The sequence below is a fragment of the Heterodontus francisci genome, chromosome 8 (genome assembly GCF_036365525.1).
Source record: "Heterodontus francisci isolate sHetFra1 chromosome 8, sHetFra1.hap1, whole genome shotgun sequence".
Classification (NCBI taxonomy): domain Eukaryota; kingdom Metazoa; phylum Chordata; class Chondrichthyes; order Heterodontiformes; family Heterodontidae; genus Heterodontus; species Heterodontus francisci.
In genome coordinates, this window is record NC_090378.1 from 118318818 (window position 1) to 118390906 (window position 72089).

Sequence of the window (72089 nt, forward strand, 5' to 3'; positions counted from 1 at the left end):
TGGGTAACCCACACACACTCCGAAACACACACCTACAGGATGTAAATGTGTTGGAATCAGTTCAGAGAAGGTTTATTAGACTAATACTTGGAATGTGCAGGTTTTCCTCTGAGGAAAGGTTGGACAGGTGAGGTTTATATCCACTGGAGTTTAGAAGAGTAAGAGGTGACTTGATGGAGACATATAAGATTCCTGAGGGGTTTTGACAGGGTGGATGTGGAAAGGTTGTTTCTTCTTGTTGAAGAAACTAGAACTTGGGGTCACTATTTAAAAATAAGGTGTCACCCATTTAATACAGAGTTGAGAATTCTTTTATTTCCAAGGGTCGTGACTCTTTGGAACTCTCTTTCTCAAAAGGCGATGGAAGCAGAGTCTATAAATATTTTTAAGGCAGAGGTGGATAGATTCTTGATAAGCAAGGGGGTGAAAGGTTATCATGGGTAGGAGGGAATGTGGTGTTGAGATTACAATCAGATCAGCCATGATCTTATTGAATGGTGGAGCAGGTTCGAGGGGCCGAGTGGCCTACTCCTGCTCCTAATTCATATGTTTGTATTTATGTTTGTAATCAAATCTTATGCTAATGTGCTATTGATTGAGAGTTCAACCAGCCAATCATTAGAATCACTTGCTGAAATACAGCCAATCAACTGACAGGAATGTGGGACATTTCCAAAGTACTCCCGAGACATTTACTGAATATTCTTAATGTTTATTACCTTTTACAGATTTACATTTACAGTAAAAAGACTTGAATAAACAGCTCAGTGAGAGGAAGCTGGAGAAATTCACAGGGAGAATGAAGGTTTATTAAAACAGTTGTGGAGATTTTCTCAATAACATGAGAATCCTGTCGCTTTAAACAGAGACTAAACTTTAAATTGTAACTGCAGGGTGAGCAGGAAGGAGGTCTGGTTTACTGAGCGGTGACTTCTGAGGTTCATATTATTTTAGCTCAGCTGACAGTCTTCAGCATCTTAGAGAGGTTTTACTTGGCATCACGAGTCTACATTGTCCAATCAAACACTCCCAGGGCAGGTACAGTACGGGTTAGATACAGAGTAAAGCCCCCTCTACATTGTCCAATCAAACGCTCCCAGGGCAGGTACAGTACGGGTTAGATACAGAGAAAAGCCCCCTCTACACTGTCCCAATTTAGTGCCTTGACCCCTGATCCTCAGAGGTGTCTCAGACCCAGTCACGAGAAGGAAGAGAGTTGAAATTCCGTGCTGACAATGACCTTTATCCTCCCAGCTCACCCCTGTTATATTTAAAGTTGTATCTCCTCTGCGGACTGTCTCTAACATTCTACACACATTCTGATCTGCTCACACTCTTACTGAGGGGAGAGGACAGGGTCTCGTGGGTGAGGGCACAGGAGAAGCGGGCGTTGGACTCCCAGTCAGAGCCAGAGAGGGTCAGCAGGCTGCTGACACTGTAGGTGCTGTCCGAAGCTCGCAGGTAATTGCTGGTCTGAACTCCGGCCGAAATGGCTGCACCGTCCTTCTTCCACTCCACCCCCACTTCATCGGGATAGAAGTGATCGGCAAGGCACACCAGGGTGGCAGTGCCCTTGGCCTTGACCTCCTCCGGCGAGGGGGGCATCAGGGTCAGTGTGGGTTGAGACTTCTCTCGGCCTGAAAGAGAAGAGAAAAACTGTTAATCACTGCATGTTTGTGTATTTCTGTGTTCTATTTGTATATTTTTTGCTCTCTGTATATATTTGTGTGTTTTATGTATATATTTGTGACGCGAATGTTACTTGTTACTTATCAGCCCAAGCGTGGACAGTGTCCAGGTTTTGCTGCATTTCTAGATAGTCTGTTTCCATTTCTGTGGATTCGCGAATGGTGCTGAAGGTTGTGCAATCATCAGCGAACATCCCCTCTTCTGACCTTATGGTGGAGGGAAGGTCATTGATGAAGCAGCTGAAGATGGTTGGGCCTAGGACACTATGCTGAGGAACTCCTGCAGTGACGTCCTGGAGCTGAGATAATTGACCTCCAACAACCACAGCTATCTTCCTTTGCGCTAGGTATGACTCCAAACAGTCGAGAGATTTCCCCCTGATTCACACTGACTCTAGTTTTGCTCGGGCTTCTTGATTCCAGACTCAAATGCTGCCTTGATGACAGTTATTACTGGAATGAGTCTGAAAGAAGGGCAGGAATGGCAGCTCAATATTCCTGATACTGAGTTTCCCAATGGGATAGAGAGGGAGAGAAAAAAGGAGAAGGGTTTCACAATATTAGTCAAAAGAAAAAATCGCAGCTGTGAGGAGGGATGATATTCAAGCAGGATCATCGAATGAGGACATTTGAATGAACGTAGGAACAAAAAAGGGGCAATCACATTGCTGCACTATATATAGACCAGGGGTCGGTAACCTTTATTACCTGAAGAGACTGTTTTCAAAAATATTACCTAAAATAAAAACTACTGGCAGTGTCAAGACCAAAATTCAGCATTTCTAAACCAAATACCTTCTAAATTGCCAAGTGTCTCTGGTAGAATGCACACTTTGTATATATAATAAATAAAATACATGTATTGAATTTATGTATCAATAGAAAAAAAGTCAAAATCAGAATAGGTTTCACTCTGAATTATTGCATTTTTTTGACTTGTTTTTGTATAATTTTGTCAGTAAAGTCAAAATTTAAAAAAAAAATTTAAATTCAGACGTGCAGAATTAAGACAATTTTTTCAGCTATTGATTCTCGTAATAAAAAAGAAGTTTCTAATAGCAGAATAATTTATCATCTCAGTGATATTAGAAACAATAATGGTCACAAACATAAAAACTGTTCCTCCAATGGAAGCTGTACCACTCAAACAAGTTCATTTAGACAATGATGATGCTTTTCATTCAAATAATCATTTGAAACTATAAAGTACAACATAATGATTAGTCTTTTATCCCCACAATAAAAACACAGTTTACTTTCCTTGACTGAATTTTTTCGGCCTTTTTCATGTTAATGTGATCCAACTGGAAAAGGTTGGCAGCTGTAAATGAGCTGTTAAAGAGTCACATGTGGCTCCGGAGTCGCAGGTTCCAGACTCCTGCTATAGACCCTCAAACAGTCAGAGGGAGAGAGAAGAGCAAATGTGTCGGCAAATTACTGAAAAGTGCAGAAACAACAGGCCAGTAATAGGAGGGGATTTCAACTTTCCAAATATTAACTGGGATAAATTCAGTATAAAAGGTACAGAGGGCGCAGAATTCCTAAAATACATTCGGGAGAACTTTTCTCATCAGTAGAAAGACCAACAAGAGAAGATACAGTTCTGGACTTAGTTTTCAGGAATGAATCTGGGCAGGTGGAAGGGGATCAATGTGAGAGTGTTTTAGTGGCAGTGATTATAATTCAGTTAGATTTAGAGCAGTTATAGAAAAGGATAAAGATGGACCAAGAGTAAATGTTTTAAACTGGGGAAAGGCCAATTTTACTAAGCTGAGATGTGATTTGTCAGAATTAGACTGGAAACAGCTACTTGAAGGTAAATCAGTGTCAGAGCAGTGGGAGGCATTCAAGGAGGAGATAGTGAGGGCTCAGAACAAACATGTTCCCACAAAGAAAAAGGGTGAGACTCCCAAATCTCCATTTACCACAGATGGCAAAGAGCATACACAGTAGGATAAGGTACAAAAGGGAAACTTATATCGGATTCTGAGATCTTGATACTGCAGAAAACCTGGAGAAGTGTAGAGAGTTCAGGGGTGAAATTGAAAAGGAAATTAGGGAAACAAAGAGAGGACATGAAAAAATATTAGCTAGTAAAATCAAGGAAAACCCAAAGATGTTTAATAAATACATATAGAGCCGGAGAATCACGAAGAAAAGAGCGGGGTAAATTGGAGTCCAAAAACCTAACCTGTGTGTGGAGGCGGAGGATGTGGACATGTTTCTGAATGAATACTTTGTGCCTTTTTTCACAGAGAGTGACAAAGCAGACATTGTAGTGAAGGAGGAGGAGTGTGAAATCTTGGATGGGATAAACTTAGTGAGGGAGGAAATATTAAGGTGTTTCACATCCTTGAAAATGGATAAATCACCAGGCCCAGGTGAAATGTATCCCAGGCTGCAAAGGAAGCAATGGGAGAAATAGCGGAGGCTCTGATCCTCATTTTCCAATTCTCTCTGGTTAAAGGCATGGTGCCTGAGGACTGGAGGACTGCTAATGTTGTACTGTTGTTTAAAAAGGAAAGAATGGATGGACCAAGTAATTACAGATCAGTCAGCATAACCTCGGCAGTGGGAAAATTATTGGAAAAAGTTCTGAGAGACAGTAAAAACCATCATTTAGAGAAACACGGGATTAATTCAGGACAGTCAGCATGGATTTGTTAAGGGAAGTTTGTGTCTGACTAACGATTACATTTCATGAGGAGGTTACAAGGAGTGTCAAAGTGGGCGTCATGTTTGAAAGAGTCTACATGGATTTTAGCAAGGCCTTTGATAAGATCCCACATGGCAGACTGGTCAGAAAATTAAAAGCCCATGGGATCCAAGGAAAAGTGGGAAATTGGATCAAAAATTGAGTCAGTGACAGGAAGCAAAGTTTTATTGTCGGTGGGTGTTTTTGTGAGTGGAAAGCTGTTTTCAGTGGGGTTCTGCAGGGCTCAGTACTGGGTCCACTGCTGATTATAGTGTCTTTCAATGATTTAGATTTAAATGGAAGGGGTATTAAGAAGTTTGTAGATGATACAAAAATAGGCCTTGCGGTTGATAATGAGGAACAAGGCTGCAGACTGCAGGAAGATATCAATGGACTGGTCAGGTGGGCAGAAAAATAGCAAATGGAATTCAGTCCAGAGAAATGTGAGGTAATGCATTTGGGGAGGACAAACGAGGCAAAGGAATATCCAATAAATGGGATGATACTGAGAAGTGTAGAGGAACTGAGGGACCTTGGAGTTCATGTCCACAGATCCCTGAAGGTAGCAGGACAGCTAGATAAGGTGGTTAAGAAGGCTTACGGGATGCTTGCCCTTATTCGCTGAGGCCTGGAGTATAAGGTTAAGGAGGTTATGCCAGAACTGTAGAAAACACTAGTTAGACCACAGCTAGAAAACTGTGTACAGTTCTGGTTACCACATTACAGGAAGGATGTGATCAAACAAGAGGGGGTACAGAGGAGATTTACGAGGATGTTACCAGGAATGGAGAATTTTACCTATGAGGAAAGATAGGATCGGCTGGGATTGTTATCTCTGGAACAGAGGAGACTGAGGGGAGATTTAATTGAGGTGTATAAAATTATGAGGGGCCTAGATAGAGTGGATAGGAAGGACCTACTTCCCGCAGCAGAGAGGTCAATAACCCAGCGGCATAGATTTAAATTAATTGGTGGAAGGATGAGAGGTGAATTGAGGAGTAATTTTTTCACCCAGAGGGTGTTGGGGGTCTGGAATTCACTGCCTGAAAGGGTGGGAGAGGCAGAAACTCTCATCACATTGAAAAAACACTTGGATATGCACTTGAGGTGCCGAAACCTACAGGGATATGGGAATAAGAGCTGGAAAGTGGAATTAGGTTTGTTAACTCATTTTCAGCTGGCATGGAAACCATGGGCCGAATGGCCTCATCTGCATTGTAAATCTTTCTATGTTTCTCTGTTTAAACGTCTCGAATGAAGGTTTGTCACCAATTCAGCACTGAAATGGTTAATAGTAAGAGTGTTTAAAGACTCAGTGTCCCTTTAAGACACTGTTAACCTGACAGGAAGCTTGAACTGTAGATCAGTCTATCTGGAGGAAACAGGCTCAGTGTTAACAAATCTCAGATCACACACACATCCGGAGAACTTTCTCCGAGAACACTGGAGCAGACTTGTATCAACACATGTCAGAAAGGATTCATGTTGGGTGTCGGTGTGGAAGGTTTTCGATTTCATTTAAAACCTTCTTGTCCAACACTGGGGTGAGGTCAAGGGTGAGGTTATAATCAGTCTCAGTGTACTGGGGTCAGGCAGGGTCACTGCTCCAAATGATCCCATGACCCCTGGAAGGTGAGAGTGTGCGCGAGGGTCAGGATCAGGAGCCTCCAAACTCAAAGAAAGACTTGCATTTCTATAGTGCCTGTCACCACCTCAGGATGTCCCAAAGTGTTTTATGGCCAATTGTGCACAGCAAGATCCCAGACAGCTGAGTGATAATGAGCAGATAATCTGATTTTCAGTGCTGTTGGTTGAGTGATAAACATTGTCCAGAACACCGAGGAGAACTCCCCTGCTCTTCTAATAGCGCAGTGGGATCCTTTACATTCACCTGAGAGGGCAGACGTCAGTTTGTCTCATCTGAAAGACAGCACCTCTGACAATGCAGCACTCCCTCAATACTGCACTGCAGTGTCAGCCTGGATTATGTGCTCCAGTCTCTGGAGTGGGACCTGAAGCCACGACATTCTGACTCAGAGGTGAGAGTGTTACCCACTGAGGCAACACTAACACCTCACAGTCGAATAGCCTGCCATTCTCAACCTCCCGGCTCACACTTGGAGGAATGAGGCCACTTGGGGAGGGTGGAGCTGTGCCCCAGCCAGAGATAGTGCCTTCAGGAGAGAGATGGAGAGCAGATTGTGGGAGACCTGTAGTCTAGAGGGGTGACATTTAACCAGTCGATGGCAGGTGCTGAGCCCTTTCCCCGTAAGTATTATGTAAGTTGATGGGGAAAGTGGGAGGGGCACTAGAGTAACACCTTTGTTGCTGCTGAAACTCTTGCTATCTGCTCGGACATGTATAATAAACACACAGACAAATCAGACAAACATTCGTCAGTTTTCTGTGGATTTTCTGCTGGGTTCAGCTTTAATCAACAGGGGTATTGTGGGAGCTCCCGGTTAATAAAAAGAGAAGAAAGACTTGTATTTATATCGAGTATTTCACACCTCAGGACCTCCCAAAGTCATTTACAGACAATGAAGGACTTGTTTAAAGAGCAGTCACTGTTGGAATGTAGGAAATGTGGCAGACAATTTGTGCACAGCAAGATCCCACAAACAGCAATGAGGTAAATGAACATTTTCAGTGACGTCGGTTCAGAGATAAATATCAGTGTCATGCAGGCCCCCACCTGCCAAGAATGAGGCACATTAATTTCGCCATATGAACACTGCTTTTTAATCTGTTGCTGGAGTAAAGAAAGAACTTGTTTTTAAAAAACAGCACCACGCCCTTGACTGGAAAGACATTGGCATAATAACAGACAGTACTTGGAAGGGACAAAAGCTCATTTCCTGACAAATTTAATCCACAATGGACTTTTGATTACCAGACATTGAGGGTGAGGAGCTCCCATTCCGGCTTGACTACTAAGATGGCCGACAACACCATCGGACATGGCCAGACCAGTTTAGTCACATGACTAACTGGCTGTTGTAGTTTTTTGAATTTGAACTTGCCACAGAGAAATTGAACTCAGAAAGCTGTTTGCTCCTGGACTGAAAAGACTTTTCATGGCTGGCTTGCCACTGTCTCTCTCCCATCGGCTTTCATCTCTCTCACCAGCTTCAGAAATCATTGAAGACATATGAACCGCAAGAGGGAAAAGTCTCCCACAGTGAACAAGGTTTAAGAAGAATACTGGGCCCCAATGAAAAGCAAGATCTACCGACAAGCAAGGACTCCAGTGAGCTCGAAGCACAGTAACAAAAACTCTCTTCAGAGATTACCTCAAACCTCTGTACTTTATTTTTCTTCTGCTCTTTTCTGTCTCTATTTGCATGTGTGTATCGCATATGCATGCTAGCATGGGGCGGGGCGTGTATCCGTACGCGTTAACTGAATTAGAGTTTTAGTTTAAGTTTTAATAAATTTCACCTTTCTTCTTTAAACCTAAGAAAACCTGTTTGTGCTCATTTCTTTGCCTCACAATTGGAAAGCGGTGAACAAGGATTCACCGAGAAGGAGCTCAAAACACAGTGTGTTTCAAATTAAATCTTGTTACAGTAAGACCAGGTGAAGGCTGTGAAAGACCCCGAGAGACTTTCATCACCTGGTCAGAACAATCGACCTGAACTCGACCCAAAGACAAAGCAACTGAGAGTTTCCCCAAAACCCTGGAACACTGAAGCCACTGGATTGCGAGCCCTGCTGTCACTGTTTGTCATCAGAACTTTGACAAGAGATAAGCAGGGAGTGGACAGAGCAGAGTTAAAGCTGGGGGAGGTGGGACCTCGGTGTCTCACTGTGCTGGTGCTGAGATCAGTTATATCAGAGACTGTGACAGAGACCCAGAGCTCACACTGAGACTGGCAGGAGTCTAGTGAGGGATTTCACTCCATGGAGCAGGAATGTGACCACAGTCTGCAAACGTCCAGATCTCCTCTACACACTCGGTAAAAGTTGGTTACTTATATCTTGCTGGTTAAAGGGGGAATGTAACTAAAGAAATACAGCTGGGCACCCTGTTATACACAGTGCTCTTCAATGAAACATTTCATTGACTGCAGTTCCTTACTAACACCTTCCACTATTCAGCATTTGTGTTTTAGAAAGTTTCAGTATTTAAAGGATTAGTAACGGAGGATTGAGGTTTACTTACTCAGTCTGAGCTTGGTTCCTTTACCAAACGTATACCACACTGACAGCTTCCAGTGCAGGGGCTGTACAATATCCTCTGCTCTGTGTTTCACTCACTCACTCTCACCCTCTCTCTGTCTTTCACTGTCACTGTGTCTCTCTCTCTGTCACTCTTTGCCTGTGTGTATGTGTGTCTCTGTCTCTCACACTCTCTCTATATATATCTATTTGTCTCTGTCTCTATGTGTGCTTCTGTCTGTCTCTGTCTGTGTTTGTCGCTTTCAGTGTGTCACACTCTGTTTCTGCTACTTTGGGTTTCTCTCCCATTCTGTCCCTCTCTCATTGTTTTCTCTCACTCTGTCTCTTTCACCCTCTCATTATGTCCCTCTCTCCCAATCGCTGTTACTCTGTCCCTGTCACACGCTGTCTCTCTCTCACTTTGTCTCCCTCTCTCACTCTGCCTCTCTTTTTCTCTCTCTCTCTCATTCACTCTCTCTCTCTCTCTCTCTCTCATTCACTCTCTTTCACTCTCTCTCTCATTCTCTCACTCCCTCTCTCACGCTCTCACTCTGTCTCTCACAGGCTGGGATGAATACTCCCGGTGCCATGGAGACAGTATTCTGGGTTGGAGGCAGGAAGGACTGGGAAAATAGTGGGGAGCTGCATCAACACGGCTCCCTGACACATTCCCACCTCCGGGGTACTTTCCCAGGGGCGGACTGGGAATTGGGTCAGCTGGCAGCTCCATGGAGATGGGCAGACAATTAGAGCAATGAAGGCCCCACTTGGGGGCCATTTTGAGCCGGTGATTGTATTTTACCAACGTCGGAGCGGCCTCCCCACCCCCGTGTGTGGAAGCCCCCAGCTCAATGGAGGTGGCTTCCTGGCAGCAGGCCAGGGGACCATCGGAGACGGAGACTCCATGTCCCAATGACGGAGCCAGAGGGATGAAAGGCTGCAGCCCTGTCCATGAATAATCCTGTGGAGGGGTGTCACCTCCAACCTGATGGACCTACTGGCTTCAGCCCTTTTTATTTTACTATTCCTCTGCAGGCAGCCGAGGGCGTCTCCATGTTGAGGGGTCCTCACTCTCACCTGCCTGTTTCAGCAGGGCCCACCTCTCCCGGTGGAGCTGCCAGCCTGACATCACTGCGGGCCCTCTGATTGGGCCTACAGCCTCGGGAGTCTGACCGCCATCATTAATAGGACAGTGAGTGTGGAGGTGACCAATTAGGAGGCTGCCTCCCAGAAGGTTGGTCCGGCGGGCGTGATGACATGGGCAGGCTCGGGACCCTCATATAGGCCAAACGTCAGGGTCCCAATGTCCACTGGGACATCCAGACATCTCTCTCTCTATCACTCCATCCCTCTAGCACTCTATCTTTCTCTCTGTTTCTCTCTCTATCTCTCACTCTGACTCTCTTTTTCTCACTCATTCTGTCTCTGTCTCAATCTGTCCCTCTCTTTGTCTTTTGGTGCTTCTCACTCTTTCTCTCTCTCTCTCTCTCTCTCTCTCTCCATCTCACACTCTCACCCGATATCTCTCTTTCTCTCTCTCTCTCTCTCCCACTGTCTCTGTTTCTCTCTCTCTTTCACTGTCTCTCTCCCACTGTCTCTCTTGCTCTCTCTCTCTCCCTCTGTCTTTCTTTCTCACTCTCTCACTGTCTCTCTTTCTCTTTCCCACTGTTTCTGTTTCTCTCTCTCTATCTCTCTCTCTCACTTTCTCTCTCCCACTGTCTCTGTCTCTCTCTCTCCCACTGTCAGTATTTTTCTCTCTCTCGCTCACACTGTCTCTCTTTCTCTCTCCCACTGTCTCTGTTTCTCTCTCTCTCCCACTGTCTCTGTTTCTCTCTCTCTCTCTCTCTCTCCCACTATCTCTGTTTCTCCCTCTCTCTCCCACTCTCTCTCTCTCTCTCTCTATCTCCCACTGTCTCTGTTTCTCTCTCTCTCTCTCTCCCACTATCTCTGTTTCTCTCTCTCTCTCCCACTCTCTCTCTCTCTCTCTCTCTCTCCCACTGTCTCTCATTCTCTCTCTCTCTCTCTCTCTGTCTGAATTCCATGCTGCCGTGCTTGGGAAAGTTGGGAATTCTACTTGTCGATGATAAATCTTCCAGCTGCTCTTCCCACCACATCAGATGGAAAAGCCTGGAGCCACTCAATTCCTGGAAAATGAAAATCTCCCAGCAAACCGAGCTCACCTGCCTGTGCCCTGGAAAAAAGGGGAGGAGTGTTTCTGTAAATGTGATGTTTCTGTTGCTGACTCTGGTCTTCCTCATGGACCATTTGAAAACAGTGAGTTTCAGAGTCAGTGGATCATGTCTACATGGAGTGGGAGAGGTTGTGGCCCCTGTTCCATTATTTGAAGGGGCTGCTCCTCATCCTCTGGTTCTAAATCAGGCCCACGCTCCTGATCTTTGGCCACCCAGTGCAGAGGGGAGTGGGCAGGTTGGAGGCCCCTCCTCGTGGGTCTGCTCCTGGGCCAGGCTAAGGTGTCCATCCACAGGCCTGAGATGGATGGACTCCACCAGAACCCAGAGAGAATCGGATGAAGCAAAATGTCAAATCTCCAGAGCTGTGAGATTCTCACTGATGAAGACAGCAGCTCCTCGTCCTCTCTAAACTCCTCCATCCTTTCCCAATTCCTCACACCGTTCAGGGGAATGTTTCTGTCAACACTCTCATCGACACATGTGGCAGCAATGCACAAAACAGGAAATATTTCCCAGATAGATAAGACAGGAGATTGAAGCAACTGTTTTAATAGAACGTCTGTTTATTACATAATAAATATAACTGTGGATGTGTCAGCAGAGAAATTGGGAAAGTGTGTCCATTATTATATATTATATATAACTGTGGGATGTGTCAGTGCAGGAGGTGGGACTGTGTGTCCATTATTATATATTATATATAACTGTGGATGTGTCAGTACAGGAGGTGGGACTGTGTGTCCATTATTATATATTATATATAACTGTGGGATGTGTCAGGGCAGGAGGTGGGACTGTGTGTCCATTATTATATATTATATATAACTGTGGATGTGTCAGTGCAGGAGGTGGGACTGTGTGTCCATTATTATATATTATATATAACTGTGGGATGTGTCAGTGCAGGAGGTGGGACTGTGTGTCCATTATTATATATTATATATAACTGTGGATGTGTCAGTACAGGAGGTGGGACTGTGTGTCCATTATTATATATTATATATAACTGTGGATGTGTCAGTACAGGAGGTGGGACTGTGTGTCCATTATTATATATTATATATAACTGTGGGATGTGTCAGTGCAGGAGGTGGGACTGTGTGTCCATTATTATATATTATATATAACTGTGGGATGTGTCAGTGCAGGAGGTGGGACTGTGTGTCCATTATTATATATTATATATAACTGTGGATGTGTCAGTACAGGAGGTGGGACTGTGTGTCCATTATTATATATTATATATAACTGTGGGATGTGTCAGTGCAGGAGGTGGGACTGTGTGTCCATTATTATATATTATATATAACTGTGGATGTGTCAGTACAGGAGGTGGGACTGTGTGTCCATTATTATATATTATATATAACTGTGGGACGTGTCAGTACAGGAGGTGGGACTGTGTGTCCATTATTATATATTATATATAACTGTGGGACGTGTCAGTACAGGAGGTGGGACTGCGTGTTCATTATTATTAATTATATATAACTGTGGAATGTGTCAGTACAGGAGGTGGGACTGTGTGTCCATTATTATATATTATATATAACTGTGGGACGTGTCAGTGCAGGAGGTGGGACTGTGCGTCCATTATTATATATTATATATAACTGTGGGATGTGTCAGTACAGGAGGTGGGACTGTGTGTCCATTATTATGTGTTACATATAACTGTGGGATGTCTCAGTGCGGGAGGTGGGACTGTGTGTCCATTATTATATATTATATAAACTTGTGGGATGTGCAACAGCGGGAGGTGGGACTGTGTGTCCATTATTATATATAATATATAACTGTGGGATGTGTCAGTGCAGGAGGTGGGACTGTGTGTCCATTATTATGTATTGTATATAACTGTGGGATGCGTCAGTATGGGAGGTGGGACTGTGTCTCCTTTATTATATATTAGATAAACCTGTGGGATGTGTCAGTACAGGAGGTGGGACTGTGTGTCCATTATTATATATTATATATAACTGAGGAATGTGTCAGTACCGGAGGTGGGACTGTGTGTTCATTATTATTTATTATATATAACTGTGGGATGTGTCAGTACAGGAGGTGGGACTCTGTGTCCATTATTATATATTATATATAACTGTGGGATGTGTCAGTACAGGAGGTGGGACTGTGTGTCCATTATTATATATTATATATAACTGTGGGATGTGTCAGTGCAGGAGGTGGGACTGTGAGTCCATTATTATATATCATATATAACTGTGGAATGTGTCAGCACAGGAGGTGGGACTTTGTGTTCATTATTATTTATTATATATAACTGTGGGATGTGTCAGTACAGGAGGTGGGACTGTGTGTCCATTATTATATATTATATATAACTGTGGGACGTGTCAGTGCAGGAGGTGGGACTGTGTGTCCATTATTATATATTATATATAACTGTGGGATGTGTCAGTACAGGAGGTGGGACTGTGTGTCCATTATTATGTGTTACATATAACTGTGGGATGTCTCAGTGCGGGAGGTGGGACTGTGTGTCCATTATTATATATTATATAAACTTGTGGGATGTGCAACGGCGGGAGGTGGGACTGTGTGTCCATTATTATATATAATATATAACTGTGGGATGTGTCAGTGCAGGAGGTGGGACTGTGTGTCCATTATTATGTATTGTATATAACTGTGGGATGCGTCAGTATGGGAGGTGGGACTGTGTGTCCATTATTATATATTATATATAACTGAGGAATGTGTCAGTACCGGAGGTGGGACTGTGTGTTCATTATTATTTATTATATATAACTGTGGGATGTGTCAGTACAGGAGGTGGGACTCTGTGTCCATTATTATATATTATATATAACTGTGGAATGTGTCAGGACCGGAGGTGGGACTGTGTGTTCATTATTATATATTATATATAACTGTGGAATGTGTCAGGACCGGAGGTGGGACTCTGTGTCCATTATTATATATTATATATAACTGTGGGATGTGTCAGTACAGGAGGTGGGAATGTGTGTCCATTATTATATATTATATATAACTGTGGGATGTGTCAGTACAGGAGGTGGGACTGTGTGTCCATTAATATATATTATATATAACTCTGGAATGTGTCAGTACAGGAGGTGGGACTGTGTGTCCATTATTATTTATTATATATAACTGTGGGATGTGTCAAGACAGGAGGTGGGACTTTGTGTTCATTATTATTTATTATATATAACTGTGGGATGTGTCAGTACAGGAGGTGGGACTGTGTGTCCATTATAATATATTATATATAACTGTGGGACGTGTCAGTGCAGGAGGTGGGACTGTGTGTCCATTATTATATATTATATATAACTGTGGGACGTGTTAGTACAGGAGGTGGGACTGTGTGTCCATTATTATATATTATATATAGCTGTGGGACGTGTCAATGCAGGAGGTGGGACTGTGTGTCCATTATTATATATTAAATAAACTTGTGGGACGTGTCAGTGCAGGAGGTGGAACTGTGTGTCCATTATTATATATTATATATAACTGTGGAATGTGTCAGTACAGGAGGTGGGACTTTGTGTTCATTATTATTTATTATATATAACTGTGGGATGTGTCAGTACAGGAGGTGGGACTGTGTGTCCATTATTATATATTATATATAACTGTGGGATGTGTCAGTACAGGAGGTGGGACTGTGTGTCCATTATTATATATTATATATAACTGTGGGATGTGTCAGTACAGGAGGTGGGACTGTGTGTCCATTATTATATATTATATATAACTGTGGGACGTGTCAATGCAGGAGGTGGGACTGTGTGTCCATTATTATATATTAAATAAACTTGTGGGACGTGTCAGTGCAGGAGGTGGGACTGTGTGTCCATTATTATATATTATATATAACTGTGGAATGTGTCAGTACAGGAGGTGGGACTTTGTGTTCATTATTATTTATTATATATAACTGTGGGATGTGTCAGTACAGGAGGTGGGACTGTGTGTCCATTATTATATATTATATATAACTGTGGAATGTGTCAGTACAGGAGGTGGGACTTTGTGTTCATTATTATTTATTATATATAACTGTGGGATGTGTCAGTACAGGAGGTGGGACTGTGTGTCCATTATTATATATTATATATAACTGTGGGATGTGTCAGTACAGGAGGTGGGACTGTGTGTCCATTATTATATATTATATATAACTGTGGGATGTGTCAGTGCAGGAGGTGGGACTGTGTGTCCATTATTATATATTATATATAACTGTGGGCTGTGTCAGTACAGGAGGTGGGACTGTGTGTTCATTATTATTTATTATATATAGCTGTGGGACGTGTCAGTGCAGGAGGTGGGACTGTGTGTCCATTATTATATATTATATATAACTGTGGGATGTGTCAGTACTGGAGGTGGGACTGTGTGTCCATTATTATATATTATATATAACTGTGGGATGTGTCAGTACAGGAGGTGGGACTGTGTGTCCATTATTATATATTATATATAACTGTGGGATGTGTCAGTACAGGAGGTGGGACTGTGTGTCCATTATTATATATTATATATAACTGTGGGATGTGTCAGTACTGGAGGTGGGACTGTGTGTCCATTATTATATATTATATATAACTGTGGGATGTGTCAGTACAGGAGGTGGGACTGTGTGTCCATTATTATATATTATATATAACTGTGGGATGTGTCAGTACTGGAGGTGGGACTGTGTGTCCATTATTATATATTATATATAACTGTGGGATGTGACAGTACAGGAGGTGGGACTGTGTGTCCATTATTATATATTATATATAACTGTGGGATGTGTCAGTACAGGAGGTGGGACTGTGTGTCCGTTATTATATATTATATATAACTGTGGGATGTGTCAGTACTGGAGGTGGGACTGTGTGTCCATTATTATATATTATATATAACTGTGGGATGTGTCAGTACAGGAGGTGGGACTGTGTGTCCATTATTATATATTATATATAACTGTGGGATGTGTCAGTACAGGAGGTGGGACTGTGTGTCCGTTATTATATATTATATATAACTGTGGGACGTGTCAGTGCAGGAGGTGGGACTGTGTGTCCATTATTATATATTATATATAACTGTGGGATGTGTCAGTACAGGAGGTGGGACTGTGTGTCCATTATTATAGATTATATATAACTGTGGAATGTGTCAGTGCAGGAGGTGGGACTTTGTGTTCATTATTATTTATTATATATAACTGTGGGATGCGTCAGTACAGGGGGTGGGACTGTGTGTCCATTACTATATATTATATATAACTGTGGAATGTGTCAGTACAGGAGGTGGGACTTTGTGTTCATTATTATTTATTATATATAACTGTGGGATGTGTCAGTACAGGAGGTGGGACTTTGTGTCCATTACTATATATTATATATAACTGTGGAATGTGTCAGTACAGGAGGTGGGACTTTGTGTTCATTATTATTTATTATATATAACTGTGGGATGTGTCAGTACAGGAGGTGGGACTTTGTGTCCATTACTATATATTATATATAACTGTGAAATGTGTCAGTACAGGAGGTGGGACTTTGTGTTCATTATTATTTATTATATATAACTGTGGGATGTGTCAGTACAGGAGGTGGGACATTGTGTCCATTACTATATATTATATATAACTGTGGAATGTGTCAGTACAGGAGGTGGGACTTTGTGTCCATTATTATATATTATATATAACTGTGGGATGTGTCGGTACAGGAGGTGGGACTTTGTGTCCATTATTATATATTATATATAACTGTGGGTTCTGTCAGTACAGGAGGTGGGACTTTGTTTCCATTACTATATATTATATATAACTGTGGGATGTGTCAGTACAGGAGGTGGGACTTTGTGTCCATTATTATATATTATATATAACTGTGGGATGTGTCGGTACAGGAGGTGGGACTTTGTGTCCATTATTATATATTATATATAACTGTGGGATGTGTCAGTACAGGAGGTGGGACTGTGTGTTCATTATTATTTATTATATATAACAGTGGGTTCTGTCAGTACAGGAGGTGGGACTTTGTGTCCATTACTATATATTATATTTCTTTTGGGCCTCCTTATCTCGAGAGACAATGGATACGCGCCTGGAGGTGGTCAGTGGTTTGTGAAGCAGCGCCTGGAGTGGCTATAAAGGCCAATTCTGGAGTAACAGGCTCTTCCACAGGTGCTGCAGAGAAATTTGTTTGTTGGGGCTGTTGCACAGTTGGCTCTCCCCTTGCGCCTCTGTCTTTTTTCCTGCCAACTACTAAGTCTCTTCGACTCGCCACAATTTAGCCCTGTCTTTATGGCTGCCCGCCAGCTCTGGCGAATGCTGGCAACTGACTCCCACGACTTGTGATCAATGTCACACGATTTCATGTCGCGTTTGCAGACGTCTTTATAACGGAGACATGGACGGCCGGTGGGTCTGATACCAGTGGCGAGCTCGCTGTACAATGTGTCTTTGGGGATCCTGCCATCTTCCATGCGGCTCACATGGCCAAGCCATCTCAAGCGCCGCTGACTCAGTAGTGTGTATAAGCTGTATAGTGTGTATAGTGTGTATAATATATATATTATATATAACTGTGGGATGTGTCAGTACAGGAGGTGGGACTTTGTGTCCATTATTATATATTATATATAAACGTGGGATGCGTCAGTACAGGAGGTGGGACTTTGTGTCCATTACTATATATTATATATAACTGTGGGATGCGTCAGTGCAGGAGGTGGGACTTTGTGTCCATTATTATATATTATATATAACTGTGGGATGCGTCAGTACAGGAGGTGGGACTTTGTGTCCATTACTATATATTATATATAACTGTGGAATGTGTCAGTACAGGAGGTGGGACTTTGTGTCCAATACTATATATTATATATAACTGTGGGATGCGTCAGTGCATGAGGTGGGACTGTGTGTTCATTATTATTTATTATATATAACTGTGGGATGTGTCAGTACAGGAGGTGGGACTTTGTGTCCATTACTATATATTATATATAACTGTGGAATGTGTCAGTACCGGAGGTGGGACTTTGTGTCCATTACTAGATATTATATATAACTGTGGGATGTGTCAGTACAGGAGGTGGGACTGTGTGTCCATTATTATATATTATATATAACTGTGGAATGTGTCAGTACAGGAGGTGGGACTTTGTGTCCATTACTATATATTATATATAACTGTGGGATGTGTCAGTACAGGAGGTGGGACTTTGTGTCCATTACTATATATTATATATTACTGTGGAATGTGTCAGTACAGGAGGTGGGACTTTGTGTCCATTACTATATATTATATATAACTGTGGGATGTGTCAGTACAGGAGGTGGGACTGTGTGTTCATTATTATTTATTATATATAACTGTGGGATGTGTCAGTACAGGAGGTGGGACTTTGTGTCCATTACTATATATTATATATTACTGTGGAATGTGTCAGTACAGGAGGTGGGACTTTGTGTCCATTACTATATATTATATATAACTGTGGGTTGTGTCAGTACAGGAGGTGGGACTGTGTGTTCATTATTATTTATTATATATAACTGTGGGATGTGTCAGTACAGGAGGTGGGACTGTGTGTTCACTATTATTTATTATATATAACTGTGGGATGTGTCAGTACAGGAGGTGGGACTGTGTGTCCATTATTATAGATTATATATAACTGTGGAATGTGTCAGTGCAGGAGGTGGGACTTTGTGTTCATTATTATTTATTATATATAACAGTGGGATGTGTCAGTACAGGAGGTGGGACTGTGTGTCCATTATTATAGATTATATATAACCGTGGAATGTGTCAGTACAGGAGGTGGGACTGTGTGTTCATTATTATTTATTATATATAACTGTGGGATGTGTCAGTACAGGAGGTGGGACTGTGTGTCCATTATTATAGATTATATATAACTGTGGAATGTGTCAGTGCAGGAGGTGGGACTTTGTGTTCATTATTATTTATTATATATAACTGTGGGATGTGTCAGTACAAGAGGTGGGACTGTGTGTCCATTATTATATATTATATATTACTGTGGGATGTGTCAGTACAGGAGGTGGGACTGTGTGTCCATTATTATAGATTATATATAACTGTGGAATGTGTCAGTGCAGGAGGTGGGACTTTGTGTTCATTATTATTTATTATATATAACTGTGGGATGTGTCAGTACAAGAGGTGGGACTGTGTGTCCATTATTATATATTATATATTACTGTGGGATGTGTCAGTACAGGAGGTGGGACTGTGTGTCCATTATTATAGATTATATATAACTGTGTGATGTGTCAGTACAGGAGGTGGGACTTTGTGTCCATTACTATATATTATATATAACTGTGGGATGCGTCAGTACAGGAGGTGGGACTGTGTGTTCATTATTATTTATAACATATAACTGTGGGATGTGTCAGTACAGGAGGTGGGACTTTGTGTCCATTACCATATATTATATATAACTGTGGGATGTGTCAGTACAGGAGGTGGGACTGTGTGTTCATTATTATTTATTATATATAACAGAGGGTTCTGTCAGTACAGGAGGTGGGACTTTGTGTCCATTACTATATATTATATATAACTGTGGGATGTGTCAGTACAGGAGGTGGGACTTTGTGTCCATTATTATATATTATATATAACTGTGGGATGCGTCAGTACAGGAGCTGGGACTTTGTGTCCATTACTATATATTATATATAACTGTGGAATGTGTCAGTACAGGAGGTGGGACTATGTGTCCATTACTATATATTATATATAACTGTGGAATGTGTCAGTACAGGAGATGGGACTTTGTGTCCATTACTATATATTATATATAACTGTGGAATGTGTCAGTACAGGAGGTGGGACTTTGTGTCCAATACTATATATTATATATAACTGTGTGTTGCGTCAGTACAGGAGGTGGGACTGTGTATTCATTATTATTTATTATATATAACTGTGGGATGTGTCAGTACAGGAGGTGGGACTTTGTGTCCATTACTATATATGAGATATAACTGTGGAATGTGTCAGTACAGGAGGTGGGACTTTGTGTCCATTACTATATATTATATATAACTGTGGAATGTGTCAGTACAGGAGGTGGGACTTTGTGTCCATTACTATATATTATATATAACTGTGGAATGTGTCAGTACAGGAGGTGGGACTTTGTGTCCAATACTATATATTATATATAACTGTGGTATGTTTCATTGCAGGAGGTGGGACTGTGTGTCCATTATTATATATTATATATTACTGTGGGATGTGTCAGAGCGGGAGGTGGGACTGGGTGTCCATTATTATATAATATATATTACTTTGGGATGTGTCAGTACAGGAGGTGGGACCGTGTGTGCATTAATATATATTAGATAAACCTGTGGCATGTGTCAGTACAGGAGGTGAGTCTGTGTGTCCAAAATTATGCATTATATATAACTGTGGGATGTGTCAGTCCGGGAGGTGTTACTGTTTGTACATTATCATATATTATATATAACTATGGGATGTGTCAGTACAGGAGGTGGGACTGTGTGTTCATTATTATTTATTATATATAACTGTGGGATGTGTCAGTACAGGAGGTGGGACTGTGAGTCCATTATTATATCTTATATAAACACTGTGGGATGTGTCAGTGCGGGAGGTGGGATTCTGTGTCCATCATTATGTATTGTATGTAACTATGGGATGTGTCAGTACAGGAGGTGGGACTGTGTGTTCATTATTATTTATTATATATAACTGTGGAATGTGTCAGTACAGGAGGTGGGACTTTGTGTCCATTACTATATATTATATATAACTGTGGAATGTGTCAGTACAGGAGGTGGGACTTTGTGTCCATGACTATATATTATATATAACTGTGGGATGTGTCAGTACAGGAGGTGTGACTGTGTGTCCATTATTATATATTATATATAACTGTGGAATGTGTCAGTACAGGAGGTGGGACTTTGTGTCCATTACTATATATTATATATAACTGTGGGATGTGTCAGTACAGGAGGTGGGACTGTGTGTTCATTATTATTTATTATATATAACTGTGGGATGTGTCAGTACAGGAGGTGGGACTTTGTGTCCATTACTATATCTTATATATTACTGTGGAATGTGTCAGTACAGGAGGTGGGACTTTGTGTCCATTACTATATATTATATATAACTGTGGGATGTGTCAGTACAGGAGGTGGGACTGTGTGTTCATTATTATTTATTATATATAACTGTGGGATGTGTCAGTACAGGAGGTGGGACTGTGTGTTCATTATTATTTATTATATATAACTGTGGGATGTGCCAGTACAGGAGGTGGGACTTTGTGTCCATTACTATTTTTTATATATAACTGTGGAATGTGTCAGTACAGGAGGTGGGACTTTGTGTCCATTACTATATATTATATATAACTGTGGGATGTGTCAGTACAGGAGGTGTGACTGTGTGTCCATTATTATATATTATATATAACTGTGGAATGTGTCAGTACAGGAGGTGGGACTTTGTGTCCATTACTATATATTATATATAACTGTGGGATGTGTCAGTACAGGAGGTGGGACTGTGTGTTCATTATTATTTATTATATATAACTGTGGGATGTGTCAGTACAGGAGGTGGGACTTTGTGTCCATTACTATATCTTATATATTACTGTGGAATGTGTCAGTACAGGAGGTGGGACTTTGTGTCCATTACTATATATTATATATAACTGTGGGATGTGTCAGTACAGGAGGTGGGACTGTGTGTTCATTATTATTTATTATATATAACTGTGGGATGTGTCAGTACAGGAGGTGGGACTGTGTGTTCATTATTATTTATTATATATAACTGTGGGATGTGCCAGTACAGGAGGTGGGACTTTGTGTCCATTACTATTTTTTATATATAACTGTGGAATGTGTCAGTACAGGAGGTGGGACTTTGTGTCCATTACTATATATTATATATAACTGTGGGATGTGTCAGTACAGGAGGTGGGACTGTGTGTTCATTATTATTTATTATATATAACTGTGGGATGTGACAGTACAGGAGGTGGGACTGTGTGTCCATTATTATATATTATATATAACTGTGGGATGTGTCAGTACAGGAGGTGGGACTGTGTGTTCATTATTATTTATTATATATAACTGTGGGATGTGACAGTACAGGAGGTGGGACTTTGTGTCCATTACTATATATTATATATAACTGTGGGATGTGTCAGTGCAGGAGGTGGGACTTTGTGTCCATTACTAAATATTATATATAACTGTGGGATGTGTCAGTACAGGAGGTGGGACTGTGTGTTCATTATTATTTATTATATATAACTGTGGGATGTGACAGTACAGGAGGTGGGACTTTGTGTCCATTACTATATATTATATATAACTGTGGGATGTGTCAGTACAGGAGGTGGGACTGTGTGTCCATTATTATATATTATATATAACTGTGGGATGTGTCAGTGCAGGAGGTGGGACTTTGTGTCCATTACTAAATATTATATATAACTGTGGGATGTGTCAGTACAGGAGGTGGGACTGTGTGTTCATTATTATTTATTATATATAACTGTGGGATGTGTCAGTACAGGAGGTGGGACTGTATGTCCATTACTATATATTATAAATAACTGTGGAATGTGTCAGTACAGGAGGTGGGACTTTGTGTCCATTACTATATATTATATATAACTGTGGAATGTGTCAGTACAGGAGGTGGGACATTGTGTCCATTACTATATATTATATATAACTGTGGAATGTGTCAGTACAGGAGGTGGGACTGTGAGTCCATTATTATATCTTATATAAACACTTTGGGATGTGTCAGTGCGGGAGGTGGGACTGTGTGTCCATTAATATATATTATATATAACTCTGGAATGTGTCAGTACAGGAGGTGGGACTGTGTGTCCATTATTATTTATTATATATAACTGTGGGATGTGTCAAGACAGGAGGTGGGACTTTGTGTTCATTATTATTTATTATATATAACTGTGGGATGTGTCAGTACAGGAGGTGGGACTGTGTGTCCATTATAATATATTATATATAACTGTGGGACGTGTCAGTGCAGGAGGTGGGACTGTGTGTCCATTATTATATATTATATATAACTGTGGGACGTGTTAGTACAGGAGGTGGGACTGTGTGTCCATTATTATATATTATATATAGCTGTGGGACGTGTCAATGCAGGAGGTGGGACTGTGTGTCCATTATTATATATTAAATAAACTTGTGGGACGTGTCAGTGCAGGAGGTGGGACTGTGTGTCCATTATTATATATTATATATAACTGTGGAATGTGTCAGTACAGGAGGTGGGACTTTGTGTTCATTATTATTTATTATATATAACTGTGGGATGTGTCAGTACAGGAGGTGGGACTGTGTGTCCATTATTATATATTATATATAACTGTGGGACGTGTCAGTGCAGGAGGTGGGACTGTGTGTCCATTATTATATATTATATATAACTGTGGGCTGTGTCAGTACAGGAGGTGGGACTGTGTGTTCATTATTATTTATTATATATAGCTGTGGGACGTGTCAGTGCAGGAGGTGGGACTGTGTGTCCATTATTATATATTATATATAACTGTGGGATGTGTCAGTACTGGAGGTGGGACTGTGTGTCCATTATTATATATTATATATAACTGTGGGATGTGTCAGTACAGGAGGTGGGACTGTGTGTCCATTATTATATATTATATATAACTGTGGGATGTGTCAGTACAGGAGGTGGGACTGTGTGTCCGTTATTATATATTATATATAACTGTGGGACGTGTCAGTGCAGGAGGTGGGACTGTGTGTCCATTATTATATATTATATATAACTGTGGGATGTGTCAGTACAGGAGGTGGGACTGTGTGTCCATTATTATAGATTATATATAACTGTGGAATGTGTCAGTGCAGGAGGTGGGACTTTGTGTTCATTATTATTTATTATATATAACTGTGGGATGCGTCAGTACAGGGGGTGGGACTGTGTGTCCATTACTATATATTATATATAACTGTGGGATGCGTCAGTACAGGGGGTGGGACTGTGTGTTCATTATTATTTATTACATATAACTGTGGGATGTGTCAGTACTGGAGGTGGGACTTTGTGTCCATTACTATATATTATATATAACTGTGGAATGTGTCAGTACAGGAGGTGGGACTGTGTGTTCATTATTATGTATTATATATAACTGTGGGATGTGTCAGTACAGGAGGTGGGACTGTGTGTTCATTATTATTTATTATATATAACTGTGGGACGTGTCAGTACAGGAGGTGGGACTTTGTGTCCATTACTATATATTATATATAACTGTGGAATGTGTCAGTGCAGGAGGTGGGACTTTGTGTCCATTATTATATATTATATATAACTGTGGGATGTGTCGGTACAGGAGGTGGGACTTTGTGTCCATTATTATATATTATATATAACTGTGGGTTCTGTCAGTACAGGAGGTGGGACTTTGTTTCCATTACTATATATTATATATAACTGTGGGATGTGTCAGTACAGGAGGTGGGACTTTGTGTCCATTATTATATATTATATATAACTGTGGGATGTGTCGGTACAGGAGGTGGGACTTTGTGTCCATTATTATATATTATATATAACTGTGGGATGTGTCAGTACAGGAGGTGGGACTGTGTGTTCATTATTATTTATTATATATAACAGTGGGTTCTGTCAGTACAGGAGGTGGGACTTTGTGTCCATTACTATATATTATATTTCTTTTGGGCCTCCTTATCTCGAGAGACAATGGATACGTGCCTGGAGGTGGTCAGTGGTTTGTGAAGCAGCGCCTGGAGTGGCTATAAAGGCCAATTCTGGAGTAACAGGCTCTTCCACAGGTGCTGCAGAGAAATTTGTTTGTTGGGGCTGTTGCACAGTTGGCTCTCCCCTTGCGCCTCTGTCTTTTTTCCTGCCAACTACTAAGTCTCTTCGACTCGCCACAATTTAGCCCTGTCTTTATGGCTGCCCGCCAGCTCTGGCGAATGCTGGCAACTGACTCCCACGACTTGTGATCAATGTCACACGATTTCATGTCGCGTTTGCAGACGTCTTTATAACGGAGACATGGACGGCCGGTGGGTCTGATACCAGTGGCGAGCTCGCTGTACAATGTGTCTTTGGGGATCCTGCCATCTTCCATGCGGCTCACATGGCCAAGCCATCTCAAGCGCCGCTGACTCAGTAGTGTGTATAAGCTGTATAGTGTGTATAGTGTGTATAATATATATATTATATATAACTGTGGGATGTGTCAGTACAGGAGGTGGGACTTTGTGTCCATTATTATATATTATATATAACTGTGGGATGCGTCAGTACAGGAGGTGGGACTTTGTGTCCATTACTATATATTATATATAACTGTGGGATGCGTCAGTGCAGGAGGTGGGACTTTGTGTCCATTATTATATATTATATATAACTGTGGGATGCGTCAGTACAGGAGGTGGGACTTTGTGTCCATTACTATATATTATATATAACTGTGGAATGTGTCAGTACAGGAGGTGGGACTTTGTGTCCAATACTATATATTATATATAACTGTGGGATGCGTCAGTGCAGGAGGTGGGACTGTGTGTTCATTATTATTTATTATATATAACTGTGGGATGTGTCAGTACAGGAGGTGGGACTTTCTGTCCATTACTATATATTATATATAACTGTGGAATGTGTCAGTACCGGAGGTGGGACTTTGTGTCCATTACTAGATATTATATATAACTGTGGGATGTGTCAGTACAGGAGGTGGGACTGTGTGTCCATTATTATATATTATATATAACTGTGGAATGTGTCAGTACAGGAGGTGGGACTTTGTGTCCATTACTATATATTATATATAACTGTGGGATGTGTCAGTACAGGAGGTGGGACTGTGTGTTCATTATTATTTATTATATATAACTGTGGGATGTGTCAGTACAGGAGGTGGGACTTTGTGTCCATTACTATATATTATATATTACTGTGGAATGTGTCAGTACAGGAGGTGGGACTTTGTGTCCATTACTATATATTATATATAACTGTGGGATGTGTCAGTACAGGAGGTGGGACTGTGTGTTCATTATTATTTATTATATATAACTGTGGGATGTGTCAGTACAGGAGGTGGGACTTTGTGTCCATTACTATATATTATATATAACTGTGGGATGCGTCAGTGCAGGAGGTGGGACTTTGTGTCCATTATTATATATTATATATAACTGTGGGATGCGTCAGTACAGGAGGTGGGACTTTGTGTCCATTACTATATATTATATATAACTGTGGAATGTGTCAGTACAGGAGGTGGGACTTTGTGTCCAATACTATATATTATATATAACTGTGGGATGCGTCAGTGCAGGAGGTGGGACTGTGTGTTCATTATTATTTATTATATATAACTGTGGGATGTGTCAGTACAGGAGGTGGGACTTTCTGTCCATTACTATATATTATATATAACTGTGGAATGTGTCAGTACCGGAGGTGGGACTTTGTGTCCATTACTAGATATTATATATAACTGTGGGATGTGTCAGTACAGGAGGTGGGACTGTGTGTCCATTATTATATATTATATATAACTGTGGAATGTGTCAGTACAGGAGGTGGGACTTTGTGTCCATTACTATATATTATATATAACTGTGGGATGTGTCAGTACAGGAGGTGGGACTGTGTGTTCATTATTATTTATTATATATAACTGTGGGATGTGTCAGTACAGGAGGTGGGACTTTGTGTCCATTACTATATATTATATATTACTGTGGAATGTGTCAGTACAGGAGGTGGGACTTTGTGTCCATTACTATATATTATATATAACTGTGGGATGTGTCAGTACAGGAGGTGGGACTGTGTGTTCATTATTATTTATTATATATAACTGTGGGATGTGTCAGTACAGGAGGTGGGACTTTGTGTCCATTACTATATATTATATATTACTGTGGAATGTGTCAGTACAGGAGGTGGGACTTTGTGTCCATTACTATATATTATATATAACTGTGGGTTGTGTCAGTACAGGAGGTGGGACTGTGTGTTCATTATTATTTATTATATATAACTGTGGGATGTGTCAGTACAGGAGGTGGGACTGTGTGTTCATTATTATTTATTATATATAACAGTGGGATGTGTCAGTACAGGAGGTGGGACTGTGTGTCCATTATTATAGATTATATATAACTGTGGAATGTGTCAGTGCAGGAGGTGGGACTTTGTGTTCATTATTATTTATTATATATAACTGTGGGATGTGTCAGTACAGGAGGTGGGACTGTGTGTCCATTATTATATATTATATATTACTGTGGGATGTGTCAGTACAGGAGGTGGGACTGTGTGTCCATTATTATAGATTATATATAACTGTGGAATGTGTCAGTGCAGGAGGTGGGACTTTGTGTTCATTATTATTTATTATATATAACTGTGGGATGTGTCAGTACAGGAGGTGGGACTTTGTGTCCATTACTATATATTATATATAACTGTGGGATGCGTCAGTACAGGAGGTGGGACTGTGTGTTCATTATTATTTATAACATATAACTGTGGGATGTGTCAGTACAGGAGGTGGGACTTTGTGTCCATTACCATATATTATATATAACTGTGGGATGTGTCAGTACAGGAGGTGGGACTTTGTGTCCATTACCATATATTATATATAACTGTGGGATGCGTCAGTACAGGAGGTGGGATTGTGTGTTCATTATTATTTATAACATATAACTGTGGGATGTGTCAGTACAGGAGGTGGGACATTGTGTCCATTACCATATATTATATATAACTGTGGGATGTGTCAGTACAGGAGGTGGGACTTTGTGTCCATTACTATATATTATATATAACTGTGGGATGTGTCAGTACAGGAGGTGGGACTTTGTGTCCATTATTATATATTATATATAACTGTGGGATGCGTCAGTACAGGAGGTGGGACTGTGTATTCATTATTATTTATTATATATAACTGTGGGATGCGTCAGTACAGGAGGTGGGATTGTGTGTTCATTATTATTTATAACATATAACTGTGGGATGTGTCAGTACAGGAGGTGGGACTTTGTGTCCATTACCATATATTATATATAACTGTGGGATGTGTCAGTACAGGAGGTGGGACTTTGTGTCCATTACTATATATTATATATAACTGTGGGATGTGTCAGTACAGGAGGTGGGACTTTGTGTCCATTACTATATATTATATATAACTGTGGGATGTGTCAGTACCGGAGGTGGGACTTTGTGTCCATTACTATATATGAGATATAACTGTGGAATGTGTCAGTACAGGAGGTGGGACTTTGTGTCCATTACTATATATTATATATAACTGTGGAATGTGTCAGTACAGGAGGTGGGACTTTGTGTCCATTACTATATATTATATATAACTGTGGAATGTGTCAGTTCAGGAGGTGGGACTTTGTGTCCAATACTATATATTATATATAACTGTGGTATGTTTCATTGCAGGAGGTGGGACTGTGTGTCCATTATTATATATTATATATTACTGTGGGATGTGTCAGAGCGGGAGGTGGGACTGGGTGTCCATTATTATATAATATATATTACTTTGGGATGTGTCAGTACAGGAGGTGGGACCGTGTGTGCATTAATATATATTAGATAAACCTGTGGGATGTGTCAGTACAGGAGGTGAGTCTGTGTGTCCAAAATTATGCATTATATATAACTGTGGGATGTGTCAGTCCGGGAGGTGTTACTGTTTGTACATTATCATATATTATATATAACTATGGGATGTGTCAGTACAGGAGGTGGGACTGTGTGTTCATTATTATTTATTATATATAACTGTGGGATGTGTCAGTACAGGAGGTGGGACTTTGTGTCCATTACTATATATTATATATAACAGTGGGATGTGTCAGTACAGGAGGTGTGACTGTGAGTCCATTATTATATCTTATATAAACACTGTGGGATGTGTCAGTGCGGGAGGTGGGACTTTGTGTCCATTACTATATATTATATATAACTGTGGAATGTGTCAGTACAGGAGGTGGGACTTTGTGTCCATTACTATATATTATATATAACTGTGGGATGTGTCAGTACAGGAGGTGGGACTTTGTGTCCATTATTATACATTATATATAACTGTGGAATGTGTCAGTACAGGAGGTGGGACTTTGTGTCCATTATTATACATTATATATAACTGTGGGATGTGTCAGTACAGGAGGTGGGACTGTGTGTTCATTATTATTTATTATATATAACTGTGGGATGTGTCAGTACAGGAGGTGGGACTTTGTGTCCATTACTATATCTTATATATTACTGTGGAATGTGTCAGTACAGGAGGTGGGACTTTGTGTCCATTACTATATATTATATATAACTGTGGGATGTGTCAGTACAGGAGGTGGGACTGTGTGTTCATTATTATTTATTATATATAACTGTGGGATGTGCCAGTACAGGAGGTGGGACTTTGTGTCCATTACTATTTTTTATATATAACTGTGGAATGTGTCAGTACAGGAGGTGGGACTTTGTGTCCATTACTATATATTATATATAACTGTGGGATGTGCCAGTACAGGAGGTGGGACTTTGTGTCCATTACTATATATTATATGTAACTGTGGGATGTGCCAGTACAGGAGGTGGGACTTTGTGTCCATTATTATATATTATATATAACTGTGGGCTGTGTCAGTACAGGAGGTGGGACTGTGTGTCCATTATTATATATTATATATAACTGTGGGATGTGTCAGTACAGGAGGTGGGACTTTGTGTCCATTACTATATATTATATATAACTGTGGGATGTGTCAGTACAGGAGGTGGGACTGTGTGTCCATTATTATATATTATATATAACTGTGGGATGTGTCAGTACAGGAGGTGGGACTTTGTGTCCATTACTATATATTATATATAACTGTGGGATGTGTAAGTGCTTGAGGTGGGACTGTGTGTTCATTATTATTTATTATATATAACTGTGGGATGTGCCAGTACAGGAGGTGGGACTTTGTGTCCATTACTATTTTTTATATATAACTGTGGAATGTGTCAGTGCAGGAGGTGGGACTGTGTGTCCATTATTATATATTATATATAACTGTGGGATGTGTCAGTACAGGAGGTGGGACTGTGTGTTCATTATTATTTATTATATATAACTGTGGGATGTGCCAGTACAGGAGGTGGGACTTTGTGTCCATTACTATTTTTTATATATAACTGTGGAATGTGTCAGTACAGGAGGTGGGACTTTGTGTCCATTACTATATACTATATATAACTGTGGGATGTGTCAGTACAGGAGGTGGGACTGTGTGTCCATTATTATATATTGTCTATAACTGTGGGATGTGTCAGTACAGGAGGTGGGACTTTGTGTCCATTACTATATATTATATATAACTGTGGGATGTGTCAGTACAGGAGGTGGGACTATGTGTCCATTATTATATATTATATATAACTGTGGGATGTGTCAGTGCAGGAGGTGGGACTTTGTGTCCATTACTAAATATTATATATAACTGTGGGATGTGTCAGTACAGGAGGTGGGACTGTGTGTCCATTATTATATATTATATATAACTGTGGGATGTGTCATTACAGGAGGTGGGACTGTGTGTTCATTATTATTTATTATATATAACTGTGGGATGTGACAGTACAGGAGGTGGGACTGTGCGTCCATTATTATATATTATATATAACTGTGGGATGTGTCAGTACAGGAGGTGGGACTTTGTGTCCATTACTATATATTATATATAACTGTGGGATGTGTCAGTACAGGAGGTGGGACTGTGTGTTCATTATTATTTATTATATATAACTGTGGGATGTGTCAGTACAGGAGGTGGGACTGTATGTCCATTACTATATATTATAAATAACTGTGGAATGTGTCAGTACAGGAGGTGGGACTTTGTGTCCATTACTATATATTATATATAACTGTGGAATGTGTCAGTACAGGAGGTGGGACATTGTGTCCATTACTATATATTATATATAACTGTGGAATGTGTCAGTACAGGAGGTGGGACTGGGTGTCCATTATTATATAATATATATTACTTTGGGATGTGTCAGTACAGGAGGTGGGACCGTGTGTGCATTAATATATATTAGATAAACCTGTGGGATGTGTCAGTACAGGAGGTGAGTCTGTGTGTCCAAAATTATGCATTATATATAACTGTGGGATGTGTCAGTCCGGGAGGTGTTACTGTTTGTACATTATCATATATTATATATAACTATGGGATGTGTCAGTACAGGAGGTGGGACTGTGTGTTCATTATTATTTATTATATATAACTGTGGGATGTGTCAGTACAGGAGGTGGGACTTTGTGTCCATTACTATATATTATATATAACAGTGGGATGTGTCAGTACAGGAGGTGTGACTGTGAGTCCATTATTATATCTTATATAAACACTGTGGGATGTGTCAGTGCGGGAGGTGGGACTTTGTGTCCATTACTATATATTATATATAACTGTGGAATGTGTCAGTACAGGAGGTGGGACTTTGTGTCCATTACTATATATTATATATAACTGTGGGATGTGTCAGTACAGGAGGTGGGACTTTGTGTCCATTATTATACATTATATATAACTGTGGAATGTGTCAGTACAGGAGGTGGGACTTTGTGTCCATTACTATACATTATATATAACTGTGGGATATGTCAGTACAGGAGGTGGGACTGTGTGTTCATTATTATTTATTATATATAACTGTGGGATGTGCCAGTACAGGAGGTGGGACTTTGTGTCCATTATTATATATTATATATAACTGTGGGCTGTGTCAGTACAGGAGGTGGGACTGTGTGTCCATTATTATATATTATATATAACTGTGGGATGTGTCAGTACAGGAGGTGGGACTTTGTGTCCATTACTATATATTATATATAACTGTGGGATGTGTCAGTACAGGAGGTGGGACTGTGTGTCCATTATTATATATTATATATAACTGTGGGATGTGTCAGTACAGGAGGTGGGACTTTGTGTCCTTTACTATATATTATATATAACTGTGGGATGTGTAAGTGCTTGAGGTGGGACTGTGTGTTCATTATTATTTATTATATATAACTGTGGGATGTGCCAGTACAGGAGGTGGGACTTTGTGTCCATTACTATTTTTTATATATAACTGTGGAATGTGTCAGTGCAGGAGGTGGGACTGTGTGTCCATTATTATATATTATATATAACTGTGGGATGTGTCAGTACAGGAGGTGGGACTGTGTGTTCATTATTATTTATTATATATAACTGTGGGATGTGCCAGTACAGGAGGTGGGACTTTGTGTCCATTACTATTTTTTATATATAACTGTGGAATGTGTCAGTACAGGAGGTGGGACTTTGTGTCCATTACTATATACTATATATAACTGTGGGATGTGTCAGTACAGGAGGTGGGACTGTGTGTCCATTATTATATATTGTCTATAACTGTGGGATGTGTCAGTACAGGAGGTGGGACTTTGTGTCCATTACTATATATTATATATAACTGTGGGATGTGTCAGTACAGGAGGTGGGACTATGTGTCCATTATTATATATTATATATAACTGTGGGATGTGTCAGTGCAGGAGGTGGGACTTTGTGTCCATTACTAAATATTATATATAACTGTGGGATGTGTCAGTACAGGAGGTGGGACTGTGTGTCCATTATTATATATTATATATAACTGTGGGATGTGTCATTACAGGAGGTGGGACTGTGTGTTCATTATTATTTATTATATATAACTGTGGGATGTGACAGTACAGGAGGTGGGACTGTGCGTCCATTATTATATATTATATATAACTGTGGGATGTGTCAGTACAGGAGGTGGGACTTTGTGTCCATTACTATATATTATATATAACTGTGGGATGTGTCAGTACAGGAGGTGGGACTGTGTGTTCATTATTATTTATTATATATAACTGTGGGATGTGTCAGTACAGGAGGTGGGACTGTGAGCCCATTATTATATATTCTAGATAACAGTGGGATGTGTCAGTACAGGAGGTGGGACTGTGAGTCCATTATTATATCTTATATAAACACTTTGGGATGTGTCAGTGAGGGAGGTGGGACAGTGTGTCCATTATTATATATTATATATAACTGTGGAATGTGTCAGTGCAGGAGATGGTACCATGTGTCCTTTATTATATATTATATATAACTGTGGGATGTGTCAGTGCTGGAGGTGGGACCGTGTGTGCATTATTATATATTATATATAACTGTGGGATATGTCAGTGCAGGAGATGGTACCATGTGTCCTTTATTATATATTATATATAACTGTGGGATGTGTCAGTCCAGGAGGTGGGACTGTGTGTCCATTATTATATATTATATATAACTGTGGGATATGTCAGTGCAGGAGATGGTACCATGTGTCCTTTATTATATATTATATATAACTGTGGGATGTGTCAGTCCAGGAGGTGGGACTGTGTGTCCTTTATTATATATTATATATAACTGTGGGATGTGTCAGTGCTGGAGGTGGGACTGTGTGTCCTTTATTATGTATTATATATAACTGTGAGATGTGTCAGAATAGGAGGTGGGACTGTGTGTCCATTATTATATAATATATATAACTGTGGGATGTGTCAGTGCTGGAGGTGGGACTGTGTGTCCTTTATTATGTATTATATATAACTGTGTAATGTGTCAGTACTGGAGGTGAGTCTGTGTGTCCATTATGATATATTATGTATAACTGTGTGATGTGTCAGTGCGGGAGGTGTGACTGTTTGTACATTATCATATATTATATATAACTATGGGATGTGTCAGTGCAGGAGGTGGGACTGTGAGTCCATTATTATATATTGTATAAACACTGTGGGATGTGTCAGTGCGGGAGGTGGGATTCTGTGTCCATTATTATATATTATATAAACCTGTGGGATGTGTAAGTGCTTGAGGTGGGACTGTGTGTCCATTATTATATATTATATATAACTGTGGGATGTGTCAGTGCGGGAGGTGGGACTGTGTGTCAATTATTATATATTATATAAACCTGTGGGATGTGTCAGTGCAGGAGGTGGGTCTCTGTGTCCATTATTATATATTATATAAACCTGTGGGATGTGTCAGTACAGGAGGTGGGACTGTGTGGACATTATTATATATTATATGTAACTGTGGGATATGTCAGTACAGGAGGTGGGACTCTGTGTCCATTATTATATATTATATATAACTGTGGGAAGTGTCAGTTCGGGAGGTGGTACTGTGTGTCCATTATTATAGATTATATAAACTTGAGGGATGTGTAAAGGTGGGAGGTGGGGCTGTGTGTCCATTATTATATATTATATATAACTGTGGGATGTGTCAGTACGGGAGGTGGTACTGTGTGTCCATTATTATATATTATATGTGACTGTGGGATGTGTCAGCACAGGAGGTGGGACTGTGTGTCCATTATTATATATTATATATAACTGGGATGTTTCAGTGCAGGAGGTGGGACTGTGTGTCCTTTATTATGTATTATATATAAGTGTGAGATGTGCCAGTACAAGAGGTGGGACTGTGTGTCCATTATTATATATTATATAAACGTTTGGGATGTGTCAGAGCGGGAGGTGGGACTGTGTGTCCATTATTATGTATTATATATAACTGTGGGATGTGTCAGTACAGGAGGTGGGACTCTGTGTCCATTATTATGTATTATATATAACTGTGGGATGTGTCAATACAGGAGGTGGGACTCTGTGTCCATTATTATATATTATATATATCTGTGGGATGTGTCAGAGCGGGAGGTAGGACTGTGTGTCCATTATTTTATATTATATATAACAGTGGGATGTGACAGTACAGGAGGTGGGACTGTGTGTCCATTATTATATTTTATATAAACCTGTGGGATGTGTCAGTGCAGGAGGTGGGACCGTGTGTGCATTATTATATATTAGATATAACTGTGGGATGTGTCAGTGCAGGAGGTGGGACTGTGTGTCCATTATTTTATATTAGATATAACTGTGGGATGTGTCAGCACAGGAGGTGGGACTGTGTGTCCATTATTATATATTATATATAACTGTGGGACGTGTCAGTGCAGGAGGTGGGACTGTGTGTCCATTATTTTATATTAGATATAACTGTGGGATGTGTCAGCACAGGAGGTGGGACTGTGTGTCCATTATTATATTTTATATAAACCTGTGGGATGTGTCAGCACAGGAGGTGGGACTGTGTGTCCATTATTATATTTTATATAAACCTGTGGGATGTGTCAGTGCCGGAGGTGAGACTGTGTGTCCATTATTATAGATTATATAAACCTGTGGGATGTGTCAGTGCAGTAGGTGGGACTCTGTGTCCATTATTATATATTATATAAACCTTTGGGATGTGTCATTGCGGGAGGTGGGACTCTGTGTCCATTATTATACATTATATATAACTGTGGGATGTGTCAGTGCAGGAGGTGGGACTCTGTGTCCATTATTATATTTTATATAGAACTGTGGGATGTGTCAGAACATGAGGTGGGACTGTGTGTCCATTATTATATATTATATATAACTGTGGGATGTGTCAGAGCATGATGTGGGACTGTGTGTCCATTATTATATATTATATATAACAGTGGGATGTGTCAGTGCAGGAGGTGGTACCGTGTGTCCTTTATTATGTATTATATATAACTGTGAGATGTGCCAGTGCAGGAGGTGGGACTGTGTGTCCATTCTTATATATTATATAAACCTTTGGGATGTGTCAGTGCGGGAGGTGGGACTGTGTGTCGATGATGATATATTATATATTACTGCGGGATATGTCAGTAGAGGAGGTGGGTCTGTGTGTCTATCATTATATATTATATATAAATGTGCTATGTTTCAGTGCAGGAGGTGGGACCGTGTGTCCATTATTAAGTATTATATATAACTGTGAGATGTTTCAGTGCAGGACGTGGGACTGTGTGTCCATTATTACATATTATATATAACTGTGGGATGTGTCAGTACGGGAGGTGGGACTGTGTGTCCTTTATTATATATTATATATAACTGTGAGATATTTCAGTGCAGGACGTGGGACTGTGTGTCCATTATTACATATTATATATAACTGTGGGATGTGTCAGTACGGGAGGTGGGACTGTGTGTCCATTATTATATATTATATATAACTGTGGGATGTGTCAGTGCCGGAGGTGGGACTGTGTGTCCATTATTATGTATTATATATAACTGTGGGATGTGTCAGTCCAGGAGGTGGGACTGTGTGTCCATTATTATATATTATATATAACTGTGGGATGTTTCATTGCGGGAGGTGGGACTGTGTGTCTATCATTATATATTATATATAAATGTGCTATGTTTCAGTGCAGGAGGTGGGACCGTGTGTCCATTATTAAGTATTATATATAACTGTGAGATGTGCCAGTCCAGGAGGTGGGACTGTGTGTCCTTTATTATATATTATATATAAATGTGCTATGTTTCAGTGCAGGAGGTGGGACCGTGTGTCCATTATTAAGTATTATATATAACTGTGAGATGTTTCAGTGCAGGACGTGGGACTGTGTGTCCTTTATTATATATTATATGTAACTGTGGGAAGCGCCAGTACAGGAGGTGGGACTGTGTGTCTATTATTACATATTATATATAACAGTGGGATGTGTCAGTACGGGAGGTGGGACTGTGTGTCCATTATTATATATTATATATTACTGTGGGATGTGTCAGTACAGGAGGTGGGACTGTGTGTCCATTATTATATATTATATATAACTGTGGGATGTGTCAGTACAGGAGGTGGGACTGTGTGTTCATTATTATTTATTATATATAACTGGCTTTCGTGCAGAGAGATTGACTATTGACATGCTGTTCTCCCTTCGTCAGATACAGGAGAAATGCCGTGAACAACAGATGCCCCTCTACATTGCTTTCATTGATCTCACCAAAGCCTTTGACCTCGTCAGCAGACGTGGTCTCTTCAGACTACTAGAAAAGATCGGATGTCCACCAAAGCTACTAAGTATCATCACCTCATTCCATGACAATATGAAAGGCACAATTCAACATGGTGGCTCCTCATCAGAGCCCTTTCCTATCCTGAGTGGTGTGAAACAGGGCTGTGTTCTCGCACCCACACTTTTTGGGATTTTCTTCTCCCTGCTGCTTTCACATGCGTTCAAATCCTCTGAAGAAGGAATTTTCCTCCACACAAGATCAGGGGGCAGGTTGTTCAACCTTGCCCGTCTAAGAGCGAAGTCCAAAGTACGGAAAGTCCTCATCAGAGAACTCCTCTTTGCTGACGATGCTGCTTTAACATCTCACACTGAAGAATGCCTGCAGAGTCTCATCGACAGGTTTGCGTCTGCCTGCAATGAATTTGGCCTAACCATCAGCCTCAAGAAAACGAACATCATGGGGCAGGATGTCAGAAATGCTCCATCCATCAATATTGGCGACCACGCTCTGGAAGTGGTTCAAGAGTTCACCTACCTAGGCTCAACTATCACCAGTAACCTGTCTCTAGATGCAGAAATCAACAAGCGCATGGGTAAGGCTTCCACTGCTATGTTCAGACTGGCCAAGAGAGTGTGGGAAAATGGCGCACTGACACGGAACACAAAAGTCCGAGTGTATCAGGCCTGTGTCCTCAGTACCTTGCTCTACGGCAGCGAGGCCTGGACAACGTATGCCAGCCAAGAGCGACGTCTCAATTCATTCCATCTTCGCTGCCTTCGGAGAATACTTGGCATCAGGTGGCAGGACTATATCTCCAACACAGAAGTCCTTGAAGCGGCCAACATCCCCAGCTTATACACACTACTGAGTCAGCGGCGCTTGAGATGGCTTGGCCATGTGAGCCGCATGGAAGATGGCAGGATCCCCAAAGACACATTGTACAGCGAGCTCGCCACTGGTATCAGACCCACCGGCCGTCCATGTCTCCGTTATAAAGACGTCTGCAAACGCGACATGAAATCGTGTGACATTGATCACAAGTCGTGGGAGTCAGTTGCCAGCATTCGCCAGAGCTGGCGGGCAGCCATAAAGACAGGGCTAAATTGTGGCGAGTCGAAGAGACTTAGTAGTTGGCAGGAAAAAAGACAGAGGCGCAAGGGGAGAGCCAACTGTGCAACAGCCCCAACAAACAAATTTCTCTGCAGCACCTGTGGAAGAGCCTGTCACTCCAGAATTGGCCTTTATAGCCACTCCAGGCGCTGCTTCACAAACCACTGACCACCTCCAGGCGCGTATCCATTGTCTCTCGAGATAAGGAGGCCCAAAAGAAGAAAAAAGAATATATAACTGTGGGCTGTGTCAGTACAGGAGGTGGGACTGTGTGTTCATTATTATTTGTTATATATAACTGTGGGATGTGTCAGTACAGGAGGTGGGACTGTGTGTTCATTATTATTTATTATATATAACTGTGGGATGTGTCAGTACAGGAGGTGGGACTGTGTGTTCATTATTATTTATTATATATAACTGTGGGATGTGTCAGTACAGGAGGTGGGACAGTGTGTCCATTATTATTTATTATATATAACTGTGGAATGTGTCAGTACAGGACGTGGGACAGTGTGTCCATTATTATTTATTATATATAACTGTGGAATGTGTCAGTACAGGAGGTGGGACTGTGTGTCCGTTACTATATATTAGATATAACTGTGGGATGTGTCAGTACAGGAGGTGGGACTGTGTGTTCATTATTATTTATTATATATAACTGTGGAATGTGTCATTACAGGAGGTGGGACTGTGTGTCCATTAATATATATTACATATAACTGTGGGATGTGTCAGTACAGGAGGTGGGACTGTGTGTCCGTTACTATATATTAGATATAACTGTGGGATGTGTCAGTACAGGAGGTGGGACTGTGTGTCCATTATTATATATTATATATAACTGTGGGATGTGTCAGTGCAGGAGGTGGGACTGTGTGTCCGTTACTATATATTAGATATAACTGTGGGATGTGTCAGTACAGGAGGTGGGACTGTGTGTCCATTATTATATATTATATATAACTGTGGGATGTGTCAGTGCAGGAGGTGGGACTGTGTGTCCATTATTATATATTATATATAACTGTGGGATGTTTCAGTGCAGGAGGTGGGACTGTGTGTCCATTATTATATATTATATATAACTGTGGGATGTGTCAGTGCAGGAGGTGGGACTGTGTGTCCATTATTATATATTATATATAACTGTGGGATGTGTCAGTGCAGGAGGTGGGACTGTGTGTCCATTATTATATATTATATATAACTGTGGGATGTGTCAGTGCAGGAGGTGGGACTGTGTGTCCATTATAATATATTATATATAACTGTGGGATGTGTCAGTCCAGGAGGTGGGACTGTGTGTCCATTATTATATATTATATATAACTGTGGGATGTGTCAGTGCAGGAGGTGGGACTGTGTGTCCATTATTATATATTATATATAACTGTGGGATGTGTCAGTGCAGGAGGTGGGACTGTGTGTCCATTATAATATATTATATATAACTGTGGGATGTGTCAGTCCAGGAGGTGGGACTGTGTGTCCATTATTATATATTATATATAACTGTGGGATGTGTCAGTGCAGGAGGTGGGACTGTGTGTCCATTATTATATATTATATATAACTGTGGGATGTGTCAGTGCAGGAGGTGGGACTGTGTGTCCATTATAATATATTATATATAACTGTGGGATGTGTCAGTCCAGGAGGTGGGACTGTGTGTCCATTATTATATATTATATATAACTGTGGGATGTGTCAGTGCAGGAGGTGGGACTGTGTGTCCATTATTATATATTATATATAACTGTGGGATGTGTCAGTGCAGGAGGTGGGACTGTGTGTCCATTATAATATATTATATATAACTGTGGGATGTGTCAGTCCAGGAGGTGGGACTGTGTGTCCATTATTATATATTATATATAACTGTGGGATGTGTCAGTGCAGGAGGTGGGACTGTGTGTCCATTATTATATATTATATATAACTGTGGGATGTGTCAGTGCAGGAGGTGGGACTGTGTGTCCATTATAATATATTATATATAACTGTGGGATGTGTCAGTCCAGGAGGTGGGACTGTGTGTCCATTATTATATATTATATATAACTGTGGGATGTGTCAGTGCAGGAGGTGGGACTGTGTGTCCATTATTATATATTATATATAACTGTGGGATGTGTCAGTGCAGGAGGTGGGACTGTGTGTCCATTATAATATATTATATATAACTGTGGGATGTGTCAGTCCAGGAGGTGGGACTGTGTGTCCATTATTATATATTATATATAACTGTGGGATGTGTCAGTGCAGGAGGTGGGACTGTGTGTCCATTATTATATATTATATATAACTGTGGGATGTGTCAGTGCAGGAGGTGGGACTGTGTGTCCATTATAATATATTATATATAACTGTGGGATGTGTCAGTCCAGGAGGTGGGACTGTGTGTCCATTATTATATATTATATATAACTGTGGGATGTGTCAGTGCAGGAGGTGGGACTGTGTGTCCATTATTATATATTATATATAACTGTGGGATGTGTCAGTGCAGGAGGTGGGACTGTGTGTCCATTATAATATATTATATATAACTGTGGGATGTGTCAGTCCAGGAGGTGGGACTGTGTGTCCATTATTATATATTATATATAACTGTGGGATGTGTCAGTACAGGAGGTGGGACTGTGTGTCCATTATTATATATTATATATAACTGTGGGATGTTTCAGTGCAGGACGTGGGACTGTGTGTCCATTATTCTATATTATATATAACTGTGGGATGTGTCAGTCCAGGAGGTGGGACTGTGTGTCCATTATTATATATTATATATAACTGTGGGATGTGTCAGTGCAGGAGGTGGGACTGTGTGTCCATTATTATATATTATATATAACTGTGGGATGTGTCAGTGCAGGAGGTGGGACTGTGTGTCCGTTATTATATATTAGATATAACTGTGGGATGTGTCAGTACAGGAGGTGGGACTGTGTGTCCATTATTATATATTATATATAACTGTGGGATGTGTCAGTGCAGGAGGTGGGACTGTGTGTCCATTATTATATATTATATATAACTGTGGGATGTGTCACTACAGGAGGTGGGACTGTGTGTCCGTTACTATATATTAGATATAACTGTGGAATGTGTGTCCATTATTATATATTATATATAGCTGTGGGATGTTTCAGTCCAGGAGGTGAGACTGTGTGTCCATTATTATATATTGTATATAACTGTGGGATGTGTCAGTCCAGGAGGTGGGACTGTGTGTCCATTATTATATATTATATATAACTGTGGGATGTTTCAGTCCAGGAGGTGGGACTGTGTGTCCATTATTATATATTGTATATAACTGTGGGATGTGTCAGTCCAGGAGGTGGGACTGTGTGTCCATTATTATATATTATATATAACTGTGGGATGTGTCAGTACAGGAGGTGGGACTCTGTGTCCATTATTATATATTATATATAGCTGTGGGATGTGTCAGTCCAGGAGGTGGGACTGTGTGTCCATTATTATATATTATATATAACTGTGGGACGTGTCAGTACCGGAGGTGGGACTGTGTGTCCATTATTATATATTATATATAGCTGTGGGATGTGTCAGTGCAGGAGGTGGGACTGTGTATCCATTATTATATATTATATATAGCTGTGGGATGTGTCAGTACAGGAGGTGGGACTGTGTATCCATTATTATATATTATATATAGCTGTGGGATGTGTCAGTCCAGGAGGTGGGACTGTGTGTCCATTATTATATATTATATATCACTGTGGGATGTGTCAGTACAGGAGGTGGGACTGTGTATCCATTATTATATATTATATATAGCTGTGGGATGTGTCAGTACAGGAGGTGGGACTGTGTATCCATTATTATATATTATATATAGCTGTGGGATGTGTCAGTCCAGGAGGTGGGACTGTGTGTCCATTATTATATATTATATATCACTGTGGGATGTGTCAGTACGGGAGGTGGGACTGTGTATCCATTATTATATATTATATATAGCTGTGGGATGTGTCAGTCCAGGAGGTGGGACTGTGTGTCCATTATTATATATTATATATCACTGTGGGATGTGTCAGTACGGGAGGTGGGACTGTGTGTCCATTATTATATATTATATATAGCTGTGGGATGTCTCAGTCCAGGAGGGGGACTGTGTGTCCATTATTATATATTATATATAACTGTGGGATGTGTCAGTACAGGAGGTGGGACTCTGTGTCCATTATTATATATTATATATAGCTGTGGGATGTGTCAGTCCAGGAGGTGGGACTGTGTGTCCATTATTATATATTATATATAACTGTGGGACGTGTCAGTACCGGAGGTGGGACTGTGTGTCCATTATTATATATTATATATAGCTGTGGGATGTGTCAGTGCAGGAGGTGGGACTGTGTATCCATTATTATATATTATATATAGCTGTGGGATGTGTCAGTACAGGAGGTGGGACTGTGTATCCATTATTATATATTATATATAGCTGTGGGATGTGTCAGTCCAGGAGGTGGGACTGTGTGTCCATTATTATATATTATATATCACTGTGGGATGTGTCAGTACGGGAGGTGGGACTGTGTGTCCATTATTATATATTATATATAGCTGTGGGATGTCTCAGTCCAGGAGGGGGACTGTGTGTCCATTATTATATATTATATATAACTGTGGGATGTGTCAGTACAGGAGGTGGGACTCTGTGTCCATTATTATATATTATATATAGCTGTGGGATGTGTCAGTCCAGGAGGTGGGACTGTGTGTCCATTATTATATATTATATATAACTGTGGGACGTGTCAGTACCGGAGGTGGGACTGTGTGTCCATTATTATATATTATATATAGCTGTGGGATGTGTCAGTGCAGGAGGTGGGACTGTGTATCCATTATTATATATTATATATAGCTGTGGGATGTGTCAGTACAGGAGGTGGGACTGTGTATCCATTATTATATATTATATATAGCTGTGGGATGTGTCAGTCCAGGAGGTGGGACTGTGTATCCATTATTATATATTATATATAGCTGTGGGATGTGTCAGTCCAGGAGGTGGGACTGTGTGTCCATTATTATATATTATATATCACTGTGGGATGTGTCAGTACGGGAGGTGGGACTGTGTGTCCATTATTATATATTATATATAGCTGTGGGATGTCTCAGTGCGGGAGGTGGGACTATTTGTCCATTATTATCTATTATATATAACTGTGGGATGTGTCAGTCCAGGAGGTGGGACTGTGTATCCATTATTATATATTATATATAGCTGTGGGATGTGTCAGTCCAGGAGGTGGGACTGTGTATCCATTATTATCTATTATATATAACTGTGGGATGTGTCAGTACCGGAGGTGGGACTGTGTATCCATTATTATATATTATATATAGCTGTGGGATGTGTCAGTCCAGGAGGTGGGACTGTGTATCCATTATTATATATTATATATAGCTGTGGGATGTGTCAGTCCAGGAGGTGGGACTGTGTATCCATTATTATATATTATATATAGCTGTGGGATGTGTCAGTCCAGGAGGTGGGACTGTGTATCCATTATTATATATTATATATAGCTGTGGGATGTGTCAGTCCAGGAGGTGGGACTGTGTATCCATTATTATATATTATATATAGCTGTGGGATGTGTCAGTCCAGGAGGTGGGACTGTGTATCCATTATTATCTATTATATATAACTGTGGGATGTGTCAGTCCAGGAGGTGGGACTGTGTGTCCATTATTATATATTATATATCACTGTGGGATGTGTCAGTCCAGGAGGTGGGACTGTGTATCCATTATTATATATTATATATAGCTGTGGGATGTGTCAGTCCAGGAGGTGGGACTGTGTGTCCATTATTATATATTATATATCACTGTGGGATGTGTCAGTCCAGGAGGTGGGACTGTGCGTCCATTATTATATATTATATATAACTGTGGGATGTGTCAGTCCAGGAGGTGGGACTGTGTATCCATTATTATATATTATATATAACTGTGGGATGTGTCAGTCCAGGAGGTGGGACTGTGTGTCCATTATTATATATTATATATAACTGTGGGATGTGTCAGTCCAGGAGGTGGGACTGTGTGTCCATTATTATATATTATATATCACTGTGGGATGTGTCAGTCCAGGAGGTGGGACTGTGTATCCATTATTATATATTACATATAACTGTGGGATGTGTCAGTCCAGGAGGTGGGACTGTGTGTCCATTATTATATATTATATATAACTGTGGGATGTGTCATTCCAGGAGGTGGGACTGTGTGTCCATTATTATATATTATATATAACTGTGGGATGTGTCAGTCCAGGAGGTGGGACTGTGTGTCCATTATTATATATTATATATAACTGTGGGATGTGTCAGTCCAGGAGGTGGGACTGTGTGTCCATTATTATATATTATATATAACTGTGGGATGTGTCAGTCCAGGAGGTGGGACTGTGTGTCCATTATTATATATTATATATCACTGTGGGATGTGTCAGTCCAGGAGGTGGGACTGTGTGTCCATTATTATATATTATATATAGCTGTGGGATGTGTCAGTCCAGGAGGTGGGACTGTGTGTCCATTATTATATATTATATATCACTGTGGGATGTGTCAGTCCAGGAGGTGGGACTGTGCGTCCATTATTATATATTATATATAACTGTGGGATGTGTCAGTCCAGGAGGTGGGACTTTGTATCCATTATTATATATTATATATAACTGTGGGATGTGTCAGTCCAGGAGGTGGGACTGTGTATCCATTATTATATATTATATATAACTGTGGGATGTGTCAGTCCAGGAGGTGGGACTGTGCGTCCATTATTATATATTATATATAACTGTGGGATGTGTCAGTCCAGGAGGTGGGACTGTGTATCCATTATTATATATTATATATAACTGTGGGATGTGTCAGTCCAGGAGGTGGGACTGTGCGTCCATTATTATATATTATATATAACTGTGGGATGTGTCAGTCCAGGAGGTGGGACTGTGTATCCATTATTATCTATTATATATAACTGTGGGATGTGTCAGTCCAGGAGGTGGGACTGTGTATCCATTATTATATATTATATATAGCTGTGGGATGTGTCAGTCCAGGAGGTGGGACTGTGTATCCATTATTATATATTATATATAGCTGTGGGATGTGTCAGTCCAGGAGGTGGGACTGTGTATCCATTATTATATATTATATATAGCTGTGGGATGTGTCAGTACAGGAGGTGGGACTGTGTATCCATTATTATATATTATATATAGCTGTGGGATGTGTCAGTCCAGGAGGTGGGACTGTGTATCCATTATTATATATTATATATAGCTGTGGGATGTGTCAGTCCAGGAGGTGGGACTGTGTGTCCATTATTATATATTATATATCACTGTGGGATGTGTCAGTACGGGAGGTGGGACTGTGTGTCCATTATTATATATTATATATAGCTGTGGGATGTCTCAGTGCGGGAGGTGGGACTATTTGTCCATTATTATCTATTATATATAACTGTGGGATGTGTCAGTCCAGGAGGTGGGACTGTGTATCCATTATTATATATTATATATAGCTGTGGGATGTGTCAGTCCAGGAGGTGGGACTGTGTATCCATTATTATCTATTATATATAACTGTGGGATGTGTCAGTACCGGAGGTGGGACTGTGTATCCATTATTATATATTATATATAGCTGTGGGATGTGTCAGTCCAGGAGGTGGGACTGTGTATCCATTATTATATATTATATATAGCTGTGGGATGTGTCAGTCCAGGAGGTGGGACTGTGTATCCATTATTATATATTATATATAGCTGTGGGATGTGTCAGTCCAGGAGGTGGGACTGTGTATCCATTATTATATATTATATATAGCTGTGGGATGTGTCAGTCCAGGAGGTGGGACTGTGTATCCATTATTATATATTATATATAGCTGTGGGATGTGTCAGTCCAGGAGGTGGGACTGTGTATCCATTATTATATATTATATATAGCTGTGGGATGTGTCAGTCCAGGAGGTGGGACTGTGTATCCATTATTATCTATTATATATAACTGTGGGATGTGTCAGTCCAGGAGGTGGGACTGTGTGTCCATTATTATATATTATATATCACTGTGGGATGTGTCAGTCCAGGAGGTGGGACTGTGTATCCATTATTATATATTATATATAGCTGTGGGATGTGTCAGTCCAGGAGGTGGGACTGTGTGTCCATTATTATATATTATATATCACTGTGGGATGTGTCAGTCCAGGAGGTGGGACTGTGCGTCCATTATTATATATTATATATAACTGTGGGATGTGTCAGTCCAGGAGGTGGGACTGTGTATCCATTATTATATATTATATATAACTGTGGGATGTGTCAGTCCAGGAGGTGGGACTGTGTGTCCATTATTATATATTATATATAACTGTGGGATGTGTCAGTCCAGGAGGTGGGACTGTGTGTCCATTATTATATATTATATATCACTGTGGGATGTGTCAGTCCAGGAGGTGGGACTGTGTATCCATTATTATATATTACATATAACTGTGGGATGTGTCAGTCCAGGAGGTGGGACTGTGTGTCCATTATTATATATTATATATAACTGTGGGATGTGTCAGTCCAGGAGGTGGGACTGTGTGTCCATTATTATATATTATATATAACTGTGGGATGTGTCTGTCCAGGAGGTGGGACTGTGTGTCCATTATTATATATTATATATAACTGTGGGATGTGTCAGTCCAGGAGGTGGGACTGTGTGTCCATTATTATATATTATATATAACTGTGGGATGTGTCAGTCCAGGAGGTGGGACTGTGTGTCCATTATTATATATTATATATCACTGTGGGATGTGTCAGTACAGGAGGTGGGACTGTGTGTCCATTATTATATATTATATATAACTGTGGGATGTGTCAGTCCAGGAGGTGGGACTGTGTGTCCATTATTATATATTATATATCACTGTGGGATGTGTCAGTCCAGGAGGTGGGACTGTGTATCCATTATTATATATTATATATAGCTGTGGGATGTGTCAGTCCAGGAGGTGGGACTGTGTGTCCATTATTATATATTATATATCACTGTGGGATGTGTCAGTCCAGGAGGTGGGACTGTGCGTCCATTATTATATATTATATATAACTGTGGGATGTGTCAGTCCAGGAGGTGGGACTGTGTATCCATTATTATATATTATATATAACTGTGGGATGTGTCAGTCCAGGAGGTGGGACTGTGTGTCCATTATTATATATTATATATAACTGTGGGATGTGTCAGTCCAGGAGGTGGGACTGTGTGTCCATTATTATATATTATATATCACTGTGGGATGTGTCAGTCCAGGAGGTGGGACTGTGTATCCATTATTATATATTACATATAACTGTGGGATGTGTCAGTCCAGGAGGTGGGACTGTGTGTCCATTATTATATATTATATATAACTGTGGGATGTGTCAGTCCAGGAGGTGGGACTGTGTGTCCATTATTATATATTATATATAACTGTGGGATGTGTCTGTCCAGGAGGTGGGACTGTGTGTCCATTATTATATATTATATATAACTGTGGGATGTGTCAGTCCAGGAGGTGGGACTGTGTGTCCATTATTATATATTATATATAACTGTGGGATGTGTCAGTCCAGGAGGTGGGACTGTGTGTCCATTATTATATATTATATATCACTGTGGGATGTGTCAGTACAGGAGGTGGGACTGTGTGTCCATTATTATATATTATATATAACTGTGGGATGTGTCAGTCCAGGAGGTGGGACTGTGTGTCCATTATTATATATTATATATCACTGTGGGATGTGTCAGTCCAGGAGGTGGGACTGTGTATCCATTATTATATATTATATATAGCTGTGGGATGTGTCAGTCCAGGAGGTGGGACTGTGTGTCCATTATTATATATTATATATCACTGTGGGATGTGTCAGTCCAGGAGGTGGGACTGTGCGTCCATTATTATATATTATATATAACTGTGGGATGTGTCAGTCCAGGAGGTGGGACTGTGTATCCATTATTATATATTATATATAACTGTGGGATGTGTCAGTCCAGGAGGTGGGACTGTGTATCCATTATTATATATTATATATAACTGTGGGATGTGTCAGTCCAGGAGGTGGGACTGTGCGTCCATTATTATATATTATATATAACTGTGGGATGTGTCAGTCCAGGAGGTGGGACTGTGTATCCATTATTATATATTATATATAACTGTGGGATGTGTCAGTCCAGGAGGTGGGACTGTGCGTCCATTATTATATATTATATATAACTGTGGGATGTGTCAGTCCAGGAGGTGGGACTGTGTATCCATTATTATCTATTATATATAACTGTGGGATGTGTCAGTCCAGGAGGTGGGACTGTGTATCCATTATTATATATTATATATAGCTGTGGGATGTGTCAGTCCAGGAGGTGGGACTGTGTATCCATTATTATATATTATATATAGCTGTGGGATGTGTCAGTCCAGGAGGTGGGACTGTGTATCCATTATTATATATTATATATAGCTGTGGGATGTGTCAGTACAGGAGGTGGGACTGTGTATCCATTATTATATATTATATATAGCTGTGGGATGTGTCAGTCCAGGAGGTGGGACTGTGTATCCATTATTATATATTATATATAGCTGTGGGATGTGTCAGTCCAGGAGGTGGGACTGTGTGTCCATTATTATATATTATATATCACTGTGGGATGTGTCAGTACGGGAGGTGGGACTGTGTGTCCATTATTATATATTATATATAGCTGTGGGATGTCTCAGTGCGGGAGGTGGGACTATTTGTCCATTATTATCTATTATATATAACTGTGGGATGTGTCAGTCCAGGAGGTGGGACTGTGTATCCATTATTATATATTATATATAGCTGTGGGATGTGTCAGTCCAGGAGGTGGGACTGTGTATCCATTATTATCTATTATATATAACTGTGGGATGTGTCAGTACCGGAGGTGGGACTGTGTATCCATTATTATATATTATATATAGCTGTGGGATGTGTCAGTCCAGGAGGTGGGACTGTGTATCCATTATTATATATTATATATAGCTGTGGGATGTGTCAGTCCAGGAGGTGGGACTGTGTATCCATTATTATATATTATATATAGCTGTGGGATGTGTCAGTCCAGGAGGTGGGACTGTGTATCCATTATTATATATTATATATAGCTGTGGGATGTGTCAGTCCAGGAGGTGGGACTGTGTATCCATTATTATATATTATATATAGCTGTGGGATGTGTCAGTCCAGGAGGTGGGACTGTGTATCCATTATTATCTATTATATATAACTGTGGGATGTGTCAGTCCAGGAGGTGGGACTGTGTGTCCATTATTATATATTATATATCACTGTGGGATGTGTCAGTCCAGGAGGTGGGACTGTGCGTCCATTATTATATATTATATATAACTGTGGGATGTGTCAGTCCAGGAGGTGGGACTGTGTATCCATTATTATATATTATATATAGCTGTGGGATGTGTCAGTCCAGGAGGTGGGACCGTGTGTCCATTATTATATATTATATATCACTGTGGGATGTGTCAGTCCAGGAGGTGGGACTGTGCGTCCATTATTATATATTATATATAACTGTGGGATGTGTCAGTCCAGGAGGTGCAACTGTGTATCCATTATTATATATTATATATCACTGTGGGATGTGTCAGTCCAGGAGGTGGGACTGTGTGTCCATTATTATATATTATATATAACTGTGGGATGTGTCAGTCCAGGAGGTGGGACTGTGTATCCATTATTATATATTATATATAACTGTGGGATGTGTCAGTCCAGGAGGTGGGACTGTGTATCCATTATTATATATTATATATAACTGTGGGATGTGTCAGTCCAGGAGGTGGGACTGTGCGTCCATTATTATATATTATATATAACTGTGGGATGTGTCAGTCCAGGAGGTGGGACTGTGTATCCATTATTATATATTATATATAACTGTGGGATGTGTCAGTCCAGGAGGTGGGACTGTGCGTCCATTATTATATATTATATATAACTGTGGGATGTGTCAGTCCAGGAGGTGGGACTGTGTATCCATTATTATCTATTATATATAACTGTGGGATGTGTCAGTCCAGGAGGTGGGACTGTGTATCCATTATTATATATTATATATAGCTGTGGGATGTGTCAGTCCAGGAGGTGGGACTGTGTATCCATTATTATATATTATATATAGCTGTGGGATGTGTCAGTCCAGGAGGTGGGACTGTGTATCCATTATTATATATTATATATAGCTGTGGGATGTGTCAGTCCAGGAGGTGGGACTGTGTGTCCATTATTATATATTATATATAACTGTGGGATGTGTCAGTCCAGGAGGTGGGACTGTGTATCCATTATTATATATTATATATAACTGTGGGATGTGTCAGTCCAGGAGGTGGGACTGTGTATCCATTATTATATATTATATATAGCTGTGGGATGTGTCAGTCCAGGAGGTGGGACTGTGTATCCATTATTATATATTATATATAGCTGTGGGATGTGTCAGTACAGGAGGTGGGACTGTGTATCCATTATTATATATTATATATAGCTGTGGGATGTGTCAGTCCAGGAGGTGGGACTGTGTATCCATTATTATATATTATATATAGCTGTGGGATGTGTCAGTCCAGGAGGTGGGACTGTGTGTCCATTATTATATATTATATATCACTGTGGGATGTGTCAGTACGGGAGGTGGGACTGTGTGTCCATTATTATATATTATATATAGCTGTGGGATGTCTCAGTGCGGGAGGTGGGACTATTTGTCCATTATTATCTATTATATATAACTGTGGGATGTGTCAGTCCAGGAGGTGGGACTGTGTATCCATTATTATATATTATATATAGCTGTGGGATGTGTCAGTCCAGGAGGTGGGACTGTGTATCCATTATTATCTATTATATATAACTGTGGGATGTGTCAGTACCGGAGGTGGGACTGTGTATCCATTATTATATATTATATATAACTGTGGGACGTGTCAGTCCAGGAGGTGGGACTGTGTATCCATTATTATATATTATATATAGCTGTGGGATGTGTCAGTCCAGGAGGTGGGACTGTGTATCCATTATTATATATTATATATAGCTGTGGGATGTGTCAGTCCAGGAGGTGGGACTGTGTATCCATTATTATATATTATATATAGCTGTGGGATGTGTCAGTCCAGGAGGTGGGACTGTGTATCCATTATTATATATTATATATAGCTGTGGGATGTGTCAGTCCAGGAGGTGGGACTGTGTATCCATTATTATATATTATATATAGCTGTGGGATGTGTCAGTCCAGGAGGTGGGACTGTGTATCCATTATTATATATTATATATAGCTGTGGGATGTGTCAGTCCAGGAGGTGGGACTGTGTATCCATTATTATCTATTATATATAACTGTGGGATGTGTCAGTCCAGGAGGTGGGACTGTGTGTCCATTATTATATATTATATATCACTGTGGGATGTGTCAGTCCAGGAGGTGGGACTGTGTATCCATTATTATATATTATATATAGCTGTGGGATGTGTCAGTCCAGGAGGTGGGACTGTGTGTCCATTATTATATATTATATATCACTGTGGGATGTGTCAGTCCAGGAGGTGGGACTGTGCGTCCATTATTATATATTATATATAACTGTGGGATGTGTCAGTCCAGGAGGTGGGACTGTGTATCCATTATTATATATTATATATAACTGTGGGATGTGTCAGTCCAGGAGGTGGGACTGTGTGTCCATTATTATATATTATATATAACTGTGGGATGTGTCAGTCCAGGAGGTGGGACTGTGTGTCCATTATTATATATTATATATCACTGTGGGATGTGTCAGTCCAGGAGGTGGGACTGTGTATCCATTATTATATATTACATATAACTGTGGGATGTGTCAGTCCAGGAGGTGGGACTGTGTGTCCATTATTATATATTATATATAACTGTGGGATGTGTCAGTCCAGGAGGTGGGACTGTGTGTCCATTATTATATATTATATATAACTGTGGGATGTGTCAGTCCAGGAGGTGGGACTGTGTGTCCATTATTATATATTATATATAACTGTGGGATGTGTCAGTCCAGGAGGTGGGACTGTGTGTCCATTATTATATATTATATATAACTGTGGGATGTGTCAGTCCAGGAGGTGGGACTGTGTGTCCATTATTATATATTATATATCACTGTGGGATGTGTCAGTACAGGAGGTGGGACTGTGTGTCCATTATTATATATTATATATAACTGTGGGATGTGTCAGTCCAGGAGGTGGGACTGTGTGTCCATTATTATATATTATATATCACTGTGGGATGTGTCAGTCCAGGAGGTGGGACTGTGTATCCATTATTATATATTATATATAGCTGTGGGATGTGTCAGTCCAGGAGGTGGGACTGTGTGTCCATTATTATATATTATATATCACTGTGGGATGTGTCAGTCCAGGAGGTGGGACTGTGCGTCCATTATTATATATTATATATAACTGTGGGATGTGTCAGTCCAGGAGGTGGGACTGTGTATCCATTATTATATATTATATATAACTGTGGGATGTGTCAGTCCAGGAGGTGGGACTGTGTATCCATTATTATATATTATATATAACTGTGGGATGTGTCAGTCCAGGAGGTGGGACTGTGCGTCCATTATTATATATTATATATAACTGTGGGATGTGTCAGTCCAGGAGGTGGGACTGTGTATCCATTATTATATATTATATATAACTGTGGGATGTGTCAGTCCAGGAGGTGGGACTGTGCGTCCATTATTATATATTATATATAACTGTGGGATGTGTCAGTCCAGGAGGTGGGACTGTGTATCCATTATTATCTATTATATATAACTGTGGGATGTGTCAGTCCAGGAGGTGGGACTGTGTATCCATTATTATATATTATATATAGCTGTGGGATGTGTCAGTCCAGGAGGTGGGACTGTGTATCCATTATTATATATTATATATAGCTGTGGGATGTGTCAGTCCAGGAGGTGGGACTGTGTATCCATTATTATATATTATATATAGCTGTGGGATGTGTCAGTACAGGAGGTGGGACTGTGTATCCATTATTATATATTATATATAGCTGTGGGATGTGTCAGTCCAGGAGGTGGGACTGTGTATCCATTATTATATATTATATATAGCTGTGGGATGTGTCAGTCCAGGAGGTGGGACTGTGTGTCCATTATTATATATTATATATCACTGTGGGATGTGTCAGTACGGGAGGTGGGACTGTGTGTCCATTATTATATATTATATATAGCTGTGGGATGTCTCAGTGCGGGAGGTGGGACTATTTGTCCATTATTATCTATTATATATAACTGTGGGATGTGTCAGTCCAGGAGGTGGGACTGTGTATCCATTATTATATATTATATATAGCTGTGGGATGTGTCAGTCCAGGAGGTGGGACTGTGTATCCATTATTATCTATTATATATAACTGTGGGATGTGTCAGTACCGGAGGTGGGACTGTGTATCCATTATTATATATTATATATAGCTGTGGGATGTGTCAGTCCAGGAGGTGGGACTGTGTATCCATTATTATATATTATATATAGCTGTGGGATGTGTCAGTCCAGGAGGTGGGACTGTGTATCCATTATTATATATTATATATAGCTGTGGGATGTGTCAGTCCAGGAGGTGGGACTGTGTATCCATTATTATATATTATATATAGCTGTGGGATGTGTCAGTCCAGGAGGTGGGACTGTGTATCCATTATTATATATTATATATAGCTGTGGGATGTGTCAGTCCAGGAGGTGGGACTGTGTATCCATTATTATATATTATATATAGCTGTGGGATGTGTCAGTCCAGGAGGTGGGACTGTGTATCCATTATTATCTATATATATAACTGTGGGATGTGTCAGTCCAGGAGGTGGGACTGTGTGTCCATTATTATATATTATATATCACTGTGGGATGTGTCAGTCCAGGAGGTGGGACTGTGCGTCCATTATTATATATTATATATAACTGTGGGATGTGTCAGTCCAGGAGGTGGGACTGTGTATCCATTATTATATATTATATATAGCTGTGGGATGTGTCAGTCCAGGAGGTGGGACTGTGTGTCCATTATTATATATTATATATCACTGTGGGATGTGTCAGTCCAGGAGGTGGGACTGTGCGTCCATTATTATATATTATATATAACTGTGGGATGTGTCAGTCCAGGAGGTGGGACTGTGTATCCATTATTATATATTATATATCACTGTGGGATGTGTCAGTCCAGGAGGTGGGACTGTGTGTCCATTATTATATATTATATATAACTGTGGGATGTGTCAGTCCAGGAGGTGGGACTGTGTATCCATTATTATATATTATATATAACTGTGGGATGTGTCAGTCCAGGAGGTGGGACTGTGTATCCATTATTATATATTATATATAACTGTGGGATGTGTCAGTCCAGGAGGTGGGACTGTGCGTCCATTATTATATATTATATATAACTGTGGGATGTGTCAGTCCAGGAGGTGGGACTGTGTATCCATTATTATATATTATATATAACTGTGGGATGTGTCAGTCCAGGAGGTGGGACTGTGCGTCCATTATTATATATTATATATAACTGTGGGATGTGTCAGTCCAGGAGGTGGGACTGTGTATCCATTATTATCTATTATATATAACTGTGGGATGTGTCAGTCCAGGAGGTGGGACTGTGTATCCATTATTATATATTATATATAGCTGTGGGATGTGTCAGTCCAGGAGGTGGGACTGTGTATCCATTATTATATATTATATATAGCTGTGGGATGTGTCAGTCCAGGAGGTGGGACTGTGTATCCATTATTATATATTATATATAGCTGTGGGATGTGTCAGTCCAGGAGGTGGGACTGTGTATCCATTATTATCTATTCTATATAACTGTGGGATGTGTCAGTCCAGGAGGTGGGACTGTGTGTCCATTATTATATATTATATATCACTGTGGGATGTGTCAGTCCAGGAGGTGGGACTGTGTATCCATTATTATATATTATATATAGCTGTGGGATGTGTCAGTCCAGGAGGTGGGACTGTGTGTCCATTATTATATATTATATATCACTGTGGGATGTGTCAGTCCAGGAGGTGGGACTGTGCGTCCATTATTATATATTATATATAACTGTGGGATGTGTCAGTCCAGGAGGTGGGACTGTGTATCCATTATTATATATTATATATAACTGTGGGATGTGTCAGTCCAGGAGGTGGGACTGTGTGTCCATTATTATATATTATATATAACTGTGGGATGTCTCAGTACAGGAGGTGGGACTGTGTGTCCATTATTATATATTATATATAACTGTGGGATGTGTCAGTCCAGGAGGTGGGACTGTGTGTCCATTATTATATATTATATATAACTGTGGGATGTGTCAGTCCAGGAGGTGGGACTGTGTGTCCATTATTATATATTATATATAACTGTGGGATGTGTCAGTCCAGGAGGTGGGACTGTGTGTCCATTATTATATATTATATATAACTGTGGGATGTTTCAGTCCAGGAGGTGGGACTGTGTGTCCATTATTATATATTATATATAACTGTGGGATGTGTCAGTCCAGGAGGTGGGACTCTGTGTCCATTATTATATATTATATATAACTGTGGGATGTGTCAGTCCAGGAGGTGGGACTGTGCGTCCATTATTATATATTATATATAACTGTGGGATGTGTCAGTCCAGGAGGTGGGACTCTGTGTCCATTATTATATATTATATATAACTGTGGGATGTTTCAGTCCAGGAGGTGGGACTGTGTGTCCATTATTATATATTATATATAACTGTGGGATGTGTCAGTACGGGAGGTGGGACTGTGTGTCCATTATTATTTATTATATATAACTGTGGGCTGTGTCAGTCCAGGAGGTGGGACTCTGTGTCCATTATTATATATTATATATAACTGTGGGATGTTTCAGTCCAGGAGGTGGGACTCTGTGTCCATTATTATATATTATATATAACTGTGGGATGTTTCAGTCCAGGAGGTGGGACTGTGTGTCCATTATTATATATTATATATAACTGTGGGATGTATCAGTCCAGGAGGTGGGACTGTGTGTCCATTATTATATATTATATATCACTGTGGGATGCGTCAGTACGGGAGGTGGGACTGTGTGTCCATTATTATATATTATATATAGCTGTGGGATGTCTCAGTGCGGGAGGTGGGACTATTTGTCCATTATTATATATTATATATAACTGTGGGATGTGTCAGTCCAGGAGGTGGGACTGTGTATCCATTATTATATATTATATATAACTGTGGGATGTGTCAGTCCAGGAGGTGGGACTGTGTGTCCATTATTATATATTATATATCACTGTGGGATGTGTCAGTCCAGGAGGTGGGACTGTGTATCCATTATTATATATTATATATAGCTGTGGGATGTGTCAGTCCAGGAGGTGGGACTGTGTGTCCATTATTATATATTATATATCACTGTGGGATGTGTCAGTCCAGGAGGTGGGACTGTGTATCCATTATTATATATTATATATAGCTGTGGGATGTGTCAGTCCAGGAGGTGGGACTGTGTGTCCATTATTATATATTATATATCACTGTGGGATGTGTCAGTCCAGGAGGTGGGACTGTGTATCCATTATTATATATTATATATAACTGTGGGATGTGTCAGTGCAGGAGGTGGGACTGTGTGTCCATTATTATATATTATATATAACTGTGGGATGTGTCAGTACAGGAGGTGGGACTGTGTATCCATTATTATATATTATATATAACTGTGGGATGTGTCAGTCCAGGAGGTGGGACTGTGTATCCATTATTATATATTATATATAACTGTGGGATGTGTCAGTCCAGGAGGTGGGACTGTGTATCCATTATTATATATTATATATAACTGTGGGATGTGTCAGTGCAGGAGGTGGGACTGTGTGCCCATTATTATATATTATATATAACTGTGGGATGTGTCAGTCCAGGAGGTGGGACTGTGTGTCCATTATTATATATTATATATAACTGTGGGATGTGTCAGTGCAGGAGGTGGGACTGTGTGCCCATTATTATATATTATATATAACTGTGGGATGTGTCAGTCCAGGAGGTGGGACTGTGCGTCCATTATTATATATTATATATAACTGTGGGATGTGTCAGTCCAGGAGGTGGGACTGTGTATCCATTATTATATATTATATATAACTGTGGGATGTGTCAGTCCAGGAGGTGGGACTGTGCGTCCATTATTATATATTATATATAACTGTGGGATGTGTCAGTCCAGGAGGTGGGACTGTGTATCCATTATTATCTATTATATATAACTGTGGGATGTGTCAGTCCAGGAGGTGGGACTGTGTATCCATTATTATATATTATATATAGCTGTGGGATGTGTCAGTCCAGGAGGTGGGACTGTGTATCCATTATTATATATTATATATAGCTGTGGGATGTGTCAGTCCAGGAGGTGGGACTGTGTATCCATTATTATATATTATATATAGCTGTGGGATGTGTCAGTCCAGGAGGTGGGACTGTGTATCCATTATTATCTATTCTATATAACTGTGGGATGTGTCAGTCCAGGAGGTGGGACTGTGTGTCCATTATTATATATTATATATCACTGTGGGATGTGTCAGTCCAGGAGGTGGGACTGTGTATCCATTATTATATATTATATATAGCTGTGGGATGTGTCAGTCCAGGAGGTGGGACTGTGTGTCCATTATTATATATTATATATCACTGTGGGATGTGTCAGTCCAGGAGGTGGGACTGTGCGTCCATTATTATATATTATATATAACTGTGGGATGTGTCAGTCCAGGAGGTGGGACTGTGTATCCATTATTATATATTATATATAACTGTGGGATGTGTCAGTCCAGGAGGTGGGACTGTGTGTCCATTATTATATATTATATATAACTGTGGGATGTCTCAGTACAGGAGGTGGGACTGTGTGTCCATTATTATATATTATATATAACTGTGGGATGTGTCAGTCCAGGAGGTGGGACTGTGTGTCCATTATTATATATTATATATAACTGTGGGATGTGTCAGTCCAGGAGGTGGGACTCTGTGTCCATTATTATATATTATATATAACTGTGGGATGTTTCAGTCCAGGAGGTGGGACTGTGTGTCCATTATTATATATTATATATAACTGTGGGATGTGTCAGTACGGGAGGTGGGACTGTGTGTCCATTATTATTTATTATATATAACTGTGGGCTGTGTCAGTCCAGGAGGTGGGACTCTGTGTCCATTATTATATATTATATATAACTGTGGGATGTGTCAGTCCAGGAGGTGGGACTCTGTGTCCATTATTATATATTATATATAACTGTGGGATGTTTCAGTCCAGGAGGTGGGACTGTGTGTCCATTATTATATATTATATATAACTGTGGGATGTGTCAGTCCAGGAGGTGGGACTGTGTGTCCATTATTATATATTATATATCACTGTGGGATGCGTCAGTACGGGAGGTGGGACTGTGTGTCCATTATTATATATTATATATAGCTGTGGGATGTCTCAGTGCGGGAGGTGGGACTATTTGTCCATTATTATATATTATATATAACTGTGGGATGTGTCAGTCCAGGAGGTGGGACTGTGTATCCATTATTATATATTATATATAACTGTGGGATGTGTCAGTCCAGGAGGTGGGACTGTGTGTCCATTATTATATATTATATATCACTGTGGGATGTGTCAGTCCAGGAGGTGGGACTGTGTATCCATTATTATATATTATATATAGCTGTGGGATGTGTCAGTCCAGGAGGTGGGACTGTGTGTCCATTATTATATATTATATATCACTGTGGGATGTGTCAGTCCAGGAGGTGGGACTGTGTATCCATTATTATATATTATATATAGCTGTGGGATGTGTCAGTCCAGGAGGTGGGACTGTGTGTCCATTATTATATATTATATATCACTGTGGGATGTGTCAGTCCAGGAGGTGGGACTGTGTATCCATTATTATATATTATATATAACTGTGGGATGTGTCAGTGCAGGAGGTGGGACTGTGTGTCCATTATTATATATTATATATAACTGTGGGATGTGTCAGTACAGGAGGTGGGACTGTGTATCCATTATTATATATTATATATAACTGTGGGATGTGTCAGTCCAGGAGGTGGGACTGTGTATCCATTATTATATATTATATATAACTGTGGGATGTGTCAGTCCAGGAGGTGGGACTGTGTATCCATTATTATATATTATATATAACTGTGGGATGTGTCAGTGCAGGAGGTGGGACTGTGTGCCCATTATTATATATTATATATAACTGTGGGATGTGTCAGTCCAGGAGGTGGGACTGTGTGTCCATTATTATATATTATATATAACTGTGGGATGTGTCAGTGCAGGAGGTGGGACTGTGTGCCCATTATTATATATTATATATAACTGTGGGATGTGTCAGTCCAGGAGGTGGGACTGTGTGTCCATTATTATATATTATAAATAACTGTGGGATGTCTCAGTACAGGAGGTGGGACTGTGTGTATTGAGGATTTTGTACGGCTCTGTCTCACTGTGTAAGGGGTGTTGTAACCGTTCTGACAGTAATAATCTGCGACATCCTCATTCTGCACATTGCTGATTGTCAGAGTGAATTTGGTGTTCTGTTGACTGCCGGTGAATCGGTCGGATGTTCCTGTGCATCGAGTTGTTGCACTATAGATCAGGAGAGTGGGTTTCTGACCATCTCGCTGCTGATACCATTGAACATATTTGCTAACGTATTCCCTGGCCGTACAGGTGATCGTTGCGGTCTGTCCCAGTGTCACTGACAGTGCCGGTGGAGACTGGGTCATGATGGCGTCTCCACTGATACCTGAAGGGCAATAGAGAAACAGAGTGAAGTAAGAACTGTCACAGAAAGACCCTGTAAAATGAGATATTATTAGAGACAGTGACCGTTCCTCTTGTTTCAGCATTTTCTCTCCAATCACAAGTCAGTAGAATTGGACTGAAATAAACAGCAGGAAAATATTAACCGTGGAAGGAGAGAGATTTGTACCTGCGACGCAGAATGCCAGAGGCCAGATCAGCTGGATGAGTGAAATCATGGTGCCTGCTCCTGTCTCTGTGCCTGGTTACTGATAAACTCTCCCTTCACTGGGCTCTGCTTTATAAAGCTGCAGCCTGTGAGAGTCTGACTGCCTGTTTCTCAGTATGTAAATGGTATCACCCAGAGAAAGGCACGTCAGCAACTCTCATTTCCTCTTATCTTTCCCTCTTCCACCCTCTTCCACCCTCTCTCTCCCTCTCCATCCCCTTCTCTCTCTCTCTCTCTTTCTTTGTCCCTTTCCTTCTCTCACTGTCCGTTTCCCTTATTCTTTTTTTCTCATTTTCCGTCTCTCCTTGTCTCTCTTGCTTTTTGAAAGTCTTTCTTTGCCTGTCATCTCTCTCTGTCTCTCTCTGTCACTCTGTCTCACTGTTTCTCCTCTCTCGCTCACCCTCTTTCTCTCTCTCCATCTCTCTATCACAATATTCAAGCCTCTATCTTTGTCACCCTGTTTCTCCATGTCTTCGTGTCAGTCTCTCTGAATCATACTTCCTCCTCTCTCTTCCCCTTCTCTTTCTCTCTCTCTCTCTCCATTTCAGTCTCACAGCCTCTATCTCTCTCTCACTTGTTCTCGGCCTGTCACCCTGTAAAACCACTCCCTGTTTTGCTCTCTCTCCCTCCCTTTCTCTCTCTCTCTATTTTTTGTCTCTCTGCTGACTCATCTCTCTCTCCCACTCTCCATTGTTCTGTAATTCTGTTACTGATCTCTATAACAGGAGTTATTACTGGAGACTGGAACACTTTGAGGCCTGGTGCAGCAGTTAAATGTCTCCCTCTCTCTCTCACTCTGTCTCACAATCTCCACCATGCTCTCTCTTTCCCACAGTCTCCCAGGTGGAGCACAGTTAAATGAAAGGTAAAACTCCCTGTGCTCTGCCCCATCAATGGATGTTAACCCTTGACCCCAGAAGCATGCCTTCTCCTGGAGTAAGGCCCCATACCCCACAGTGACCATGCTTTGGCCTCTCTCAGTAAGACTGGCAGATTATTGTCAAATTTAGGACAGTTCTGTGCTGTTGGCCTATTCTCACTGGGACTGGTTTGGACAGAAAGCTCATTTCATGAAGGCCCAGCAGAGAGAGGAGATCCTCACCCCATCACTGGGAGCTGGAGGGACAGGATAGGGTCTGACCCACTGCCCCATCCTGTCAGCTCATAACATGTTCAAATCCCTTCCCCTCTCCATCCCCTTCCATGGTCAGGCTCCGGGTCATGGAGTTTTACTGGGATGAGGGGTCGACAATTACACATTTACAACAAAAAGGAACTGACCACCACATCAACCATAATGTTCATGTTCCACTGGATCTACAATAGGGACCAGTAAACATGGGCCTCCTTCCCACAGGACCTTCAATAGGGAACGGTAAACATGGGCCTCCTTCCCTCTGGACCTCCAATAGGTACCAGTAAACATAGGCCTCCTTCCCACTGGGTCTCCAATAGGGACCAGTAAACATGGGCCTCCTTCCCACTGGGCATCCAATAGGGACCAGTAAACATGGGCCTCCTTCCCAGTGGGTCTCCAATAGGGACCAGTAAACATGGGCCTCCTTCCCACTGGACCTCCAAAAGGGACCAGTAAACATGGGCCTCCTTCCCACTGGACTTCCAATAGGGACCAATAAATATGGGCCTCCTTCCCACTGGACCCTCCAATAGGGACCAGTAAACATGGGCCTCCTTCCCACTGGACCCTCCAATAGGGACCAGTAAACATGGGCCTCCTTCCCACTGGGCATCCAATAGGGACCAGTGAACATGAGCCTCCTTCCCACTGGACCCTCCAATAGGGACCAGTGAACATGAGCCTCCTTCCCACTGGACCTCCAATTGGGACCAGTAAATATGGGCCTCCTTCCCACTGGACCTCCAATAGGGACCAGTAAACATGGGCATCCTTCCCACTGGACCTCCAACTGCGACCAGTAAATATGGACCTCCTTCCCACTAGGCCTCCAGTAGTTGAGCTTCAAACCCCACATCCTCTCCATCATGTTGGCCTCTTATGTCTATCTCCACAACATTGCCCGTCTCTACACTACATCAGCCCCTTGACCATACAAACCCTCATCCCTGCTTGCCTCGCCTCCTAACTCCATTATTCCCACAGTCTCTGCCAGATTCCTTCATTCACAAACCTCAACTTGTCTGAAATGCAGTTGTCCCCTCATCCCAACCCCTCCCCACTATTTCTCTTACTCTGGCTCTGTGAAGCATTTTGGGATGTTTTGTACATACTATATAAATGCAAATTCTGTGTGGATTTCAGGTGGGGACAGAATTGGACACTGTGATGATGGCCAATGTAGTCAAATGTCTTGTTGACAGGCTTACACACACAGAATGGGGAAGTGGATGAGGCTGGAATGTGTTGTTGGGGCCCATGGAACTATTACCCCAGCATGAAGTGTCCCTCAGGAGGGGTGACGGAATGTTCGGAGTCCTGAGCTCCATTTCCCACACCAGGCATTTTGTCTTCCAATGAATGAATGAGATGCCAATTTCGAGCCTAGTTTAGGGACAGTCTCGTACTGTGGGCCCAGGTCTAGAAGAGGGAATTGGAGATAGATCTGAAAAGGAAAGATTTGCTGGGTTATGGGGCTGGAGAGGGGCAGTGGGAGTAATTGGGTAGCTCACAGGCACGATGGGCTGAATGGCCTCCTTCTGTGCTGTAAGATTCTAGGTAGTGTGTGCGGTTCACAGTTTTCTCCCGTGTCATTACCAAACGTCCAGCTGCTCCGAGCTCCTTATTTCACTTCCTCTGTTGGTTAAGTTTCAATCTTCCGATCTGACAGTCTTTGCAGTTATTTTTTACATTGGGGATTTGTGCTGTGGTCGGAGTCTCTAATAATAACCGTCCAATCAGTGAAAATAACAGCAGCTAAGACCAGTCAGCACTGAGGACCCAGTCTCACTGGGAAACACATTGGGAAGATCAAAGCCATTGTCTTCAGTTCCTGGTACAAACTCCATCCCTCTCCCTGAACACTGTCTGCTGCCGAACCAGACTCTTTACAACCTTAGCCTCATCTTTGACCCTGATCTGACCCCAAATCCTCCACATCTCAATGATTATCCACTTCCCCCTCTGTAACATTGCCCATCTCTGCCCCTCCCTCACTCCTTCCGCTACTGAAACTCTTCTTCATGTCTTTGTCACCTCCAACTTTACTATTCCAGTGCTCTCCTGACCAGACTGCCATCCTCCACTCTCTGTATTCTTCAGCTCATCCGAAGCTCTGCTCTCTCTATCCTGTTCCAAACCAAGTCCTGTTCACCATCACCCACGTCCATGCTGACCTACATTGGGCTTCCATCCCCAAACACCCTCAAATTTCAATGTAAAATTCTACTCTCTGGATTTAAATCCCTCCGTCGTCTTGACCCACCCCCCGTATCTAGAACCTCCTTTAACCTTGGTCTCCTTGAAACACTTCACCCTCCTTAAAACCCACATCTTTAACCAAGCATTTGGTCACCCCTCCGAATCTCTCTGTATTACTTGTGTCTGTTTTCCTGATGTCATGTGAGGTGGCGTGCGATGTTTCTCTACATTAAAGAGGTGACTTGTTGCTGATATATATCGATGATTTGGTCTTGGACAGAGGGAGCACGATCATTGGAATGTGCTGATTACACAGAAGGAGAGGTTTGACAAACAGGGAGGAGAAGAGACAAAGACTCGGGGAGAGGGATCAGGGAAGGGACAGATCGGAGACTGACACAATTCAATGCCGAGGGGTTTGAGATGATGGGTTTTGGAAGGAAAACGAGTGAAAAGCTGATGAAGGATGTGTAGAAGCAGAGAGATCTCGGGTTCAATTACATCATTCCTTGAAAGTGGAAATGCAGATCGATAAACCCTTGAATTAAAACAATCAACAGCGTTTGGAAACTAAAAACTACAGATAGTAGAAATCTGAAATCAAAACCGAGAATTCACTAAACATTCAGCAGCCTCTCGGGATTAAACTTCAGGTTTTTATTCAAATTGTATTCAATAAACATGTGAATCTGAGGAGAATACAGGACTATGGGGATAGAGCAGGGTAGTGGGATTGGGAATATAGGAACAGGAGGAGGCTGTTCAGCCCATCGAGCCTGTTCTATCCTCCAGTTTGATCATCTGATCTGTATCTGATCTCCATCTCCCTGCCTTGGTTGCATAACCCACAATACCCCGACCCAACAAAATCTATCAAGCTCATTGTTAAATATTTAAATTGATCTTCAGCCTCAACAGCTTTATGAGGGAGAGAGTTCCCGATTTCCACTCGCCTTTATGTGAAGAAATGCCTCCTGACATCACCCCGAGCTCTAATATTAAGATTATGTCCCCTTGTTCTCGACTCCCCCACCAGTGGAAACAGTTTCTCTCCATCTCTCCGAATCATCTTAATCCTTTATTCATCTTAAATACCTCAATGAGATCATCCCTAAATTCTCTAAACTCAAGGGAATACAAGCCTAGTCTATACAGTCTGTCCTGATAATTTAACCCTTTCAGTCCCGGTATCATTCTGGTGAATCTGTGCTGCACCCCCTCCAAGGCCAATCTCTTCTTCCTGAGGTGCGGGGCCCAGAACTGAACACAGTTACTCCAGATGCAGTCAAACCAGAGCTGAATACAACTGGAGTAAAACCCCTTTGTATTCCAGTCCCCTTGATAGAAAGACCAACATTCCATTCGCCTTATTCAATATGTTTTATACCTGTCACTAGATTTTAATGCTTTCTGTACTTGGACCCCTAAATCTCTCTGTTCCTCCACAGTTGCCAGCTTCTCACCATTTAGAAATTACTCTGATTTATCTTTCTCAGGTCCAAACTGGATGACCTCACACTGTCCACATTGAACTCCATCTGCCATTGTCTTCGGTCCCCGTCACAAACTCCATTCCCGAGCCACTGATTCCATCCCTCTTCCAGGGACTGTCTGAGACTGAACCAGGCAGTTCACAGCCATGGTGTTGTATTTGACCCTGAGATGTGTTACTGACCACATAAACCACATCATCATTAAAACCACCTATTTCCACCTCCGTAACCTCGCCCGAGTCCTCCCTGCCTCAGCTCATCTACTGCTGAAACCCTCATCCATGCCTTTGTTACCTCTAGACTTGACTATTCCAATGTTCTCCTGACCGCATCACAGTTACCATCCTCTGTAAACTAGAGCTGATCCAAAACTCTGCTGCCCATGTCTGAACCCAGACCATGTCACATTCCCCCATCACTGTGATCACTGACCTACATTGGCTCCTGTTCCAGCAACACCTCAAATGTTGCCTCATCTTGGATATTTGTGTCATCTGCAATCTTGGATAGATGTCTCTATTCCTTCATCCAAGTCATTGATCAATATAGTGAAAAGCTGACACTCCAGCACAGATCCCTGGGGACACCACTATTCACATCTTGCTAACTGGAGTAAATACACATTATCCCTACTCTCTGTCTCCTACCTCCTAACCAATTCCTTACCCATGTCAAAACATTTCCTCACATTCCATATGCTTCCATTTTGCGAACAGTCTCTTGTGTGGAACCTTCTCAAATGCCTTCTGGAAATCCATATAAATAACATCCATAGACATTCCCTTATCGACCACATTAGTGACCGCTTCAAAAAATACAACTCGGTTAGTTAAACATGTTTCACCCTTTTTAAATCCGTGCTGACTCTCTCTGATCAGTTTATATTTGTCAGTCATTCTGTCCCTAATAACAGATTCGAATAACTCGAGCAAACAGCTGGCAGAGAGACGAGTGGCTGAACGGCCTCCTCCTGTGCTGCAGAATTATACGGCTCTTTGGCTGAAACATGTGGATTGGAACAGGAGGTGTGCTGGAGTTTAAACAATGAGTTAAATGTGGTCGTAGTGTCATTAATTTAGTTGAGTTTAGTTTTGAGATACAGCACTGAAACAGGCCCTTCGGCCCACTGAGTCTGTGCCGACCATCAACCACCCATTTATACTAATCCTACACTTATCCCATATTCCTACCACATCCCCACCTCTCCCTATATTTCCCTACCACCTACCTCTACTAGTGGCAATTTATAATGGCCAATTTACCTACCAACCTGCAAGTCTTTTGGCTTGTGGGAGGAAACCGGAGCACCCGGAGAAAACCCACGCAGACACAGGGAGAACTTGCAAACTCCACACAGGCAGTACCCGGAATTGAATCCGGGTCGTTGGAGCTGTGAGGCTGCGGTGCTCACCACTGCGCCACTGTGCCGCCCTGACTGGGACATTATTCCCTGGAATTTAGAATAATGGGTAATGCACAGTCTACATTGTGTCCATGACCCTCTCTAAAAGATGTCTTTCTCTTTTTCCCTTTTCAGGTCCAGGGCTGTAATTAAGGAGCTGAAAGAATATTTAGTGAAGAAGTTTCCGGACTGTGCGGTGTGTGTGAAGGTGTTCGGCAGTGACTGATGATTACAGCTCCTTGTTCAGTCTGCTCCGCCCTCACCACTGATCAAGCCATGTAACCTCCTGTCACACTGAGTGAAATTACAATCGATATCATAGTGTCAGTCCCAGAAAACAACAGCATCGCAGTCTGAGTCACTGGGACAGACATCACTGCCTCACATCAAAGAACAGACCCCTAATCCCCTCTCACCATGTTCATAAACAATACAGTAGAGAAAATATACTGACAAACACCACCTGAGATTAAACACTCACATCCATAGAACACCATCAGAGGTAGAAGACGGGATACAGATTGAGAGAGAGATAGATAGAGAGAGTGAGATGGAGAGAGAGAGAGAGAGAGAGACTCTGTGTCAGCTCCTGTACATGGAAGAGTGAAGAAGTCTTATTGCAGTTGGATCGGACCTTGCTGAGACCACACCCGGAGAACTGTGGACAGTTTTGGTCTCTTTACCTCAGGAAGGATATACTGGCCTTGGAAGGAGTGCAGCAAAGATTCACCAGACTGATTCCTGGGATGAGGGGATTGTCCTATGAGGAGAGATTGAATAGACTGGGACATTATTCCCTGGAATTTAGAATAAGAAGAGATGATCTCATTGAAACGTATACAATTTGTAATGTGATTGACAGGATAGATACTGGGAGGATGTTTTCCCCTGGCTGGGGAATCTCGAACTAGGGGTCACAGTCTCAGAATAAGGGGTCGGCCATTTAGGACTGAGATAAGGAGAAAGTTCTTCACTCAAGGGGCTGTGAATCTTTGGAATTCTGTTTCCCAGAGAGCAGTGGATGCTCAGTCATTGAAGACAGGAGTCTATAGATCCGGAGTGCGCCAGTTCCTGCCCAATTTCTAATACAATGGTGGAATTACACTCGAACCCTTGCTGCATGTAAAGTATCAGCCATGGCTCAGTGTTTGGAGTCAAGATTATATTCATCAGTTTCCAGCCAGGGCTCCATTCATCCTGTGCAATCTCCAGCCAGGGCTCCGTTCATCCAGTGCAGTCTCCAGCCAGGGCTCCATTCATCCAGTGCAGTCTCCAGCCAGGGCTCCATCCATCCTGTGCAGTCTCCAGCCAGGGCTCCGTTCATCCAATGCAGTCTCCAGCCAGGGCTCCGTTCATCCAGTGCAGTCTCCAGTCAGGGCTCCATCCAACCTGTGCAGTCTCCAGCTAGGGCTCCATTCATCCAGTGCAGTCTCCAGCCAGGGCTCCATCCATCCAGTGCTGTCTCCAGCCAGGGCTCCGTTCATCCAGTGCCCTCTCCAGTCAGGGCTCCATTCATCCAGTGCCGTCTCCAGCCAGGGCTCCGTTCATCCAGTGCAGTCTTTAGCCAGGGCTCCATTCATCCAGTGCAGTCTCCAGCCAGGGCTCCATTCATCCAGTGCAGTCCCCAGCCAGGGCCCCATTCATCCATCATATCAGTAAAAAGTACAAGGTGAAAACCATCTAACTGAAGTGGAGTCTGTCCTCAGGATGGGGGAGCAGGGAGCTGCATGGATTGGTGAAGGGACAACCTCTTTCCTCTCAGATAAACACCTCCCTGAGCTCCATCCCTTCCTCCGTCTGAGCTCCACCCCTCCCCCTATCTGAGCTCCATCCCTCCCTCTATCTGAGCTCCATCCCTCCCTCTATCTGATCTCCATCCCTCCCTCTATCTGAGCTCCATCCCTCCCTCTATCTGAGCTCCATCCCTCCCTCTATCTGACCTCCAACCCTCCCTCTATCTGACCTCCAACCCTCCCTCTATCTGATCTCCATCCCTCCCTCCATCTGATCTCCATCCCTCCCTCCATCTGATCTCCATCCCTCCCTCCATCTGATCTCCATCCCTCCCTCTGTCTGATCTCTATCCCTCCCTCTATCTGATCTCCATCCCTCCCTCCATCTGACCTCCATTCCTCACTCTATGTGATCTCCATCTCTCCCTCCATCTGACCTCCATCCCTCCCTCCATCTGACCTCTATCCCTCCCTCCATCTGACCTCCATCCCTCCCTCTATCTGACCTCCATCCCTCCCTCCATCTGATCTCCATCCCTCCCACTATCTGATCTCCATCCCTCCCTCCATCTGACCTCCATTCCTCCCTCCATCTGACCTCCATCCCTCCCTCTATCTGACCTCCATCCCTCCCTCCATCTGATCTCCATCCCTCCCACTATCTGATCTCCATCCCTCCCTCTATCTGATCTCCATCCCTCCCTCCATCTGATCTCCATCCCTCCCTCCATCTGATCTCCATTCCTCCCTCCATCTGATCTCCATCTCTCCCTCGATCTGATCTCCATCCCTCCTTCTATCTGACCTCCATCCCTCCCTCTATCTGATCTCCATCCCTCCCTCCATCTGATCTCCATCCCTCCCTCTATCTGATCTCCATCCCTCCCTCCATCTGATCTCCATCCCTCCCTCTATCTGATCTCCATCCCTCCCTCCATCTGTTCTCCATTCCTCCTTCTCTCTATTTCAGCTGCTGGGAGTCAGATCTGAGCTAGTTACAGTCAATATCATTCAGAATAATGACTGCATATTTTAAATGTAAGTTTGATGAAGTAAATTTGAACAGCACCAAAAACATTACAAATGGTTTCTACATACAGCAAAGCAGAAACCAGAGCTTTCTGCCAATAAACACAGAATGGATGAAAGATACAATAAAAGAATTATGAAGATGATTATCAGAGATGTGTCATTATTATAGTTAAAAAGGTCTCCTTCTCAGTGAAGATATATCCTGCTGAGTAATATATACAGACAGGCTGTGCTAAAGTTGGACAATGTTGAGATGTAGATTTCATATTTTAACAATAAGCAGAATTGAGTAAACAAGATGGGAACAAGATGATTAGAAATTGTTTACAGACACTGATGACAGTCTCTGTGTTCCTCAGGCGGTCCCAGTAATGTTGTTCACAAAGCATGGGGGGAGTTTTATTCCCTCCCCCATGGCGGGTTTGGAGGTGGGAGAGACGATAATCGGGTGGGATGGTGACGGGGGAGAGACCACCGCCAATTGAGGCTCTTTAGAGGGTAATTAATTCCCAATTACCTCATTGCACTGCCACCACAATTAGCCCAGCTGTGGGCGGGGCCTGTTGCCACACAGGGTGCATAACAAGAAAAACCGTGCGAGTTGCTTCCTGGCTCCATTTGGGGAGGGGAGTGTCCCTTGTTAAAAGACACTTAGTGCCTGAACGCAGAACCCAGTATCGGGAATGGGGGCCCGCTGAGAGTCAACCCCCCTTCCCTTGATGCTGACCCCCCTACACACCTCTCAAATATGACCCCCACCCCACGGGACCACTCCTGCCCTGACCTACCTGTGACCTGGTTCCTGCACCGCTCCGAGGCCTTGGGTTGGTTCTCCACTGCCAGCAGCCATTGCCTCCACTGTGGCGCTGCTCAGTTACTCTGATTGGCCGGCAGTTCTCAGAGGGCGGGACTTCAGTGGGGTCCTTGATCCCAGGAAAGGCCCACTGCTGTCCAGTTACGTGCCTAATTGGTACTTTATTTGGTGAGCCTCCCACAGAAAAGGTAACGCGGGGTTCTTGGTGGGTCTTTTGCTGGAGTCGGGACCCTGTCACCTGGATAAACTCCTGTCCCATGTTTTGCAGTCAGCCTGCTCTTCTTAAAGGCAGGCTGTCCCTTTTAAAGGAAATCTGAACTGAATAATATTAATGCAATTTAAATGGTTTCAAAGTGAATGCTGGGATGATGGATGTGATGCTGGAGGCATTAGCGGTGAAGGTGGTTAGGAAGAGAGACATTATGGATCCAGTGAAAAGGAAGGACTGGAAGAAAAGGGGTAATCTGCCATGGGTGTCTAAGGAAATAAGGGAGGCTATCAAATTGAAAAAGAAGGCATACAAAGTGGCCAAAAGCAGCATGAAACTAGAAGATTGGGAAAACTTTAAAGGTCAACAGAAAGCTACAAAAAGAGCTATAAAGAAAAGTAAGATAGGACATGAGAAAAAACTAGCACAGAATATAAAGACAGATAGCAAAAGTTTCTATAAATATATAAAACGAAAAAGAGTGGCTAAAGTAAACGTTGGTCCTTCAGAGGATGAGAAGGGGAATTTAGTTATGGGATATGATGAAATGGCTGAGGCATTGAACAGGTATTTTGTATCGGTCTTCACAGTGGAGGACATTAATAACAAGCCAGTAATTGACAAAGAGACGAACGTAGGTGAGGACCTGGGAACAATCATTATTACGGAAGAGGTAGTGTTGGGCAAGCTAATGGAGCTAAGGATCGATAAGTCTCCTGGCCCTGATGGAATGCATCCCAGGGTACTAAAAGAGATGGCGGGTGCACTGACGGTAATTTTCCAAAATTCGCTGAACTCTCGGGTAGTCCCAGTTGATTGGAAAACAGCAGATGTGACGCCACTGTTTAAAAAGGGAGGTAGACAAAAGATGGGGAATTATAGACCGGTTAGCTTAACCTCTGTAGTGGGGAAGATGCTTGAGTCTATTGTCAAGGAAGAAATAGCAGGGCATCTCGATAGAAATTGTCCCGTTGGGCAGACACAGCATGGGTTCATGAAGAGCAGGTCATGCTTGACAAATCTTTTGGAATTCTATGATGACATTACGAGCAAGGTGGGCAATTGGGACCCAGTGGATGTGGTGTACCTAGATTTCCAAAAGGCCTTCGACAAGGTGCTGCACAAGAGGCTGCTGCATAAGATAAGGATGCATGGCGTTAGGGGTAAAGTATTAGCATGGATAGAGGATTGGTTGACTAACAGGAAGCAGAGAGTGGGGATAAATGAGTGCTATTCTGGTTGGCAATCAGTCACTAGTGGTGTGCCTCAGGGATCGGTGTTGGGACCGCAATTATTTACAATTTATATGGGTGATTTGGAGTTGGGGACCACGTGTAGGGTGTCAAAGTTTGCAGATGACACTAAGATGAGTGGCAGAGCAAAGTGTGCAGATGACTGTGAAACTTTGCAGAGGAACATAGATACATTGAATGAGTGGGCAAAGGTCTGGCAGATGGAATACAATGTTAACAAATGTGAAGTCATTCATTTCAGTAGGAGTAACAGGAAAAAGCATTACTACTTGAATGGTAAAAAGTTGCAGCATGCTGCTATGCAGAGGGACCTAGGTGTCCTTGTGCATGAATCGCAGAAGGTTGGTCTGCAGGTACAGCAAGTAATTAGGAAGGCAAATGGAATTTTGTCCTTCATTGCTAAAGGGATTGAGTTTAAAAGCAGAGAGGTTATGTTGCAGCTGTATAAGGTACTGGTGAGGCCGCACCAGGAGTACTGTGTGCAGTTTTGGTCTCCTTACTTGAGAAAGGGTATACTGGCACTGGAGAGGGTGCAGAGGAGGTTCACTAGGTTGATTCTGGAGTTGAGGGAGTTGGCTTATGAGGAGAGACTGAGTAGATTGGGATTATATT

General features: G+C 41.5%; 1 protein-coding gene across 1 annotated transcript; it reads right to left on the bottom strand.

Annotated features, from left to right (window-relative positions):
- Positions 1-691: 691 nt before the first annotated feature.
- On the bottom strand, positions 692-60230 carry LOC137373250 (immunoglobulin kappa light chain-like). Its single transcript, XM_068038101.1, has 5 exons — positions 60167-60230; positions 59613-59980; positions 10725-10735; positions 8549-8628; positions 692-1637 (listed from the first exon to the last, which is right to left on the bottom strand). The coding sequence occupies exons 1-5, from the start codon at positions 60213-60215 to the stop codon at positions 1309-1311; spliced, it is 837 nt and encodes a 278-aa protein (XP_067894202.1). The 5' UTR covers positions 60216-60230; the 3' UTR covers positions 692-1308.
- Between the last annotated feature and the right edge of the window lie 11859 nt (positions 60231-72089).

What these genes read in the sequence shown, in the direction of transcription:
- LOC137373250 (XM_068038101.1), bottom strand. Translation starts at nt 60,215, where the DNA reads ATGATTTCACTCATCCAGCTGATCTGGCCTCTGGCATTCTGCGTCGCA. An exon ending in TCTGGCATTCTGCGTCGCAG is followed by an intron (nt 59,981 to 60,166) that starts GTACAAATCTCT and finishes ATTGCCCTTCAG; the next exon opens with GTATCAGTGGAGACGCCATC. An exon ending in AGGAACCAAGCTCAGACTGA is followed by an intron (nt 1,638 to 8,548) that starts GTAAGTAAACCT and finishes CTTCTCTTTCAG; the next exon opens with GCCGAGAGAAGTCTCAACCC.